This window comes from Oryza brachyantha, chromosome 5, assembly GCF_000231095.2.
Source record: "Oryza brachyantha chromosome 5, ObraRS2, whole genome shotgun sequence".
Classification (NCBI taxonomy): domain Eukaryota; kingdom Viridiplantae; phylum Streptophyta; class Magnoliopsida; order Poales; family Poaceae; genus Oryza; species Oryza brachyantha.
Window position 1 is genome coordinate 1116262 of NC_023167.2, and position 67693 is coordinate 1183954.

The window sequence follows — 67693 nt, forward strand, 5'->3', positions numbered from 1 at the left end:
AGCTGCCACCACCATCACAACAATCTTTTTCTAAAGCCAGGTAGCTTTTGCTGCAACTTTCTTGGTCTGCTCCAAGTTACAGACTTTACCGTGCCTGTATCATCACCAGCTTGTGCAATCTGTCTGCCTGCATTGACACCTGCGGATGTGTCTGCGTTTGGTCGTTGGGTGACCATCTTGATTAGCGTGCATAGCTCCACTTTTAAGGGCACCTAAGTGTTGCTTAATTAGCAGTAAAGTAAAGAACCAAAGCTAGTTTAACTTGCCTGAATTTTCAATTGCTGAACCCCTTTTAAGATGATAGCCATTGTCCTTGCGTGTAGTCGCTTAGATAATCCCCTGACAAGTTGTTTTTCACCGTGGAAGCATTCAGCCATTCAGTAGTTTGGATCATGATGCTTCTCTCCTCTCTGTGGTAGGTCTGTTCCATCACATTCTTGATAAGTGAATCTCTTCCATTTCTGCTGCAGTGTTGATGCATTCAAGGTTTATGTTTTCAGAGTTTTGGAATGTTGCCTCTCTGGTAGTCCATACTGTCGCTTGTACGTATGATTTTTGGTAGCTTGTCATTTTCCCAGCAACAACTTTTCGCTTTCTACCTGTCTTGATCAACAAATATACAGTTTAATTAGGTTATATACATTTCTTCGTTTTGATTGTTACTTACATAAAGTGGTTGAATTACACTTGAGAAGCAGTAGTCGTCAGTTGCAGCATAGCTTTCATTGACGTCTCCTTGCCTGCACTTTGATAGAAGTATTGCATTCTAAATTGTTAATCAGCAGACGCATCTTTTTCTTTCTGCGTGTCCTTTTGTTCATGTTTCTTCTTTTTTCTGTTTTTCATACAATGCATCGGGTAGAAAAATAAGAAGCGGCCAATGCGAAATTTCTTCTCTTTTCTGACAGCGATGCTTCTTTTTTTCCTCTCCTGACAATGCATTTCTGCTTGCTTCCACCACGCAGTAGAAGAACTGAAGAAGAAGTTTCAGACAGAGACAGATCATCAGACGAGTAACTATCCAGTCGATCAGTCGTCGTCATTCCTCAACTAAACAACGAGAATTATTAAGAGTTCATGCACGAGATGATCGAGGAGGAGAGCCGGAGAAGAAGAAGAAGAGGTGCAGATAGATCGAAGCAAATTCAGAGAAGCACACACAGCCGGCGAGCTGCACATCAAGCACAGTGACTGACAGCTAATACGGCCAAGATCGTCGATCGATCAAGCCTGAATTTTCTTGCAAGTGGACGAAGATCGATCGATCGAAACGACGTCGTTGATCCCAGAGCCTCACATTAATTAATTTTCACTATTGTACTAGTAACAAATTTTGCAATGCAGAAACGGGATCATAATAATTCAGCTCGCTCCAACGAGTTAGACTTATTTAGTTCCCAAAATTTTTCATGTTCACTTTCCCGTCGAATCTTTACATAAATGTATAGAATATTAAATATAGTTAAAAAAATAACTAATTGGACAGTTTAAAAAGAATTTGCGAGACGAATCTTTTAAATCTAATTAATCTATGATTAGCCATAATAAATTTTGCAATGCAGAAACGGGATAATAATCGTTCAGCTCGCTCCAACGAGTTTAGTAGTAGTTCGAGCGAGTGGCAGGTTCGCAGCTAGTAGCTGACAGAGTGATAGGTGAGCCATCCTTCTTCAGTTGTTGTCTCCACTCTCCACATCGTCTTCGTCGTCGTCGTCAGTCTCCCAAACTCTGAAAGTGACGAAAGCCAAACTCTGATGGACCAGACACAAGCTATACAATATCAGCAATTCAGCATGATATTATTCAGAGAATTTGGACCAACTGCAGTAAATTATCCGTATATATCTCCTTTATTTTGTTCAGTTACACCGTATATATCTCAATCCATTTCTTCAGTCACGTGCTATCAGTCAGTTCTAGCTAGCTCCTGAAAAATGTGAAAATTCTACTTGTTCCTGGAGCTGACGCCCCCTCGTTTCGTATGTCCCTTAAAAGGTCATAAGTGCTTTTAAAAAATGGTAAAATATTTAATAATGTAATATATCACTATAAAGTTCAAATTTGACTTATAATACTAAAACAAAAACAATTAATATAACTCTAAATAATACGCACAATTATATTTATCTTTTTCAACTTGTGTAAGTTTAATTGTGATATATGATATATTCGTTTTTAATGACTTTTTTGGATGCATAAAACAAATGGTATGTCTCCTCGAGCAAAAAAAAATCTCTCATAAATGTACATGCATGTCAATTTTGGCACGTGATCTAAGTGCATAGATAGATGCATCTATTGTATATTCTGTTGTTCTTATGACATTTGGCAACATGCATGCATATATACAGGGACCAATGGAAAGGCAGAGTTTTTCTTCTTCCAGTTCCAAGCCTACATTTGCTGAACCAATTATGAGGCTGCCAAGTTAGGTTTACAAATTTGTTTCTTTCTCCAACTTGATTAATCATCCTAACTGCAGTTAGCTCTTAACTTCCTTGCACAATAATACACACATGGTCTCAATCCCCAAGCTAAGATACCCATGCCTGCAAATTGTTAACGATGATCACTTTGCTGAATAAAAACAGGTTGGAGATGATGATCAAATGTTGAATTTACTAGTTAATTAACTTAGCATCCAGCAAGACAGGACTAAAGCAACGCGTAGGTGGAGATCGAACAAATATTCCTCAACTACTTCTTGTTCATGATCATCAGCTGAACACTGAAGATCACAAGTTCATCTAAAAAAATTGAATTGTTTACACACTGTTACAACTTAGAGAATACGTGTACAGGGGAGATTGACGAAGAAGAAGTTGGTTTCTTTGGACATAATCACATGGGGCTCATCGAGATTGACCTCTCTCTTCAGAGAAAAGGAAGAAAGAGATTGAAAAAGAGCAGAGAGAGTTTTTCCTGGTTGACAGGGAGAGCTTCGCTGTCTGAATCCCAGCACATTCTGCCCTCCTGCCATCCCAAAGACTAATTAACACGCATTCTGATTTGTTTTTGACTCGATGATTAGATTAGATTAGATTAGATTAGTTGATTAATGGCTGTTTAGTGCCTGAACTAGTCTAGTTTTACATCCATGACCCTGCTTGATCAGAGTTATTTTACTGTCTGTTAGTAGTAACTTTTTTTTCCATGGTAGTAAAACTCACAGCAATCATGCATGCATCTATGCAGTGAATTTTGAAAGTATTGGTGGCTCAGTAATTCAGTTCCTGTCTCCATGTGCCGTGATTCCACAAAATTGTACCGTCGATGTGTTGATGACACTTACTGGTGGCTGACAGGTGGGCCCCATGCAGTCATGCACCTGTCCTACGACGTGGCAACCGCACATCGATGCACAATAATGCATGCAAATTCATATGCCATCTTGTTTCGGAATCTGAGTACTTGAAGGACATGCAAATTCATATGCCATCTTGTTTCAGAAGAAGCTCATCGATGCATGTTTTTACTGCTTTACAGTTTGGTGGATGGATGGCACTAGTTAGTCACAGAACATTGCAAGTTCTTCTTGATCTCTTTGGGTCATTGCCACCATCAGAATTCAGAATCATGCAGATACCTGATCCAGACCTCTCATTCTGCTTGTCAAATACTACTTTTGGTGCCAAACTTCTCTGCTTCAGATTCCTGCACATTTGCAGCAAACAGAACACTGGTGGCTAATTGCAGCATTAGAGAAAAATCAGCGCCTTTTTATTGCTTTTTAAGTAGGTTCCATGTTCCAATCACAACAAACTCAGAAATGGCCTCCTCTCCTTCCAGCTCAAAGTCTCTTCCTTTGGCTTTAAGGGAGCTGAGAGAGGAATAGAATTAGACGGGTGTATTAAAAGGAACAGCAAAAGCTGCAGCTCACCTAATATTCTTCTCTGCTACTACTGCATCCGGCTATGAACATTTTTTTTTCTTTGTGGTAAATGCCAATCTAATCATCTAATTGATTGCCAGAAAATCCTTTCTGTAAAAATTATGCAATATAGTAATGTACATACTAGTACCAAAGTGGTGAATAAGAATACCACTATACCATGGCAGTGGTAGTACTTTTTATAATTGCATTGGAGCTCTTGAAAATTGAAATGCAGTTAAAAAACTGGGAGGCTCTGAATTTAATTACGAAAAGTTTGGCACCGCTAGTTGTTCTTGGATGCTAGCTTCTGAATGTGTGAGAGAGCTGCTTCCTCACAATGGAATCCTCAAAACCAGCCAAAGATCCAGGCAGGTGGCGGTAGTCCTGCAGTCCATTTCCAACCAAGTTGAGGGGTAGCAATCAGCTCTGACCATAATACTACTTTTCATCACTGGTCATACACCGTCATTAAACTTGGTTGTAACCTGTAAACAGTATTAGCTCTGCTAATGGAGCACAGGGCAACAACAATAATAAAATGTGTAGGTGCAGCCCCACACAACGGCGACTAGATCCATCCCCATCCATTTGAGAATAAGAGAAATCAGTATTCACGTGACCTTTTTTTTTCCTTGAGAAATTTACAAATGTGTCATTATAATTTTACAAAAATAAGGATATATCATTGGTATCTCGATAATATGTAAGACTCGTATGAGTCAATGACACAGGAATCAGATGACATATCTTTAATTTAACAAAAATGACATATCTTTAATTTAACAAAATTATAATAGCAACTCTGTAATTTTTACTTTCTTTTACCATTTCACCCTGAAACCTGAGAGAAATTCTCTGTCGGTGAGGTGTAATTTAGCAGCAGATGAGAGAGTGGAAATGGTGGTGTGGCCGTTGATGGACAGGCAAGTTTCACCGCACTCCTCCCGCCTTCTTTAAACCCTTCCTCACCAACCAAAGCTGATTTTTTTTTCCATTTTCTTTTCGTTTTCACCGCACAAAATTTCACCATTCCAAGCACCACAAAACCTTCCTCCTCCTCCCATTTCTTCCACATCCTTCTTGATGCCCCCACTCTCTCTCTATCTCCTCAAAACCTCACCTTGATTGATCTTGGTTGAGATTCCCCATGCACATTCCTCCCCTCCTCTATTTCCACCCTCCAAATCTTGTTGGATGATCTAGTATATCTTTTTGTTCTTGCAGTTGTAGGAGTAGTAGCGGGAGATTGTTGATCTTCAACCCCACCACCATTAATGGCTGGGAGGCTTCAATAGAGTAGTAGTGGATACCATCGTCTTCCTCATTGCTGGCTGGCTGCTTGAGCTCTTCTTCTACCTCACCGCATTACTAGTCAGTCACCCCTCCAAATCTTGATCTGGTGTGAGGTGTGAGCTGAGCTCCATTGGTTTGGTTCCTGAATCTTTGCTTGATCCGGAAGGTTGAGTCTTTGTCCTCCATGGGGACGGCGGCTGTGGCGCCGGAGAGGCCGAAGCAGCGGCGGAGCAGCCACCTGTGGAAGAAGGCGCTGCTCCATTTCTCACTCTGCTTCGTCATGGGCTTCTTCACCGGCTTCGCGCCCTCGTCTTCGTCGTCTTGGAGGGCCGGAAGCGGCGGCGGCGAGCCGCACCACCGCGCCGGCGGCCACCAGCTCGCCGCGTCCCACCTCGCCGTGAACCAGCAGGTCAGCCTGGTGCCGGATGCGGCGGCGGAGGCGGCGGCTGGGAACGGCGCGGTGGTGGACGTGGGCGACGACGAGGAGAGCGGGCCGCGGCGGATGCTGATAGTGGTGACGACGACGCGGTCGGGCGCCGGGGAGCGGCGGCGGCGGCGCGGGGAGCTGCTGCGGCTGGCGCACACGCTGAGGCTGGTCCGGCCGCCGGTGGTGTGGGTGGTGGTGGAGCCCGCGGGGGACGCGGCGGCCACCGCCGAGGTGCTGCGTGGCACCGGGGTGATGTACCGCCACCTCGCCTTCAAGCCCGAGGAGAACTTCACCACCGCCGACGCCGAGGCGCACGCGCAGCGCAACGCCGCCCTCGCCCACGTCGAGAAGCACCGCCTCTCCGGCGTCGTCCACTTCGCCGACGCCGCCGGCGTCTACGACGCGCATTTCTTCGACGAGATCCGCCAGATCGAGTCAGTAGCCCTCTCTCTCCAATTTGGCTTCTCACATTTTTGCTCGATTATTAATCTTTCGTTTAGATTGCAAATTAGAATGTGCCAATCCGAACGGTTCTTGATCGATTCTTCTTTTTTGATTTCTAATCTCAAAGTTTTAACTTTTAATTGGTTTTCCCCCGGCTGCCAATTCAATCTGCGCTCTTCTTGATCCCCATTTCTTGCATATCTATGCTGTTCTTCCATAGAGTTGAATCTAGGTAAGAAAAATTCCTTCAAATTCAATCCGTCTAGGTCATAAATTTTAGATTTTTTTCTCGTTCAGATGTCCACCACCGACTAGGGCTTCTCTTAACTAATCACCACTTCTTAATTTGGTAAATTACGCAAGCAAATAAATTTTTAGTAGCCGTGTGGTTCGTTGGGGGCGTATCATTAAAGGCACAAGCTGTCATTAGTGGGAAGAATTAGAGTAGGTTAGTGTGTGTTGTACCTATATGCTTTTATCATCTTGTGCACCATACTTTGATGTGAGGAGTCAATTATTGGATCTAGCTTTACACCTTGTTTATTCTCTTTCTCCCAACAAACTAGTATGCATCTATGCTTCTTTTGCAGATTGAAATCTTTAGCTTTTGCTCAGCCCCAACAACCAAATATGTTGCAACCACTCCAATTAGTTTAATTAAGACTTTGAACGTGGCTGTGGCTCATGAGCCATGAGCAAAGCAAAATCTATTAATAAAGGGTAGAAATAATTAGTTAACAGTGGCTTCAGTACAACTAGCTGTTTGGCCACCGACATGTGGGCCCATCCCTGTGCCACTTAACAGAATGCATGGTGAATCACATCTCTCTCCCTATAGCATGAAATGAATGTTGCATTCTGGTGCTCCCAAAGTGGGCAGCAAAATGCAGGAAGAAAATTGCCTGAAAATAATTTAGGCAGAAAATAGTAACCTTATGTTAGGCCATGACCATTGAACTCCCAATAAAAGAAGGCCCCATCCCCACCATCTGTTGCTTTCTATGGCCATGAATGGCCATTTCATATGCAGAATGAGATCTTCCCACCGTTTTGGTGTAGAGTTTTCCGGAATGGTGTCTAGTTGCCGTGTTGGATTCGGTTAGAGTCGGCAAAACGGCTGGTCATTGAGATTGTGCATGATGAACTTCTTTCCTACTTGAATAATTGCAAAGAAGAAGAAAAATAACATTTTCTGGCTGGCACTTTGGTGTTGAACATGGGTTTTCATTGTAGCTGTACTCCAATATTGTGATCTTGCAGCCAGAGGACGCTACTAATATGTCCAATTCTGTTTGCTCTGAACCTCTAAAATCCAGGCTAATCTTTCTTCTATTTTCATTTGGACTTGATTCAACAATGGGCGGAGATGCCTAACGTTTCGTCGTGCCTCTTATCGTTTTCTTATCCGGCCAAACTATGCTAAAAGTTGCTGTTAGCCCTATTTCTGCAATTGATCTTGTCATTAATATCATTTCTTCAAAGTTTTGGTCTTTCAAGTTTCAACTAAAAATTGCATGGCTCTGAAACATTTGACTTACCTTTCTCTTTTACCTTTTTCAATAGCAACATCCTATCTTTGATGAGTACTTACCTTGATAAAGAAAAGAAATATACACTTTGTTCAGTACTATGGTAGTACCAGTACTGCTCATATCATGTGAGTGAATAGTGGTAATATTCCCAGGAAGAACAAGCTTTTGTGTTGAAGGGAACATGATGAGATTAAAGCGCACCTCTTTTTTCCAACCAAACTTTAGTGCATCACTTCACCAACCCGCAGTGTTTTTTTTAGCTCTTGTGATGCGTGCACATCAGCTTATGTGGCGCTTGGTGGTGTCTACCAGCACCAAAGCACATCTTAGAGCTACTAGCTTCGTCACTCTGCATATATTCTTCATGGCCTTGTCAACAATACAATATGGCCTGAAGTGTGTCACAGAAGTTATCCTTTACTACAAATGAGGAAATGCAAGTGTACAATACTGTGCTCGCACTACACTCAACTCAATACACATAGTGGGCATGGGTTTAAATTCTCCATGGTTACTGTCTGTTGACTTGGAATTAGAGTTCGAGAGTCGTCCTTTTTCTCTAGAAGCTAGAATTTTTGTACTATTTGTTCAAGGAAGTTTTGTTACTCAAGTTGAGTTTGTTAATTACATTGCTTATGACCTAAATATGTGGTCAATAAAGTCTGAATTCATGTCAAAGATAGCCTCGTCCCATAGCTTGTTATATCTAGTTCTTTAGATCTTTCAAACTTTGGAATTTGAATCCATTTAATTCAATATTCATCACTTGTCCGCATGTATGGGCAAGTGGTGGGTTTAGTCTATTCCCACGAACATTAAGGCAGTTGCATGCAATAACTCACCTTGTATTGTGTTCCTTACCTAGTGTCTAGTGATTGAGATGGGTGAGAAAAGAATTAGCATAGTAGTAGTACTAGCTTTATGATGACACTACCAGGAAGGAAGCATGTGGAAGATGTTTGAGTTATGGTAACATATATCATCCTTAAAATATCTCAGTTTGATAGAAGCCTCTTATTTTCAAATCAAACTCAATTAGCCCATGTGTGCTTAGTGTCGGTGGATGCTAATTCTAGTCAACTGGCACTTTATTCTGTCTAAGCAAGATGAAGTTGATGCAGATGTGCATAATGCTTACTTAACTGCACGCTACTATGGTATATGTATGTTCTTTTTCTAACTGTTAGCATGTACAGGGCGTTTGGCACATGGCCAGTAGCAACAATGTCGGCAGGCCAGAAGAAAGTGGTGGTCGAGGGCCCGCTATGCAGTGACTCAAAGGTTATTGGTTGGTTCTCGAGAGACTTCAATGATGGGACCACCCATGCAGTGACATATAACACGGAGGCGGACTTGAATCCTGCTGGTGCTGCTGGCACGCGAGCTCACACGATTGATGTCTCAGGGTTTGCATTCAACAGTTCTATTTTGTGGGATCCCGAGCGTTGGGGCAGACCAACGTCATTACCAGACACTTCACAGGTTAGTTCATCCCCCAATGATGTTATCAAATTGGTCAAGCCACACTCTGCATTTTAGTAATAGCACCACACATTCTGCAAGACTTCATTAGGCTGTAACACTCTAAACGTAATAGACAGTATGGACATTGAGGAAGATTTGGCTGGATCTGATATCGCAATAATAGCTTTAGGTTGTCCACCTCATGATGAACAAATAGTGAACCTCCTAAAACAGACTGACCCATAATTGAAACAACCATGTATTTGTCTGTTTGAAAGGAGTAATATCATATTACAACACTTACACAGGCAGAACAGCAATATATCTCTCTGGAGCTGAAAATTAACAACAGATTGATTTCTAAATAAATATCTGAAATTACATATTTTGAGAGCTGTTAGGAACTTTTATTTGGAAAGAAAGTTACTGTTCACCAAGCATATGGCAGTTTGAATAGATACAGTACCTTTTGGGAGGGGACTATGAGACTTACTAGAAACCCAAGGTCTTCCTTTATAGATCAACATAAATAGAAAAGACTCCCGGTAAACATTACTTGATTTTTTTTTAAAAAAATGCTTAAAGTTGTGTAGTTCCTAGCAAAAATGGAGTTTGTTTTTCCTATTTATAAAAGGACATTTCGGAAAAGATATATTATCTGACTGGCTGACTTCAGTATAAATTGTTTCATACTAATACGGATTTTTCGGAGTTGATTTGACTGCCCTAATGTTATACAATTATTGACTTTGCTTTCTATGGAACATGATGGGCAACAGGTGGCAATCAAATGTTCCACCATCACTTTCATGCATTCTTTTCTTAAACTTCTGATTTTTTTTCTTGTTCAAGTCACCTACTGACCTACTGGTCACATCCCTGAGCTGCATCCCACCAGTGATACTGAAAGCTACACTGCCATAAACCATAGCATATCACCACAGTGTTTGCTGATTATAACAAGATAATCAAGCCCTTTAATCATTCATCAAAGTCCTTGCTCTCCAGTTGAGTTAAGCTCAAATCTAGTTGCACCAGAAAAATCCTAATTCACAACCACCTTAATGTCCTGGACTTGGAGCAATCTCTTACTAGCCCATACTTGCAAGGGATGTGTATTGATATAAAACTTGTGAGCTTCATTCTGAATTATGAGCTGATGCTGATGGCATTATACCTTTCTTGCATTCATCATAAGCCAGCAACAATTCTTTGAAGGGGACATTCAGAATAATAATTTGCTTAGAATTCATGCACCAATCAAGCCAAAGTTAAATATTCCTTCTCCCAAATAATAATGGATATACTTTTCTTGATGTGATTGCAGGATTCCATCAAGTTTGTGCAAGAGGTTGTATTGGAAGACAGGAACAAGCTAAAGGGGATTCCCTCAGATTGCTCCCAGATCATGGTTTGGCAGTATACTATGCCAAAAACTCACAATAGAAGATAGGGAGAGAAGAAGCAAGAGGCCTCTGCAGAAAGGGAAAAAGAGTTTGGGGAGTTGATGTAAATGTGGTGAAAACAAAAGAAAAGGAAGAAGGTTGTTTTACACTGGTTATTTTTTTCCCTTTCTTTCTTCTTTCTTTCTCTTCTCTCATTTTTGTTTTCTTTCTTAGTTTGGGGGTCATGATGAATTGTCTGCGGAAAATCTCCCCCCAAGCAATAGTATTTATTCAGATTTACTTGTGATTCTTTAACTCTTCTCTTATCCTCTCCTGGGTAATCTTTTGTGAGGGGGTGTTGCCTCAGCAAATTCCCTTTGTGGATTGCAATAATACACTGTAGAAATGTGGAAGAAAATTTGGCAATGACATGAAAATTCACAAGATTACAGCCTTTATCAGAAATCCTGTCGATCCGGGAAAAGAGAGAACACACAAGAAAGGAAACAACTCTTGTTAATCTGTATATTCTGACATTGTTTTCCCTTTCATTCTGGCACTGTAAAAATGAGAATTTTGAGGCTGGTGATTGCTGTCTCGATCGGATGCTAATTACTCCGTACACATATATGTGCATGAATTGATCCATGGAGACAAGGTAGTACTAGTACTAGTGATAGCAACAGTCATGTTCATAAATCAGAATTCAGATTGGCCTGAAAAAATGGGGGGAATGTGGCTGTGGGATCTGCAGGAGTGCAGTGCAGGCTGCAGCAGATTCAGATTGGCAGATTGCTCGTGCAAGTTTTACAGCGACAAGCTTTCATGGGCATGGCAGCTACGTGCATCGAGATTCACGTCTCCTCGTACTCTCTCTTTTTCTTCTTCTTTTGTCAAAGTGTATTGCAAGCAAACAAACCGAGTGGCTATGGTTGCGATGAACACGGTGAAGAACGCTTTATCAAATTTGATCGCCATTTTCATTTTTTGGCACTCTCTTTTCTGTACAGGTCATGCATAAGATGCCTAGGACATCTTTGCACAAAAGAATCTCGCTTAATTATGTGAGTCTAAATTAATTGCTCACTTAGAGCATGATATCTAAATTTAAGATAAAAATATATGTTTCTAATACATGTTATTCATTTTTAGATTTTTGTTGAAGGAGTGTCTAATTTTTATGACTAATATTTTTAGATGAATCTAATATAAGTTTTTGTAAAGTAAAATATTAGCATTCTCTCGAAGATGCTAGTCTGTAACATTACTTATTTACTTGGATTAAATATCAATTATAAAAAAAGTGAGAGAGAAAAAGGAGAGTGCAATTAGTCACAACGTGAGCGTGCACATGGTCCATGGTCCCTTCCCAGTAAAGCACAAATAAGCACATGATCATTTTTTTGTTTGTTTGTTTATTTGTTTTTCTCCCCTAATCGATTCATTCAATCAACGGTGAGATGGGCCGCCACATAAACAGGTATCCGGGCTGTGGTTTTTTTTTTGTGTCCGTATTTTCCGTGAGGAAATTATTTATTTTCCAATGAACACACAGATCGCTTTATATGCGTATGAGTATTCCTCGTACAAAATGACAAGAGCCATATGACGGTGGCATGATATTGAGGGTCCTTTGCCACCGCTCTAACTCCCAACTCCAACTTAAAACTCTCTAATTTATTAATGTAAATTACATAAAATTACCACTCACCTACCCCTAAAACCATAATAATATATTGTCACGAAAGGGTATGTAGCATGGTGGTTACATAAGGGCTTAGTAGCACCTGAGGTCCTGGGTTCGACTTCTCGTTGGAGCGAATTTTTCAGGATTCTAACGGCTTTATACTTTCAGTGGGAGACGACTCATCAAAAAATAATAATATATTGTCAACCTGGCTTTTATCCTCTCTAAAAAGAGTTTTAGAGTTGACCAAGCTAGCTAAATAGTTTTAACTACCATCTAGCTCCCACATGAGATAACTCACATTAGAGTTGGAGTTTAGAGCTCTACCAAATGGGGCCTAAGGTTTTCTTTGGAGAGTTTAAGATCGTAAGAAACAACAGGTGATAAGCTAGCATCTCAAAATTCGAATTTATTTTCTGGATTCTGCGACTCTAAATTCTCACTAAATTCTCATAAGCTGAGCGTTATTTGAAGGAGCTTGTGACTTTTAGAGATTATGTGAAAAGCTGCAATAGCCAAAAGCTCCCAAAATAGATCCTTATCATGGCGGTATAAGCCATTAGGTTTTACGTTACCGTCGAGAGTTTCGAAACCACCGCCCAACGGAGCACAATTACCGTGGTTTCTTGCCATGATGGTTGCGGCTATCACGATAGTCGTGGTAACTGCTGCGGAGAAACCGCCGGTTTCATCTACCCTGTCAGTCGTAGCAGCAATGTTGTGCTGCTAAAATAGTGACTTTTTATTGTGGCCATACCAAAAAAAACATATACCTTTATAAGAGACCAATAAAAAGAAATTAAAAAGATATTCTCAAGACGAAAATGAACTTTTGTTTATGCATGCATATATATGCTGTGCTACTGTATGAACTATCAAGACAGACACATGCAGATCGAGTTGTATTTATATTGTGGTCCAGAAAAACGTTAGTACAGCGCCAAAAGAATTCAATAAATTCACGAGTACATACTACAGTCGATGCCCTAGATTTGCATGTAAATTTAAATGCTACCAACGTGTCTAGATGTGAAAAATTACGAGTTTTCTCTCTTAAAAAAAGTAATATCACCGATCGAATCAAAATATAGTACAGAAGCATCTGTGCAATACTCGTGAGCCCCATACATGCTTGCATCCATCTTACTGTTCATGATTATGATACAATTAGAGGTAATCACGTTCTTATCCTTGTTTTTAATTTGTGATTTTTATCCTCAACTTTTTCAACTTTATGATTTTGCCGTTAATTTTTTGAACTTAATCTTATTTTTGCCCCTGTTCCAAGACAAGGTCCAAATTCATGTCAAGTATTTTACATGATATTGAAACCGGATTTGTGAATTCATGTCAAAACGAGGATAAAATCAATGCCAAACTATTTAGTACGAAAACAGGGACAAAATCATAAAGTCCTCAAAAAGTAGGGCAAATATGCAAATAGCATACATGCGTTTTAACACCGTTAAGAGTACCTAGAGTATCCCCAGTAACTCATCTAAATTTAATCATTCATATCTTCATTTGGATGATCATCTAAAACAATTTCATCCTTCATATCTCGTTGTACTCCACCAGATCATGATCATCTATATATGACATCTTTTATATCTTGTTGGAGGATGGATAGAGATCATTCCAATATGAATGACATCTAAAAATAGATGAGATAGATGGCTATTCTGTTGGAGCTTAATTTGTATTCTTCATCCTCTATTTTTAGAATGGAGAATGGGATAGATAAGTTGTTGGGATGCTCTAACATAACATGTGCAAACACAAAGCTCCAGTTTGAATAAAACAAAGACAGAATCATAAGGTTGAAAAAGGCAAGAATAAAATCACAAATAGAGTTGAAAATATGGGTAAGAATGTAACTGCCCCATATATTTATGTTTCCAGGACACTCACTCACTGTTTATATGTGGGTATCAGCACCCTTCCACATCAAAATGAAATAATATGCCATTTTCTCAATCCAGCCTATTATTTCGCTGAAATTAAGTTTAAATGAAACAACTTATTAATGATTAAAATGATTTATGAATAAAATCTTTATATGTGTTCTTATCTAACTAAAGCAAATGTTAAAAAAATAATATGATAAAAACCCTAAAATCAACTCTAAATTTAAGTTTTAAAATTTAAATTTTGGTTTATTAATATGAGCATACTGCAGAGTGAGAGCGCGTAAAATCAACAGGAAATAAATTTGCAGATACACACAGGTATGTATGCATCCAAGACACCTGAAACTCTGAAAGATAAACTTGTCGTTAATGCAGACAAACTCTGAAACACATAGACACTGACACAAGCAAGCTAAGATCCATCCAAGCTAGTACTTCCAACGACCGACACTTGTTCCAACGATATATCCATTTCTTCTGTTCATCTGTCGATCGAGACTGGACTTTCAGCATTTTGATCATTTTCTAACTCCTATTTTACGAATAGATCCTCTCTAAAACTATACTTATTTAGCAGCTCTGGTCGTATGCCATAATTTTTATTGGTTTGTTTTGCGCTACAATTATAACTAGCTACATTTTTTCCTCTGTACGCCAATCTTATATTCTAGGCTAGAGGCTAAGTTGTGACTGACATTATATTGGCCAATAAAGTTAGCAATCAGATAATCCCCAATTATAAATATTGACTCAAAACTCTGTGCCGATATATTTTACATTAAGATTATACATCATGATAACATTAACCTCACGTCGAGAAACCTACACTCACACCTCATGGCACTAAAATATGATAGAAGTTGTCGTGGTCTGTCTCGACACTAAACCTTCGGCCACAGCACACCTTTAACCTTCGATTGTTATTCCATCTTAATATGACCACTCAAAATAATAACTTGTTATTGCTATTAATTTTGCAAGTTGTCAGCATTCGTACGCAAACGGACGTGTAGAGGCTCGAAATCAGACACATTGTGCTCAAGCCTATACCACATCGGTGTTCAACCTTACATCATAACTCAAGTGCCCCATGTGTAGGGATCCTCTATGTCAAGGTAAATAGTGCCACGGAGTATAATCTCTACGCCAGAGATATTATTTGCGAGCCATGGATCCATTTTGCAAATGAGTTTTTCTTTAAGAATCCATTGATGAAATAAACTTTAGAAAGGGTTAAAATGCAAAAAAAAAGGCAGTCCATCGACGAGGTGGGCATCATTAGGATACTTTGTGCCTTTCGCCCTTAAGATTTCAAAAGAAGAAAGAGAAAAGCTGTGTGCTTAGCTTTCATCTCCAGTGATAAATCACACACACAGAGAGGGGCAAGTTGATTAAAGAGAAGACCTCCCCCTTAAAAAAGAGAAAAAAATAAAAAGAGGGGAGCCAATGCAATGCAAAGCAACAACCACCTTTGAGAGAGACGATGGATAGGTAGGTATGCATCATCCTTTTTCAAAGCAGAAAACGCCCTCCTACCTATCCATTGATCCATATATATCTTTGATAGATCATTTGGATCTTTGAAAACACAATTAAGCGTAATAAATTTATCACCTCATCAATCTAGCGGGATGAAATTTACATGAACCAACGTGGAAAGGATTAATACTACTACATCCAGTTTGCCAGAAATTTAATCCAATTTATTTGATAAGTACCCGGAAGGAACTTGTGTTCTTTTGCGATGGATGGTTGAATAGCTCCATACATACATGATTCGTCATCATAATTATTTGAGAGTATAAATTCATTAATAATTATAAGGTTGAAAATTAAATTTTAAAAGGTACCATGTATAAGAAAGTAATATATAGAAAGTTTCTGCAATTAAAATCACGCTGTTTATTAGCTCGAAAATAATGTGCATTCATCTATTCATCGTTGAGAAAAAAAAAAGACCACAAACAATTAATTAATTAACAACACTGAAGACGAATTTCTCATCACCCACTAATTAATTAAACCAGTACAACTAACTTTAAATTCAGATATCATGCATCATGAACATATACATTTTAATTAGTGGGGATTATTTGCACTAGTGGCACACAATGATATGATCAAGTAGCATATGCATCATTGGTGCAAAAAAAAAAATGGTAGTACTACAAGCATGCAATCGCTACACTACACTACACTACACTGCTCCGTGATTAATTACTTCCATCTGTCTTAAAAGCGACTCTGGTACCATGATTAAAGAAGAGATACATACACATAAACATAAGATTAATGTGTGTGTATGATATGATCGATGCAGCTCGTTAGGCTGTCGCTTTGCAACTCGTGACATTATTTAATCACTGATGGGAAACACAATGAAAGGGTGGCTGGCTCTCACTTGCACTATGTATATATAATTTTAATTAATTAATTATACGTGTGTGTCATTACTGTTCTTTGACCATGATCACTGGTGCTTGACCTGTAATGTGTCAGACAGTTTAATTTTTCTTTTGGGGTTTTAGTTAACTATGTATTTACTACTAGGCCATTCGTACAGAAAAGATGTATTTATATTTGCTGAGATAGCAAGACAAAAAACTCAGGGTTGATATATGTATATCACCCCCACATGCATGTACTTTATCTAGTTTTCAGATATTTTGACCTTGATGATTGTTTAATTAACAATTTAGAATGAATGGTTGCTACCGTAACTTGGTTAGGAGCATGTACATGTAACATTTTGCATTTTTTGTTTTGCAGGAGCTAGTGTAGGATCGAACAAGATCAAACAAACCTACCAGAGGGGGGTGAATGGTAGGGAAAAACAAAACCCAAAAATCTTTCGCGGAATAAAAGATTACCTCTGTCGAAGAAATTGACACAGGCTTGCTACCTTGATCGTGTCGCTCCTGTATCACCGCTATCTTGATCGCGCCGCTCATGTGCCGCCGAGCAGATCATCGAATCGCGCCACTCCTATGACGTCGATCGGATCGTCGGAATCCAAAAAATCACCAGTAGATAAAAGCCGAAACCGTAGATTGAATGATCTTGACTTTATTGCATCAACTGGTATTTACAAAGTGCACCAACAGCACTCCTATCAAAATCGTCGATCTAGAATCAACAACTAAGTCTCACAAAAGCACACCGGGGGCATACCCCTCGGTCTCTATTTATATCGAAAAGTCTATCACCAAATAGGAGTAGGACTCCTTATACTAATATGGCTCATCTCTTAGTTTTCCTAATCAAATCCAACACGCCAAAATCAGACGTGCTACAGTAGTCCGACTGCTACAGTACCCGCCGCGCTACAGTAATCCGACCCGGTTGCTACAGTGCCGCGCGCTACAGTAATCCGGTTGCTACAGTATCGTGCGCTACAGTATCCGACGCCGCTACAGTGTCCGAACATATAGCAAATTTCCTTCCTTTTCTCATCCAGTTTTGATTCGATTTACTTCCCGATTTTTTCGGCGCTTACACACACAACATTTGAAGCCCGTTACGATTCCATCCCATACGGTGTTGCTCCACCATGTGCCAACTCGTATTCAATATCGTCACCTGGCATCCTCGATCGTCCGGACCTCAGCTCTTCCCTGAGCCTAGTCACGATCTCACCGCCATTGACCGATATTGACCTCAAGTCACCTGCACAACTAGAGACAAACCAACCGTTTCCGAGCACAGATATCACAACCTGACTCACATTAGTTACACACACTCGCACCAACACCTTAATTGTTTCCAGACCAAATTCAATTTATAAACCAAATCGCAAGCCAATTGTTCATCAGAAAATATTAATCATGCTTATGATCTTACATATCACCCCCACATGCATGTACTTTATCTAGTTTTCAGATATTTTGACCTTGATGATTGTTTAATTAACAATTTAGAATGAATGGTTGCTACCGTAACTTGGTTAGGAGCATGTACATGTAACATTTTGCATTTTTTGTTTTGCAGGAGCTAGTGAAAATAAAGTACTGTGTGAAATGAAATTTCCCAAGAGTGCATGCAAAAGAAAAGACATGCTATACCTAGAGAAGTACAGTAATTTGATGTGTACCTGAAGAGAAATTTATGATAAGATTGAATATTTAATTGTTAAAGTCTGCCAGGACAAGAGACATGCATATGAGAGGCCAACATATAAACATGAAAAAGAAATATAAACAGTTATGATGATGCGTTGGCACATTGTTCTCAAAATGATCCAACAAATAATTTTCTGCCACCTTGGCATATAGAATGATAGGCTTTGTTTTGTTCATTATCATCATATATTTTTTTCTCAGGATACCACTGCAATATACTGAACTAACAGCCATCCTAGATAATTTATTTGTTCCTAGCACATCAAATAATTTGATACTAAAGCTGCTATGGATTTATATATACTGCAAAACTAATTGCACACTATTTGTGTGATGCAAGATTTATTTTGTCACAGCTTAAAAAGGAGTATATTTATAACTGATTAATGTTGACACAACTTTTTGCTAGCTGATGAAGCACTCACTTAATAGAGAGTAACTTATGACTGAAGGCAAGTCTCAACTATGCTGGGTGGTATGGCCATTCAGACAAGCAGGCAGGGCCCTGATGAAAGCCAGGCCTTGCAACTTGTATTTCCTCGACTAATCCCTTGTATCAGCAGTCTCTAAACTTGTGTGCATGTGTCATCTAGATCACTGAACTCTTATTATGTATTTTTGGGTTCCCGAACTTGTCCAGAGGTGTCATATAGGTCCAAACGGACTCCGACCCGCTCCATTTGCTGACGTGGCATGGCGCCTACATGTTGGTGGTGCATGTGGATCCCACATATTAGTATTTCTCTCCTCCTTATTCTTTTCTCTCCCTTCTCGTAGGCGCCACCGTGGCATGCCACATCAGCGGATGGAGCGGGTCGGAGCCCGTTTGGACCTATATGACACCCCGGACAAGTTCAAGGACCCAAAAATATATTTTGAGAGTGCAGGGACGTAGTCACGTAGATGACATATACACACAAGTTTAAGTACCGCTAGGGCACTTTACTTTAATCCAAATGATAATCACTCATTTGCTTTGTGGGTGTTATGGCTTGAGAGTTCAAAGTTGAGAATGCTGTTAGTTAGAACTTCAGTGTTTTGGATGATTACGTGCAGTTTGTTATATCTTCAGTGCCACTTACACTTGACATGATCCTATCATGTTTTTAACAATACATAAATACACATAAGCACATAAGTCCAAAATAAATCACACAATTGGAAGCCTTCAAAAATATATACCCTTCTATCTCGTAATATAAAAAAATTTACGCTTTAACTTTATTTCAAAATATAAGTGATTTTATGATTTCAGGATAATTTATTCCCCTCGTTACTTTTGTACTCCCTTATTCCTCACCTACAGACTTTTGAACGACTCTATTTCTTCCACTAACATCTTTTTGACATGATTTATACTTTTTGTATTTTCTTATTTTTTTTATAAAAATAACATAACCTCTCATAGTATACATATAATGGAGATTCCAGTTCTATTATTATTTCACACTTTTCTGTCTCCAAGCTGTCCACAGTCCTCCTCCCACTGATGAGAGAAAGAAGAGAGAGAATTACAAGAACCGCAAGAGGCACCAAGGTAATGTACACAAAGAAACTTCCTTTACGTTCTCTCTATCACCTCTCATCAGCCAGAATTGTGGAGAGAGAGAGAGAGAACTGCAAGAGGCACCAAGGTAGTGTACACAAAGAAAGGAGCTTTCTTTAGCTTCTCTCTCAGCTCTCACCAGTCACCACTCCAATCCAAGAGATCCCTCCCAGCTCCATTCCATTCTCCCTACTACCAACAACAACTTCCAAGCTCTGGCTGGCTCTGGGCTGGCTGTGCCCTCCTGTCAGTCCTAGCTCCAGCTGCAATCCTCCTCCTTGTTCATCCACCACCACCACCACCCACATGATTGCATTTGTGCAGATTCCTGGAGGAGGAGAATTCAGCTGCCCTCTCATACCGATCTGACACACGCACACAGGCACCCTTCTTTGTTGTGGTTGCCGCACGATCCGAAAGAGATTATCTTCTCTTTCCTTTCGCAGGAAGATTTGGTGATTCTTGCTCTAAGCGTCGCGTCGTGCCGTCTCGTCCATCTCTGTATGTGGCTCCTGCCGTCCCATTGTGCCTGTTTTGTAGAGTAGATCTGGAGGGGCGTCCTGGATGTTGCAGATCTGATCGGTAATTTTCTTGGTTCTCTTCAGAGGAATTTGGGGCCATGGGGAAGAAGGGGAAGTGGTTTGGAGCTGTCAAGAAGGTGTTCAGCCCAGAATCCAAGGAGAAGAAGGAGGAGGTAAATGCATCTTGGGACCCAGCTTCCTTAGGAGCTTGTTTCGAATATAGAAAGTTTAGTCCGGATTCGATCGAGATTTAGAGTTTCTGAATTGCAAACAATTCTGTTTTTTCAGTGAGGTCTGGATTGTGTTGGGAGCAAAGTTTCAATTTTTTTTCTATTCCAATTAGCACATTGGTTCTAGTTTTCGACTTGGTTTTCGTCAAAATCTCACTTGCTGCTGTAAGGGAGGCGTCAAATGTTCTTCCTTCTACTGGCCATTGCATACAAATTCAGAATCTTAAGGAATTTCCACTCATGTCATGGTTTCAATTAGCATGCTTTACTTGCCATTCAGTCAATTGATAAGGATTACATACATAACACATTTCCTCTTGAAATTGATTGTCTTCACTGATACATATGACCAAATCATCATCTTCTCTTTTGCAATTATCTTGTCTTACTGCTATTTGAACTGAGCTGCAATAACAATTCAAACTTTGGTCATTGAAATGAACAGAGGCTGAGGAGGAAATTAGCAGCTAGCAACCCAAACCCACCAGATCTAACCCCTTCTGCTTCTCTGGAAGTCAATGTTTCGGTGCCACCCCCTCCAGCTCCTGCACCTGTTCAACAGACTGAAGAGGTTAAGGTCCATGAAGTTGAGCAGGAGCAAAGCAAGCATGTTACTGTGGAGGCAGTTCCTGATACTGTCCCTCCCCCTGTCCCCATCCCCGCACAGACATCGGCATTGCCGTTGGGTGTATCAAGGGAAGAGCAAGCTGCAATCAAGATCCAGACTGCCTTCCGAGGTTACCTGGTAATGTGAATTTGATGCCATTTTGAATGAACTTTCCTAAGTTGTTTGAGAATATGTCGTGGCCATTTATTTCATCAGCTGCTTTCATTCATCACTATGCTGGTGCAAATATTGTAAAGATGGTTGCGATGAGTTTTACTTCTGCTGGCTGCTGATTAGGTCATTTCAATTTGAGGTCGGCTGTTAAAAGAACAGTTCTTGTATAGTTTATGATTTTGTCTCCTCATCAACATGACTGCACAGGCAAGCAAATGTCTGCTGGTGACCAACTGGCCATCCTGAGATTTTTTCCTCTTTTCCTGTTAATAGTTTTAGGTATTGGCAGCTCGCCAATCTATCAACTGGTAGTTGGCTGGTTGCTGTTAATTTGAACTTTGAAGTGGGACACTTGATTGAGGTATCTTAGGTGTTTACAGTTCCTGTGTTATTTTCACTATGTTGGGTGGTAAATGATCTTCTATGATTCAGGGGTAAACTTTTCTTGTGTGACCTGTGCACCTGCCAGAAACTGTAAATATAGTGTGCTCCCTCTGCTTTGAAGCAGTCGTTCTATTTTTTATTTGTTTCTGCATATTATTGTTGAGATGGACTACAAAACAATCTTGGCAAGTATTAGAAATTAGTTCTTGATCAACTGGAAGTTGGTGGAAGCCACCTTTCATTACTAATTTTGATTCTTAAATCATTTTTTGATGTTGATGGATTTGTTGGTCAGGCTTATTGATATGCTTTGTCCCTTGATACAAAGATAACATCTTTTGAAGTCGACTTGGGAGCAGTATATTTTGTTCCTTGAAAAACATGATAGCAGGTTTTTAAAATTGACCTAGTGAAAAGTACTTTTTGTACTTCTAATAATATACTGATCGTTTTGTCGCTGCAATAATACAGGCAAGAAGGGCATTACGAGCTCTGAGGGGACTTGTCAGATTGAAGTCACTGGTTGAAGGTAACTCGGTTAAGCGTCAAGCTGCAAGCACTCTGCGCTGCATGCAGACTCTAGCACGGGTGCAGTCACAGATACGATCAAGGAGGCTGAAGATGTCTGAAGAGAATCAGGCCCTCCAGCGGCAGCTCCTACTGAAACAGGAACTGGAGAGTTTGAGGGTAGGCAAAACCTCTCTCAAAGCCCTGCATACTCATCAAGAATATTTCATGCACCCCTATTGTTATCAGCTCTTGTGTAATTTTGTTTGATGAAAACTGCAGTAAGCAGTTGTTATAGAAAATAAAACAATACCATTGGGATCATTAAACACACTGCATTTGTGAATCATACCAGATGGGGGAGCAGTGGGATGACAGCACTCAGTCCAAGGAGCAAATCGAGGCAAGTCTTATAAGCAGGCAAGAGGCTGCAGTAAGAAGAGAGAGGGCGCTGGCGTATGCATTTTCGCATCAGGTAGGTATCTGTGCTTCTCAATGGCAGATGCCAATCTGTACTCTGGCTCACCTCACCCAACACTACATTCTTAAAATGCCTCAAAACTTCTGATCCTTTTGCAGTGGAAGAGCACTTCAAGGTCTGTGAACCCAATGTTTGTAGACCCTAACAACCCACAGTGGGGCTGGAGCTGGTTGGAACGCTGGATGGCAGCGAAGCCCTGGGAGGGCCGTGCCGGGACCGACAAGGAGAGCAACATTGACCGCGCATCGGTGAAGAGTGCAAGCCTGAACCTTGGAGAGGGTGAGATCACAAAAGCATTCAACCGAAGGGGATCCAAGCCGGACAAGTCATCACCGACGACTCCAAAGCTGGCCCGTCCGGCCTCCCGCCAATCCCCATCAACTCCGACAGCAAAGGTGTCACCCATCCTTGCGAAGAAGAAGCCCGCGACACCGAAGAACGGGCTCTCGCACGTCGATGACGACGCGAGGAGCGTGTTCAGCGTCCAGTCTGAGCGACCGAGGAGGCACAGCATAGCCACCTCGACGGTGCGCGACGACGAGAGCCTCGCGAGCTCCCCGTCTGTGCCAAGCTACATGGCTCCCACGAAATCTGCAAGAGCTAAGCTGCGGCTCCAGGGATCAGTGGTTACTGATGGTGCAGAGACACCGGAGAAAGGCGGAGGAGGAGGAGGAGGCTCTGTTGGTTCAGTGAAGAAGAAGCTGTCCTTCCAAGCTGGAATGGTGCCGCCGTCTCCGATGAGGCGGCATTCTGGACCTCCCAAGGTGGAGGGTGTGGTGAAGGACATTGCTGAACCTCCACAGCCAGAGGCCCTGGTGATCAATGGTGGAAGCAAGTGACTCACATGGCAGCAGGTACCATGATGGGCAATGGATTCTGCAGATATATTTCATCCAGTGAAGCAAAGGTTAAGATTATATGTCAGCTGTATGAGTTGTCGGCATTGTTTTTCCCAAGTTATAACCACATTATTTGCTTAGCAGATTCGTGAGTTACCCTGCCAGTCCATTCCATTTGTTGTTTCTGTAAAACTATATCGATTTGTCACTTGAAACCTTTGGTGTTTGTATGTAAACAAGTCTTCTGTTTATGCGAGCCACATGTTTCTTTTTGTCAAGATCCCTCTAAAGTCTGAACAGTGCAACGCAGTTTCAGAGTTTGTTGTATTGCACCCAACAAAATCATTCTGTCTAAAGACCATCAGAGAAAAAAAAACAAACAAATAAGTGAAATCCTAATGCTACAAGATCATATAAAAAACACAAAATATCGATAATCATGAGAAATTTACATTTGAAGTCTAAATCCACAAAAGCAAATTCCATGAAGTGAACTCATACAAGAAAATGATTCTTTTTATAATAACCTGATCAGCATGTAAGTTACAATATTGCAGCTGCATAGAGTGAATTCTTACATTGACCTACACTTCACCATCAAATAATAAAAAGAAGAAATGAAGGAATGAACGTAAGGCGCTTCAAATGTTCAAATTCATCACTACGATTGGTTCTCCAGTCAGGTGTAAAAAAATCTCACCAAACTTTGACCTATAGCAATCTTGAGTGCTACATTAGTCAGCAACACCTTGATGTGGAAGCATTCAAAGGGCAATTATTTGCAAATTTGCAGAAACTGCATTTCCACCTCTCTTCTTCACTCACATACCTAGGCTCCCGAGATCCTCGCCAGAAGCTGAGAACTTCCTGAATTTGATCCTTGAACCACCCAGCATCATAAGAGAACTGGTATTCTTCAAGAAGGGAATTATCTGCTTGTAGTTCATATCTGCACCAGTTTAGCATGTCATTTGCAATAACACAAAATAGTAGTGATAACTGATTAGGCATTCAGTAATCAGTATTACAGTTATGTGCAGGTTAGTTTGTGACTCATGTTTACCTCAAAAGCAGCTGTTCCTGAGACCGTGCTAACGTATGGCAGGTGACCTTGAAATATTTCACGACATCTTCAAAGGTCTACAAACAGAAGCCATGTTACAAAACTCACAAAGATACTAGAATTACAAAAATCATTGTTGAAAGAGATCATAATTCTAGTAATGACTTGGAATGTTCAGTATAGTAGATTAGCACTGTACTGCTCATGGAATGGAATGCTTTCCCATAAATAATTGGTTATTCAAATTAGTGCCTAAAATGTAACAAGAAAAATTCAAAGTGAAAGTTGAGGCATGGCACCTTTGCATTCAATCCTGAGAACCTGATGAATTGCTTGATGTCATCTGATAACAAGTAACTGGGGTCCAGGTCAAAATAGCTGAAGAAATTATCTGCTGGAAATTTTTCACCAATCAAATTGTCCCATAAATACTTGTAACACATCACCTGGAGCCTGTCACAAAAATACCAAGCAGAGAACGATAGAAATTTCACAGCTACTAACTTGCATCATCATAGAGAGGCAAAAACAGTAAAACTAGTACACAGCTCCACGTACGACTGATCGTTTGACTGTTATTTTTAAACAGTTAAACTCACAAATTTACATTTTCATGTGAAATAAGATATATCTTTAATAGAACAATAAATGGAATGCAAGTGCTACAATCTTTTTTTTAAAATCGTTATTGCCAAGTATCATCAACTTGGATTAATTTCAAGCATCTTTCTTTATCCACATACTGAATAATTGACCCCAGAGTTGTTTCCTTAAAACAATACTTACGAGATTCCATAATCAGAAAAAGACGATCAGTACAAGCAAAATTTGTCTGAAAGAAAACTATTAAGTATACTTTAGAAAAAACTGATCTTTATAATCCCTATGTAATTATGGTGTGATTGGCAATGGGCACTGTTAATAGACCAATCGAGCATCAAATACTTCATATAACTTCAGATCAAAGAAGTCACTTCAAGGGAATCACCATTCTTTATTCAAGGGAACATATATTTGAAGCTAAGCTTAGCTATGTACCTGCCAATAATACCTTTTTAGTTTCTATATTTAGTGATTAGGAAAGCAGATATAAGGGTAAACCTTCCGTTTCTTTTTTGTGCTTCTGAGGGAACTGTTGGCTTGAAACGTGTCTTTGTATCCACCAGGATAGGATGAAGTGAAATGGCATCCGGAGGCATTCGGAGTTCATCAATAACACCTGTCATCCATGAACCTTCAACGAGCCCAATCCTGCAGTGACAAGACTAAGAATCAATGGTACTCAAAAGTAATGTTAATAAGATAAAATGCTTCCAATCCTCTCTGTAAGAAACACTTAGCAGAGATTTTCCATAGGTGTGCACTAGTGTTCAGCAAAAGAACATGACAAGTGCTTACACGGGGAGTTCCCGAGTGATGCCCTCCAACATTAACTGGTTTGCTCCCATGATGAAGTTCATGAATTTCACTGCCCACAATTCTTCCAAGGATCTAACTGTGACATCTGCTCTCTCAATAACCTGCTCCAAAATGAAGTAAATCAGCAGTCCTCTTTTAGAAACCAAAAAGTTAGCTCAAATTCCAAAGTAAAGAAAGAGATGGTTATTTGTTTTAGAAATTGGAAAAAAAAAATCAACAAGAATATAAAGCTCATGAATCACGATAACATCAAATCATTGATACGCAACCACTTGAAATGTGGTTTGTTTTCAGATAAACTCTCCATGGCAATATAATGGTGAACAAGTTACAGGTTACTGGCTTACTGCATGGCCGCCTCAGCAAAACAATGGCATTATCATTCAGTATACTTGGGACGCATTTCAAGAATAATACTACAATGGAAGCCATCTAATGAATCAAGCAGCATTCCGCTTGGAAGATTCAACACTGTGGTGCTCACCTCTTGCTCGAGCTGCGCATGGCGCTCGGAGCCGGCCTTCATGGCCTGAGTCCTTTCCGGCCTGCCGTGCTCGAGCACGAACTCCATCTGCTTCTCGCACCATTCCTGCCACAAGAAGGAAAGCCCTGAACGCAAGAACAGAAGGCGAACGCCGCGAGGTTGGGGGGCGGTGGCTTACCGTGGCGGTGATGTCGGTGACGGCGAGCGCGCGGCGGTCGCGGAACCGCGCGAGCAGCGACCCCCGCGGCGGAGGGGGCGGGGGCGAGTCCTCGATGTCGCCGCCGGAGGAAGCGGCGAACTTGTAGGCCGCGCAGGAGAGCGAGACGGCGCGGCGGGCGGCGGAGAAGACGACCGGCCGTGCAGCTGCGGCGGCGGCGGAGAGCGCGGCCTCGATGATCGCCATCTCCTCGTCGCTGACGATCTCGACGGGGACATCGGGGAGCTCTGCTATCTCACTCGCTGTCGCAGGGGGCGAATCGGCGGCGGCGGCGGAGGGCATCGGAGTCGGGGAGCTCTGCTATCTCACTCGCAGTCGCAGGGGGCAAACCCCCCGTGCCGCCGCCGCCTCCGGCGAAGGAATGTTGGGAGGTCACCTCGCCGTCGTTCGACTCGCAGTCGCAGGCAGAGGGAACAACCAAGAAATTAAAATTATAACTAAAACACTAAAACTTTGAGCCGTGCCCCTGACCGGCCAAAATAATCCTAAATTCAGATTTAAAATTTAAAATTTGAACTCAACAACCCACTCCGGCCGTGACTTTGTATATGTACTGCACGATTTGGATCAGAAATTTATTCCCTCCCACATATGCTAACGATGGATTAATTAGGCTCAACAAATTTGTCTCATGGTATGGTTTTTAGACGAGCTATGAAATTCATTTATTTATTTGTGTTTAAAAATCTCTTCTGACATCCGATCAAACGTCTAACAGGACACGCAAAAATTTTTCTCTTCTCCAACTAAACACCACCCCCTGAACGTAAGGATTATCATCTACCCTAATGGTGTACTAATCTACGGACCAAAACATCGTTGGGTGCTCGGCTGTTGTGGATAAGCCACATCGATATACAAAGCAATGAAGTAACAATTTCTTGACCTTATTAATGTCCAGGATCATGACACAAATGGTTGTTATCTTCTAGATTTTGGGCTTACTGTAATTGGCATCAAAACCAAATCCTGTATAAATCCCAACGAGATGTCCCAACTCTCATGAATTATGACATGATCATCTCTCTCATGTGCATGTTGGTTAGATTCCTCATTAGATCAATACTTGTGAGGAAATTGGTATACCTGGGTTTATTTTTTTAGGATTATAATGCTTTAGATTTATTTTTTTAGGATTATAACGCTTTCACTGCATCCACGTCTGAATCATTCTTGACTAGAAGAGTAATATCTTCGTTCATATGATTTTGGAGATTAAACCAGTCACCAAACTTATGTGCAAATGATTTTTAATTTAGAATAAGGTGATCATCTTTTGGCTATTTAGAGAAAAAAACAGCATATTTACAAAAAAAATAATTTATGAAAAAAACTTTTATAACGTGTTCTTAACGATCTAAAATAATAAAAAATAAACTTCAGTGAAAAAACTCAAAATCAATTCCAAATTCAAGGTTAAAAATTTAAAATTTTGTTTATAACCACAATCAGAAAATGAAAAAAAAATGATGTTATAAACATGACCGAACTATTTAAATCAAACATTTTAAGGAGGAGTATGATTAGGTAATCATATGTTAATCTATACTATGTTTTTGGTGCCGGTTTGAACACAAAAGCGGCCAGAATAATAAGTGCCATTATACAATTAGCTTAAATCTGGGCTCAATAAAGCCCATATACAGCCCACGTAACACGGCTTAATATGGGCCCAACAGAGCCGACATAAAGGCCATCAGGTTTACTATCCCCGAGTGGCAGCCCGGCTAAACCTTGGTCCAATATACCATAATACGGCCCATCAGGTTCATATCCACGTGGCGGCCCATCTACTGTATACCAAAATGACGTGGCAGCGCAATGTTCCACGCGCGAGGGCGAGATAGTTGTGGAGTGACGGCTGCGTGTGCGCAGCAATTTCAAGGGTGTGTTTTTTTGATTTTTCTCAGTATTACGCACATATTTTAAGAACGTTAAAAATTATATTTTTATAGAAAACTATTTTATCACCTCATATTTTTAAAGTAAATTTTTAACTTATATATAGTAGTTAATTCCGTTATTTATATCATTAATATCCTTACAAAATTAAATAAATTTTAATCTTCAATCAATAATCTTCAAAATACCTAAGCAGTAAATCTCTTCCTTCTAAAATAAATTTATTTTTCGTCTTTGTTAACTCTTCGTATTATTTAAACTTCTCAATTAATATTAATATTTTTATTATTATTAGATAATAGAACATGAATAATACTTGCATATTATTTAATTTTTCTTTTAAATAGGACAGATGATTAATTGTGGATGCAGAAAAAAATAAAGTTTTTTGACATACTCACTCTATTGTTGAAAAAACAATTTTCGGTTTTTGTGGCGAGTGTTTGATCATCCGTCTTATTTAAAAATTTTTTAATTTTTTTAAAAAAATTAGTCACACGTATTGTTCATGTTTTATCATTTAAAAATAAAAATATTAATCATAATTTTTTTAATAAAAAAAGAGGCAAATATTATATTAAAAAAAGGAAACAGACGAGCTGACCGACCCCTTTCCCGTCGCGCGGACTCGTACGGTTTCCAGAGCCGGATTGGATAGGCGGCCGATACGTCCGCCGCGGCGGCTGAATAGGAGAGAGAAAAACGAACTACCCCCACCACCTCCCTCCTCCTCCTCCTCCGTCGAGCCGACCCCGACCCGACGCGTGAGACGCATCCATTCCATAGACACACACAAAAACAAACCCCAAAGGAGGCGAGAAAGGGGAGGCGGAGACGAGGAAAGTGGTGGTGGTGGATTGCGGCGGCTGCTCCCTCCCCCCTCCTCCTCCTCCTCGCCGCCGGATCTCCCACCCCCCACCCACGCGCCGCGCGGCGTCCTCCTGCTGCTGCTGCTCTTGGGGTTGCGGTTTTGGGATCGGTTGCGGCGCCAGCGCGCGCACGCGCATGGTCGTGGCGGCGGGGCGGGAGTAGGGGAGGGAGGCGTACCCAGCGGGGGGCGGCGCCCATGGCGGACCTGGTGTCTGGCTGCAAGGTGGACTTCGCGTTTCGCCCCCCACCACCCACCGCCCGCTGGCGAGTTCGACCCGATCTCCGCCGTTTCGGCGCGTAATTTGGCGGGGGGATTTCGTTGCGTCTGTTTCTTTTTTTTGGGGGGGGGGGGGGAGTTGCGGCGCCGGGCTGTAGATGGGATGATTACTTTGTAGTTAGTTTTAGTTTTGTTTTGGCAGTGGCTGTAGGATTTCTTAGTGCCTAGTCTTGTCCTTTAGGGTTGCGGATTGATTGATTGGTTATTTCAGTACCTGGCGAGAGGCTTCAATGGGCAGTTCGATTGCTTAGCACGCACTTTCGCTTGTTTGTAAACCCCCCCCTCCCCCCCCCCCCCCCCCCGCATTTGGTTGATCCATAGTTTGCCCCAATGTATGGTTTCGTATCACACGCGGACATTTTAGGAGGTGTTTTATGCCATCCTAGTCATCACTAATTATGTTGCTCAGCGTATATGCGCTGCTCCCCCAAAATTGCTAATTTGACCGGGTTCATTTGCTTCAGTTTGGTACCTTAGGTTCTTGTGTTCAATGACAGTTAGTTTAGCACTATTTGTTGCATCATGCTTAATTGCACACACAAGTATCTCTGCTTTCATTCAGAAGTGATCCCAGTGTTTGTCCCTTGATCAAACACACATTGTACCTTATTTGTGTGTCATGTAAATGGATTGCTTTGGTCCTTCAGCATTGATCTTTTTTTTTCATCGCAGGATAAACTGGCATACTTTAGAATAAAGGAACTCAAAGATATATTAAATCAGCTTGGCTTACCAAAGCAAGGAAAGAAGCAGGTCAGCAAATGTTGTTCCTATTAATCCTTTTTACACCACCATCTACCAGGTGGATAGTTTCAACTAAATGAGATGTAAGCCTTTGAGGCGAATTGGTAGTATAGCCTGTCGTAATACATCATTGATCGGATCTTTGGTTATAATCATGATCTGATAAGAAGAGGTTTATTTCAATGAGCTATTGTGTTTTCTGATATACTTCTCTTATGTTTTCACAGGATCTTATTGATAGGGTGTTGGCACTGTTATCTGATGAGCAAGGTATGCATTTGTGTGTTGTTTATGCTTCCCTGGTCTGTGCCTGAAAATTGTGTTTTATATTGTTTGCTACTTGATTGCCTTACATATTAAGTTATGTATGTACATGTAAATTTTTCACTGTTTCATCCCCTGTATTTGTAAATAATGGCATCCAATCCTTCAGCATGAATTCATGATGCCTGTTCTGTTTTCCTCAAGTTTAAAATACAGGCTAAATTTGTTCCTTATTTTCTTGCTGAAGGTCAAAGGCATCATGGATGGGGAAGGAAAAATTCTCTCACCAAAGAGGCAGTGGCAAAAATTGTTGATGATACATACAGGTTAAATATCGTTGTTCCATAAAATTGACCATGCGGCATGCTAGTGTGCATACTTGAGATGTAATTTGTGGTGCTCCTTTTTTGAGATCTTTGTTCCTTCATTAGCAGGAAAATGCAAATCCAATGTGCTCCTGATCTAGCCACCAGGAGCCACAGCGGATCAGATTTCAATTTCAGGCCTAAAGAGGAAGCCTATGACCCTTTCCAGCCGGAGGCCAAAGTTCGCTGCATTTGCAGTAGCACAATGGTTAATGACAGCATGATCCAGGTATTGTATCATTTTTTATTTACTATTTTCCTTCTTTTGAAAGATTGTTAGGGCATGGAGCAAACTTTTTTTTTTCTGAATTTATGAATTATGATCAACTTCTGGTGCCCTCCCTTTTTTTAATATATTAAATTCCTGTATCATGTTTTTCTGCAGTGTGAAGATCAGCGATGCCAAGTGTGGCAACATTTGAATTGTGTGATTATTCCAGATAAGCCTGGTGATAGCCCTGAAGTTCCACCCATTTTCTACTGTGAATTATGCCGACTGAGTCGGGCAGACCCGTATGTCTTTCTACTGTTTGATTATTTTTTTGTGTGGGGGTTAAGTGGGTAAAATCTATGGTGGAAACCAGTGTTTTAAAATAACTAGTAATATGCCCGTGCGCTGCAATGTGCCCATACCATCGAGAATGGGTTATGTGTGTGAATGTAGCTTAAAGTACGTTATCCCGTTTCATTTTTAGCCAATCGTTTTGGAAACTTTGATTTTGTTAGTGAGATGAAACTGTAAAACAGTGAATACAAAAAGACAAAAACAAGATGTGGCTTTTAGATTGCTGTTTGTTAATTCCATCTCTTGAATGAACTTAACTTTGATCTTCTGATCTCGCACAATTGTATAATTTATCACCTCTATGCATGAGGTTACTTGCTGATATTGTTGATACTTTCACAAAATGGTTTCCAATTTCCACCATATATTCTACCGGGTTGCGTATATGCTTATCTAAGCATATAATTGATACCTGTTGTATGCTTATCTGTGCATTGTGTGTGTGTGTTTTCAAACTTTTTGGTGTATATCAACCAAAAAGTAACAATTGTAAACTAAAGTAGATAGCATGCTCCAAAATTTTCCTTCATAGAATGTGCTTCGTTCAACAGGATTGAATCGACTCAATAACATCCTTTTTTTCATGTCTTATCAACCATTAGCTATATAAATTTTGATGTTGTTAAATGAGCATTACCAAACTTGCCATTTTGTTTTTCTGGATACTGGAAGGTCATGCTTTAATCTTTTAAATTTATTGATGAATTAGGGGCTGTTCTATTATACAATTGTTCAAATTGGTTTTGAACTATCCCTAATGCGTTGTGTGAGTGCACCATGTGTTTATTAAAAATCAATTGTTTTTTGCACTTGAGGCCAGTTCCTGTTACATCTTTTCTTTTTGGCCACAAACATGAAATATATTGATATTTCATAACAATCCGGTTAACAGATTATAGACAGTATGGCTAAAACATGTAGTGCTGTTCACACTGGTGATTTTACAAAGTGTGAAAGGGATTATCCCTTGAGGGCTCTGAATTTTGCAAATGTAATTAGGGCTCTGAAGTCTGAATATCACAACAGAAGTTGGCTCGTGTAAGATTTGGTGTTTGCATCCAATATAAAACACTAATTAATTTGAAGCAATTATTTTTGGATGTGTTGTCTTTGCAATCGACTCACCCTTTCTTTCCTTAGCAGACTGGAATTTAAGTTTTAATTTGCTGTAGCTACATGCTTTGAATTTGCAGATTTTGGACCACTTCTGCAAATCCATTACCCCCAGTGAAATTCGTGTCATCTGGTGTTGCAAATGATGGGTGCGTATTAAATGGATTCTTCTTACTGGCAACATTTTAATTGATAATTTAATAATCCATGGCTGATTATTTATTTATTTATTGATTCCCTTCTTTCTCCATTTCCTCCCCCAAAATGGTAGTTCATCCAACACATTGATATTCACTGGTAGCTGCTCGCTAAGATCTCCCTTATTGTTGCTCCTTGACATAGAAAAACAGTTCATGATACTTGTTTCACCATGCCTCTTAAATTTCATTACTGTTGCACGATCATATAAGTTTACACCAAGGCTTATTGTTTAAGTACATAATTAAGGTAAAATCTATTGATGATAGTCTCAAACTCTCAGTTTAGTGTACATGCCTCTAATATATTGTACACGACCCTTCTTAACAATTTTGTCCTATTGTAATAATCCTTTGCAATGGTACACAGTTAAAATATTTGGGAAAATTTTCAGTTATGTTATTTGTGACTATACAGCTTTGTGTATCACATCTATGGACAACATTATGCGGTTTTATTGCTATTCTATTCACTCTAAATTGTCTTGTTGAGTGATCTTGTGTTACTTGTGATGTATAACTCATCCTAATTAAACCTCTCTCTAGAACAAGTGTACCTCAAAGTGTGGAGAAAAGCTTCCAGCTTTCTCGATCAGATAGAGAAACTGTCCAGAGACAAGAATTTGACCTCCAGGTTTGCTCTCTGCTTCAAAGCTGTATATGCTTTAGTCCTGGAGTCTTCGGTTCAACTTAATATCGTGTCATATTGTAATCTCATAATGTGTTGGGTACCATGAGTTTATATCACTCGGTTATTTAGGATATCTGCAAGTTTTTTGTTTGAATTTAGGCTTATGAATAGCATATCTTGTATACACCTTGTCCAATCATTAAATGGTGAAGGTATATCTCTGAACAATTTATTTTCCCTTTGTAACATGGAATTCACACATATGAGTAATATGTCTATTGAGCAATTTTTTCATTGGTTGGATTGTGAAGAAAAAGCACTGTGGATAAGTTATGTTCTTTATGTAGCATGGAGTAACTTGATTTGTTATATTACCTGTCAATTGTTTACTTTGCGTTGTTTGAATTTTCATCTGTACCATGTGGATGCTGCTTGCTAGCATTGTACATGGAAACTATTTTTTGGTGCAAAAGTTTTAAGTTTATGTGAACTTGGCTGATTTAGAGTTCATTTTGTCCAATGACGAAACATGTTGAAATTCATTTATTGTTTTTCCCCTTGCATACATCTGAGATATGCATGCATAAATTGTTTGTTTACGTCTTAAGCAATGAATCTGTTGACAGGTTTGGTGCATGCTTTTGAATGACAAAGTTCAGTTCAGGATGCAATGGCCCCAATATGCAGAATTGCATGTTAATGGTATTGTCGATGATCTTGTGGGCATAATTTGATAACTTCCATATTTGAAATGCATCCCAGCTTAAATATTGACTTATATGTTGTGCGGTGATGCGAGTATATATTACAGTGATGCTGTTGTCGTTTGATATTTCACACTGGCTTTCCTTAGAATAAGTTATAAAGTTAGTTTCATTTTCTGTTCAGGTATTTCAGTACGAGTAGTAACAAGACCTGGTTCTCAATTACTTGGGATAAATGGACGGGATGATGGGCCACTGGTAAGTTCAATTTTCTTCTGTCACATTCGCTTAATTTAGATTCTAATTGGCAAAGATTTGGCTTTCCTATTTGATATTCCTGTATGGTATGTTTTTTTTAACTTGTGTTGTTTCTGTTGTTCTCCAATTGACAGAACCTATTTATTGAGTTGAATCAAAACCTTACAATGAACCTGCGTTAACGTTACCAAACCTTTGAGCTTGTTTCATCATTTTGTAGTTAAACTTTCCTTTGGTTTCCAGTGGTGGTCCGTAAGAATTTACTTGTGCCTTTCATGAGTTCTTTTAAAATTTTATTGGCAAATTACTCTACTTAGGAAGTCCCCTCGAGAGTCTTAGCTGCATGTGCTTTAGTATGAGACAAAATATACACGGTATGGTTGAAGATGGTTTTCTGTGGTGGTTCAGCTAGGACCTAGGAGTGATATACAGTTCAAAACTAGCATTAAAGGTTTGAAAGAACAGTGCATGCTCTTAGGTCAGGAGGCACTGTGAAGTGTTAAAAATGAACGACAACCGACGGGCAGTAGTTGTTGCCAATACTCTCACTACGAATCATGGCCCTGAGGCTGAATCATTTGTTACAACCACAGAACCACCCATCTTAGTCAGAGGGCCGCAAACCATATATAGAGCTGGAGACTTGGCTCTTTGCTTATTGTGATTTCTAATGATTGTTAGGCTTTATAGTCTTATTACACTAATGTTGGCTACTTGGCATTATATTTCCCTTTTAAACATTCCTTTGCACATTGCGTTATTTTTCGCACAAAGCAAGGTTTTACATGCATTCTTTATGTAGTAATATTCCTAGTTGCCACATTGTGTTACTTTTGGTTCATTTGCAAAGTTTTTGTTCTGCATAGTTTGAACACTCACTCATGGTTGTTTCCCCTTTTGCAGATAACCACATGCAGTAGAGAAGGAACTAATAAAATTTGCTTGTCAAGGGTTGATACTCGGACATTTTGCTTTGGTGTTCGAATTGCGAAGCGGAGGACTGTTGCTCAGGTTTTTCCATTTGACTTCTTGATTTACAAAATGATACTTTTCAGGCTCACACCTTCCAGATGCTATTTATTTGATTGCACTATAATTTCCTTTTAAAACTACATGAGCTGATTCTCATTCTTCAACCATATTCATCTGTACATAGCATTGCACTCAAAGCTTTAATATCACAAGAACGGGAATTTCCAGCCCCTAGAATCAAATTACAAATTTATACATTTTGATTTTGAACTAACTCACAAGAACAATGTTAACAAGCTCAACATTTCATCCTTTTATGTAGTACTTCCAACGTATTTAAATATATGACACACTGTTGACTCTGTTCGGTTAAACTTTTGAAACTCTAACCATCAAAATATTTAGTTTGAAAACATAATATCGTATGGCTAGATTGTCACAAGCAAGGATGTTGGGCAATGGAACACGATGTAGATTGTATTTAAGGGAAGAAACAGGACGTGGCTCTGCACCTCGTCATCCAGTGTGATCGACACTGTGCTGGCGAGACAGGCTACAGAGGAACAAGAACCAATCTAAATCCCGACTTAACTGAACCAAGTCACAGCTTATAAGATGCTAGGGCCAATGTTATTAAACTGGTCATCTATTGGCTTATTATGGGAAGAATAAGCGAAATGGCTTATTGATGATTAAAAAATAATTTAAGTGTAAAATTCTTATACACGTGTTCTTAGCGGTCTAAAAGTAAAGGCTAAAAATAAACAATGATGAAAAAAAACCTCAAAATCAACTCCAAATTTAAGTTTTAAAACTCAAATTTTGGCTTATAAGCATAAGCACAAGCGAAAAGATGAGATTGTAAGTTGTCCGGTTAGTCACAATTAGTCAGCCTAATCGGAACCTATGGCTCGACCTTGCACCTCGAGGTGATCAGCTTGATCAAGAAACTAGTCATCAACTAATCATGGTTAGTCATGTGATTAGGAGTTTGACTACTAGTTTGGAAGATGCACTTTGAGGCCAAATGATTTGGGCCATGGGTTTGGGTTTTTGGCCCATTAGGTTAGACAAGTAGTGTGACTCATATATATAGCTTCCTCGGCTCCTATCCCTCATCTGCCACTGCCTGCCTGAATCGAGTGAGAGCCAAATTTTCTCCCTCCCAAGCCGCCGCGAGACACATGCCGTTGCGCACCACCTCCACCGCCAGTTCATCAGTCGCCTACTGCCGCCACCCTTGACTATTGCCATCATTGTTGAAGACTGCAGACTGAGTTCTCCTTTTCTGCCGGTCCAAGACTGCAGGCTGATATCAAACCATGCTTGATACTTGCTTTATTTACACGTATTTATTGCAAGGTCTTTGCCTAGTATAGTACTAATAAAATGCATAGTTAAGTAAACATACTATAGTACTGTACACTTATACAGTATAGTAGTTAGTAGTATACATATATCCACGCATGCCCTGGGTAGAAGGATGAGTAGACACCGACTAGCCTCGACTAATCGGATCTGATCGTTGACTAATCATGACTAATCGTCTGACTGGTCCCCTCACGACTAGTCTTGACTTTATGATTTGAAAACATTGCCTAGGGCTTGGCTACAATAACCTCAGCACTAAGATCCAATCATATTTAAAAAAAGTTCTAATTGTCGTGAAGCGCTAAAACCGCCAATCCCTGCTCCGCACCTCTGCTTTGGTGCTGCCTGAAGTCCTCTTCTTGCACTAGGCATATTGCGAACCCAACATGGCATTGATTTTTATTTCGTTCTTTACAATATTATAATTTTGATCGATTATTGTTATATTCTAATAGAAAAACAGTGATCAAAGGTGCACACTATAGACTGAATAAAGTGAACAATGTCATATATTTAAATACTAAGGGGGAGTATACCACATGAATCGAAATATAATTATATAGATTATGGTTTTGATTCTTTGTATGTTTTGTTAAATGGTGACATATTATTTTAATTTTTCATTCACATAGTTTATACTTTTTGTGCATATGTACCAACCCTGTTATGGTGTTATGCCACTGTAGGAACTAGTTAGTAGCTGTTGCGAACTTTTCAAACTGGCAACCGCTTGGTCAATGCACCCTTCATTTGCATTATGCTCCATCTCTGAGTATCTGATAGGGACACTGCCAAACTACACAGCAAAAGAATCATAATTCGCAAAGATTACCGTTAGCTTTGACTGTGGGTCTGTGGCAGTGACTAATAGGTATCATTTCCACATATCATTGATTAGTGGTATCTTGGCGAGTTATGACTTGAATTATCTCATGTGTATCTTGTACCACCAATAGCTTTTGTTTTAAAACTGCTGAATGTTGTTCCAGTTCAACCCATTTTGATGGTGGTGTGCTTAATAGAAATTTATTGCACAATTTTGCTATTCAAGCACATAAATGCACATATATTGGCTAATTGCTGCTGTGAAGTGCTTCTCTGTTTTCAAAAGAAACAATTTTGCTATACTTTTAAGCAGTATGTATGCCTACGTGCTTAAGTTATGGTCTTATTATGTTTCATACTTTCATGTTCCCATGGAATTAGTTATGCATGGTTTAATTTAACATTTCCTGATGTATCGAAGAATTTAATATAATATCACTTGGAAATGTCTGAAATGCCTCTTCTTTGCTTAAAGGAAATAAGTATATTTTAAGCATATAATGAAAGGGGGATTGCTAAGCACTGCTTTTGAGATGTTTCATTCCTCTATAAAGACCATTGGCTCTATATTTCCTTTCTGTTTCTAATTGTGCTATTGTTTACCCAGGTTTTAAACTTAGTTCCAAAGGAAGCTGAAGGAGAGTCTTTCGAGCATGCTCTTGCTCGTGTTCGGCGCTGTCTCGGAGGTGGAGACACCGCAGAGAATGCTGATAGTGACAGTGATTTGGAAGTGGTTGCTGAGTCTGTTACAGTCAACCTTCGTTGCCCTGTGAGTTCTAGTACGCTTAACTGTTTGGCTTGCTTAACATATGTTTGTCAGTACTGTAGTTGCACTGCAGTACGGCAGATATAATTGTTATCAGGTTATTAATGTTCATTGCTTATTATCTTGAGTAGTTTTAGCACATATATGTTCTAATGCTGTGTCAAGATGTTCTTATTGGGGGTAAGGCGTAGCCTATTATGCAAGATTGAAGATAATCTAATTTGTTTTCTAATATATATTCAGAATAGTGGATCCAGAATGAGGATTGCTGGGAGATTCAAACCTTGCATTCACATGGGTTGTTTTGATCTTGAAACTTTTGTGGAACTGAATCAACGGTCCCGCAAGGTTAGATTTGTTCTCTTTGATGCTCATCCTTCAAACACGTGTGCATCCAAGAAAGATTTGCTTTTTTTTCTGCAATCCACAGCCTAACTTTTGACATATTTATCCATTTGTATTCTTTATAGTGAATTGCACTTTGGGCGACGTTTTACTACCTAACTTCTATTTTGGACCACCCTTAAACCTACCTTCTCACTTTGGACCGGGTAAATTTGACATTGTTGCACGGACCACTCTGAATGATTTTTTTCAGTACGTATCAATGACCTAAACACATCGGCTCTGGTACACCAACAAACTCCCATCTATGTGTAGTCCATATATTTGCTGAGAGGGAGGTTAGGCATGACAAGAAAAGTTATTCAGGGGTGGTACAAACCGCAACAATGGCAGATTTACCTGGTCCAACTGAAAAGATAGATTTAATGGTGGTCCAAAGTGAACTTGGGTAATAGAAGGTGGTCCAAAGTGCAATTTACTATTTTTCTTTATGTCCTCTGATTGCTCTGTTCTTGTTTGTATGCAGTGGCAATGTCCAATATGTTTAAAGAATTACTCTCTTGAGCACTTGATGATTGATCCTTACTTCAACAGGATTACTTCTCTGGTAATTTTTCATTGTACCTCTAATTTTTTTTGTGAGATCCTGTTGCAATGAGTGATTTTTTTTTCTATTGGATGCAGTTGCGCCACTGCAATGAGGATGTTAATGAAGTTGATGTCAAGCCTGACGGATCTTGGCGTGTGAAGGGTGATGCTGCAACTAGAGAATTATCTCAATGGCATATGCCTGATGGTACCCTTTGTAATGCTCAGGAAGATGTCAAACCTGTCATGCAAAATGGAAATGAACAGATGATGGAAGGTACTTCTGATGGACAGAAACCTTTGATAATTGGAATAAAGAGAAATCCAAATGGGATCTGGGAAGTTAGTAGTAAAGCAGATGACAAGAAGCCTTCTGTGGTTGGAAATCACATGCAGAACAATAGTGGGTTACGTGCTCTAAACAATATCGTGCATATGAGCAACAGCCCCACTAGTAGTTATAGAGATGGGGAAGACCCAAGTGTGAACCAAGAGAGCAATACAGACGATAGACTACAACAACAGCATAATGTCGCAGATGTCATTATTCTGAGTGATTCTGATGAAGAGAATGAAGCTATGGTTTGCCCGCCAGCTGTTTTTGACAATACTACCACTGCAAATGGTAGTGGTTTTCCTTTCACCACCAATGATCCTGGATATACTGAAAGATACCAGGAAGATGCTGGCGTTGGTACTAGTGGCCTTGGTTTATTGAGTAACAACGTTGATGATTTTGAGATAAATAACTGGCAAATGCACCCTTCTTATCAACAACCTGAACAAGGCTTCCAGTTTTTTGGCAATGATGCTGATGTTCATAATACTTTTGTTGGCTCACATAATTCGTTTGGCATAGCACCGAATGACTATTCTCTTGATTGTAATGTTGGTGTAGAGGAGGCTTCTGTAACTCCTGCTCTTACAGTCTGCCGGAATAGTAATGAAATGCATGGAAGTTTGGTCGATAACCCACTGGCTTTGGCTGGCGATGATCCATCCTTGCAAATTTTTCTTCCAAGTCAACCTTCTTCTGCTCCTCTTCAGGAAGAACTTAGCGAGCGTGTTAATGCACCAAATGGGGTTCAGTCTGATGATTGGATATCTCTTACACTCGCAGCAGGTGGTGCTAACGAAGAGCCTGCACCTGCTGAGGTCAATTCACAGCCACAAATTCCATCAACAGAGGCAAGGGCTGAACCGTTGAGTGACGCTGGTTTGTCTCCCTTTTCTGAGTCTAGTTATTTATGTGACAGTTATATTCTAAGACAATGATTTACTTGCCTTGTTTAATTGCTAAGATGATACTTGTAGCAAATGTCGATTCACATTGTTATTCTAGTTGAATGGGCCTGCTTTCTCTTTTCTTGGTTAACATCAAACAATTTCGGAATTTGCTGAGCATCAAGATATTTATGATAAACCAAATGCTTCCAAGTCTGTCTTCTATTATCATCTCATCTCATGAGTGGGTGGTTTGGTAGCTCCAGTTTTTGTGGATTTTGCTGTCTATTATGGTCACTTGTATACCAGGATTGATGATACAATATTTGGTTAGAACAGACCCAGGAACTATCTTGGTTATTAAATCACCCTGAGCCTCAAAGAGATAACATGCACTCCCTTTCAACCTTTTGTAGTACAAAATTGACCTTAGCTTTTAGACTCCAACATCCAGCCTTTGCCTGCTATAGTTATTGCTGGGTGTTCCCACCACTATTTTCATGTATATTTTATCAGAAATTATTGTTGTGATTGCTAGGTTGGTCCAAAATATTGGCATAATTTATTGTTCTCTATTGCAGCTTCATTTCTGAGCACAAACATTGAAAGACGTAGCGGAGCCGATTTAAATCCAAGAAGGATAGAAAATATATTTTCTCATCCTCGCCAGCCTCGGTCTGTTAGGCCTCGACTCTGTTTATCAATAGATACTGATTCTGAATAGTTTGGACATCATAATGGGCTAGCTGAATTTGCATTAGTTTGGCAAAGCTGCCATCCAGAAATCTTGATTTATACTGAGGGGTTTATCGGTCATCTGGTTGATGTAAAGAAAAACACCAGCATTGATGCTTTTTGCCTCAATGGTTTACAAGCTTTCAAGTGTTCCATATGATCCAGGAGGGATCTGCATAGAGAACATCTGATGGTGAGCATAAGCGATTATCCTTTTTCCCGTGTTACTCTTCCAGTTTTTCTGGGAAGCAATCCTTGCAGTTTAATGTTTGATGTGATTAGTTAATTTGCAATTTGGCATGTGTTTTTCCAAAGGAAAAAAGGAAAAGCATGAATAGAAGATCCTTTCCCATTGATTAGTGACATGATCTGGTGTTCGATGGATCACAATAGGAAAAAAGAGTTGCAGATTAGAGCAGGATAAATAGGAGCAAATTAATTTGCTGTTAGTTTCTGGGCACATCATGAAGTCCACTATGCATTTTTTTTCTAAACCTTTTTATGCTTGGATTGCTTTAGGGCTTACATAGCATGTTAGGTTCTGTTATTTGCTTTTGCCCAAAATTTAGTTGTCTGGCATGCATTCATGTGCAACACAAAACATTTACAGTAAATATTTTCTGATAAGATGGGAATTGCAGTTAGTAAGCATAATTGGTTAGTTTATGCTGGAGTAAAAGCCTTTCTAAACTCAAAAGTAGGTTTTTACCAGTGGCGAAATGAACACAGTTTTGTTATTATCTTGCTGTTTGTCTGATTAGCAGTATCACTTTTGAAGAATAGGTATTTGAAATAAGAGGTAAAAAGAATTGAAACATATGCAATGTGCCTAGTTTCTTGTGCTGTTGTACTCGTGAATATTAACAGATGAAGCTATTAGGTTTTAGACAAATAGCACCGAAATTGTTCAGGCTTGTCAAGAAAAGGCATATGATTTTGTATCTCTATATGTTTCCTTTTCATTGGAGATTGCTAATGCATTTCTTTTTATGTTAGGTTGGTATAGAAAAAAATTTCTAACTGGGTATCGAGGCTTAATGTGGCGACTGGAGCAGTTTGTACATTTCTGTTTTTGTTGACTTTTGACTTTTACTGGATATAAGGAATAGAGGGGGTTTCATCCCTGGATGCAAGACAAATACATGTGAATGTTTGTGTACCATCATTGTATGTAGACTTTGGGGGCACTAATTTAGATGTTTATTAACCTGGTGTTTTGATGGAGAATAAACTATTCCTGGAAGTGGCGGTCAATAAACATAGCCCTTGGGAGCCCTTGGGTTCTTACTTAGGTAATTTTTGGATAGTCTGCTTTGCTATGCAATTCATGAGAGTGTTGGGCTTGTATCCACTGCGGTTCCGTGCCGGCACATCCTACTGTTCGGTAAGTCATGGTGGTTAATCATCTCGCGTGATGGTAAGCATGACTGTATATTGCGATTGTACCAGGATTAAGCCTATTGTTTCTTCTTTTTCATCAAAGAGGGATAGATGTCCAAAATGTTATTATATGCGGCCCCCATTTTTTTGCCTCGCTCTTGTTGCTTGGGTGAAGTTTGTCTGTGCATGAGTTGACAGCGGAGCAGTATGGGTTTTAGTGTTGCTGACTTTGAGATGGTTCTCTGCACTTGTGTGATTGTGATTTGTGAATGACCCGTGTGATGTATATTTCCCCGAGTTTCTGCGTGCATCCGCAGCGTAAGGGCACGCCCAACGCACCAATTTGGCAAGTGGTTCTGGCTCGCTAATCGCCATGGCACAACGGATTCACCTCAGCTGGGATCATGCCCTCGCAGAGCTCCTTGTTAGTATCTCAGAGAGGTGACAGGCGTTGTGTGTTGGCTAAGGGGAGGGAGGGTCCCTCCTTATTGGCGTTAGTTGGAGAGGATGATTCTAGTTTCTAAATGACATCTTTGTTAATAAAACTTATATATATATATATATATATATATATATAATTTGATTGAAAAGTTAAGGTAGAAAAATAAACTTTAGTGAGAAAATCCTAAATTTAATTTAAGATTTGAAATTCAAATTAATATAAACAAAAAGATAAGGGTGCAAAACAGATTTAACATCAATTTTTTTATAAAATTACAGATTTAAACCATTGTATTACAAAACTACATATTTAACATCAATTTTGTCATAAAACTACAACTTAGTAACTTAAAAAAGGATAATAGTGGAATTCTAAAAGATATTTATTTGATAGTTTCATCACTAAATCTATAGTTTTATGACATGACCTTAAATCTATAATTTTATAACAAATTTGTTGTTAAATCTATAGTTTTAGGATAAACAACCTGAAATCTATAAATTTGGGACAATTTAGTTGAAGTATATTTAATTTTATGAAATTTCTTAAAAAATAAATATTAGATAATTATAAGGTCTAAAATGAATAAGATAAGAACTAACATGCAAAAGCTTCTATGAGCCGCGGGGAGGGCATTTGAAGAACCAAGAAACGTGAGGAAAAAAAAGTGTCCTTGTGTGGCTTCTTTCCCGGTAGTGTTTTTTTTTCCCTCTTGACTACCCTTTGACCGAGAATGCAATTTACCATTCTATCATCTTTTCGTTTATGCTTATACATAAATATTTAAATTTTTAACCTTAAATTTAGAGTTGACTTTGAGTTTTTTTTTCACGAAGGTCTATTTTCTAGAATTGCCTTTTGGATCGATAAGAACACATATACAAAAGTTTTACTTATAACTTTATATATATATATATATATATATTGTTTGACTTTTTTTATGAAAAAGCCAAAGAATCTCCCCGTAACTTTATCTAGTGCCAAACCTGGTGATGGCATTGCACAATACCAGTACTATGTATATATACCAGAGTAGTTTAACAGTAATAAAAAGCCAACAGTACTAGTACTATATATAAATATACTAGATATACTAGAGTAGTTTACTTTTTCTCTTAAGCGTGCGGCCGCAAACCTTATTGTTTTACTAAAATTAACCATATATAAGTGAAATGAAATATTAGTAATTAGAAAATAATTTATAGATAAAACTTACATATCTTAGCAATATAAAAGTAATGTCTACAAAATAAACTATAATAAAAAAAATACTAAAATCAACTCCAAATTTATAAATCCTAAAATCTCTCTTGTGTGTGTGACAGACAGCCATTGCAATTGCATCGCTCTTCTTCCTGCATTGCTCAAAGTCGCAGATCTCAGGCATCTCGAGATGGCAACCACTGTTCTGGTCTGATTAATCCATCCAGATTGATGCAATGCATCGCACATGTATGTCGTCACGGCACAAGCTGCAGGTCAATAAACTACTGCTACTGTCTATGCTGCTTGCACGCCCTACTCTACTCCACTCTCTGTAGGTCAACTTATGGGCCAAGAAGCAGCAGCAGATCACACACACTTTCTTCCACGCATGTCTCCATGATCCGTTGCATTTTCTGCCACAAGTTCATTAGATTAGATTAGATTCTCCGGCCATTCACAAGCACCCCAGTGCTAGGCAGCCTGCAGGTCAAAACCTCTCATGCTGCTCATTTTTAATAGGGTGTATTTTGTAGGGAGGTTTTTTTTGGCAACAATTAACGTAGATATAACTTTATTCAGTCTGTAAACTTTGCGAATAAATTCATATTTCAAAGCGCTTTCACAAGGTATTGGTTTTATGCTAGTTGCTACCGCCTCCGTATGCATAGACAAAACCCCTTATATCATGGGATGTATGTAGTATTACGTAGAGTACTTATTTTAAGATAACTGAATAGTTATGACCTACTACTCTATCCAAAAAAGAATTTCTGAGTTTTCAATGTCGAGTGGTTGACCATCTGTCTTATTTAAAAAATTTATTAAAAAATTGAAAAAAATTAGTCATACGTAAAGTACTATTCATATTTTATCATGTGGTAACAATAAAAATATTAATCATAAAAAAATTTTAAATAAGACGAAGAGTCAGAATTTCTATAAAAAACACAGAAATTCGTTTATTTTAAAATGGAGGTGATACAAATTATAACAGGATTTATTTAAAAGCTTTAAGAAAATTCTGCAAAACTCTTCTGTTGCATAAAGAAAACCTTAAAGTTTGATCTTTCAACAGCTTTTAAAATGAAAAGCGTCTGAAGATCGGTTTCAGAAACTTCGAGTCTGCCTCTTTATCAGTAGTACTGCTGCCTCTTGTGCATAAAACATTGCTGCACATCATCTTCTTCTTCCAAATGGATGGCAGTAGCTACTTCGAGTTGTAACTGTCACGAAAGCGAGATGACTACTGCTGCTGCTGCCACGATTGCCGAGCAAGAATTTCCTTTGGAATAAAGCTTGCCTTGCCTTGCCTTGCATCCTTCTTTCTCACCACCACTGTTTCATCTGACTGCTGTGCTTAATCCAACAATTACTGTTTGATCTGACTGCTGTGCTTAATCCAACATGCAAAATGCTTCTTCAGGACCCAACTTGTGCTCCTGTGGTACAACTTTCATGTCTAAATATACGTAGTATTTTGCTTTATTAGAACAAAAGTTTAGTCAAAGATTATTTTATTAATATTCTCACTTATATAAGATAAGAATATAGTTGTAAGAAAGTGTTTCGAGTACGAATCTAATAATGCCAGTTTCATGTTAAAAAAAATAGAGTATATTTTAATATAATAACATTTAATCAAATTTTTGTTCTAACGAAAAAAAATATGCGTTATAAAATGGGTTTTGAAATGCAAGGATTATTAGGAGTAGCTGCTGTAGGTGAGTACATGTACTAGTGGCAGTGATAATCAATTAAAGCTACACAATGTTAGGTGAGAGAGACAATTGTACAGGCTTTGTTAAGCCCCAATGCACAGGACAAGAAGTATCATTCATGGCCACATTCATCCCTATCCTCCCCTTTTTACTGTACTGTTTTCCACTGTTAGTGGACAAGTACTAGATCGTTATATTAAGTGGCGGTTTGCATTTAGTGAATTTTCTGAAGTCACCGGTCACATCGAATGTTTGATATTAATTAGAAGTATTAAATATATACTGACAATAAAACTAATTACATAAACAAAGGCTATTTTATTAGACAAATTTTTTTAAGTCTAATTAATTCACAATTAGCAAATGTTTACCGTAGCATCATATTCGCTAATCATGAACTAATTAGGCTTAATAAATTTGTCTCACGAAATAGTTTAGAGTATGAAGTGAGTTTTATTAATAGTCTATATTTAATACTTGTAGTTAGCATCAAACATTCAATGTGCCGATGGCATAAAAAAAAGTTAAATGGAAAGAAACACCCCTCAGAGAGATTTAATTAAGATTACTAGAGCAGCTCATTACTCCTCGCTCCAAGGCAAATTTCGTTTTGTTTGTACAATTCTTTTATCAAATATATTTTTTATGCAAGGTGAAAATCGCTATGCCTAGTTCTCAACCATCCGACTCACGTACTGACTCAATTGACCAACGGCTGCAGTTCTGCAGTATTACACACTTGACCTCCTTTGCTTAATCAATAGTTAAAATGTTTCAGTTATACGTAAGGTATGTCATCCGTATAGCGGGACTGATGCAAAATTGATATCATTGTATTCGTTAACTTATGATTAACAGTAATTTCTTATGATTATATGATTATAACATTTTTATACTTTTATGTATACCACTGATATACTGATAAAACCATTACTGATTAAAGCTTTGCTTTAACAAATACTCCCACCGTCCAAAAAAAATCTTCGTCTTCAGCCTAACCTATGTATATCTATACTACTTTAAATTTTAAATGTTCGTCTTCAGCCTAACCTATGTATATCTATACTACTTTAAATTTTAAATGTCTCTACCACTGATTTTTCTCAACTCTTTCGCAAATTAGCCTATGGTATTTTCTAATTTTTTTCACAACTCTTTCACAATATATTATAGAATAGTTCATATTTGATTCAAACAAGTGATATATTATGATAGTTGATAAAAAAAATTATTATAACATTTTGTAATATATTTTCATAGCAAGTAAGGATATTTCGCTAGTACTTACGAAAATTTACAAAGAATAGAATGCAATTCACTTTGTCCTAATACATTTGGCTCTCGGCTTTTCAGATCCTAATATATTCATGCAATACTTTACCAAACTCTAATCTTATACAAACACAAGTAGCTAAAAATAATTTTTTTTGAACGGAGGTAGTAAAATACAGCCTATATTTTCAATCTGAGCGATCACTTAAGTAGTGTACTAGTGAGCTTGGTACCACTTGCCAACATGAGGAAATTTACAGCATCATGAGATAAAAACTTTATACAAAGAAATTTTTTGGCACAGACATGAGGAATAACACTAGTATTACCCACAGGAAATTACAGCTTAGAGTTGTAGATTAATTAACAGGAGGAAAGAAAATGGAATTTCTACCGCTAGTAATATGGATAATTGGATACCGATGCAACCTGGGGCCCACCTGCTCAGTGACCGGTCAACGCCACCGGAGGAGCGGCCGCCGGCGGCGCGTGCCTCCTCCGGCCGCTGCTGCCGCCGTTGGCCCAGAAGCACCCGGAGGTTGCCGCCTCCGCCGCGCCGCCCGCGGCCGCCATCTTCGCCGCCGCCGTCGTCGCTGGCTCTGACTTGCACCTCGGTAGCACCAGTGGCCGCGCCGACGAGCACCTCATGTCTTCCTCCTCGTCGGACTCGTCGTCGTCGTCGTCGGTGGGTTCTTGTTCCCTCGCCGCCTCGTCTTGCTCCTGCACGGCTGCCATCTCTTGTTGCCTCCCGTCGTGCACGTGCTGGCCTTCCGCTGCCGGCTTCTGCGCCTTGCGGGGAGAGGGGGATGCCCGAGAGGATGCGGCCGCGGCGGCGTCCTTGGTCGGCGACGGCGCGACGACGGGGAACCTGGAGGTGAGCGGCGACGAGCGGTTCTGCGGCGCGGAGCGGCAGCGCATGAGGAGGAGCGCGTTCTTGGGCGGGGTGGTGGTCGCCGACGACACGAGCTCCGCCGCTTCCTCCTCCTCCTCTTCCTCCCTGTCGCCGCCGCCGCCGCCGCCATTGATCCCAATCTCCTCGGCCTCCTCTCCCCCCAACGAGCCGAACACTCGCGCGGAGGCCTCCATCTCATCGTCCTCCTCGCCGTGCTCTCCCCTCGGATCCGGCTGCTTCGGCGCAACGGCAACGGACACGTCCCTGCTGCTAAACACCCACGGCGAGCGGCGGGTCCTCTCCACCACCTCCGGCGACGGCGCCTTGGGACGCCGCCTCCGGTCGAAATCAAACAGGCCGCCGCAGAGAAACGCCTTCTTGAGGCACCGGCAGTACCCCCTTCCCTTCTCCGGCGCGGCCACCTTCGCCGCCGCCGCCGCCGCCGCCTTCTTCTTCCCTTTCTTCCCCTTCCGCATCCGCACCTGGCCAATGCAGGTCACCTTGGGCGACGAGGGCTCCCCGTCCGCCGCCGCCGCCGCCGCGCGCCCGGCGCCTCGGCTCCGCGACACGAACATCGGCGACGTCGCCGGCGCGCGGCGGGAGCGGCCGCCCCCCCGCCGGCTCTTGCTGAGCAGCAGCCGCGCCAGCCCCGGCGGCGCCGGCAGCTGCTTCTCCGCGCGCCCAGGGCTCGCCGCCGGCGGCTTCATGGCTCGCGCACTCGCAAACACTGACTGAGCCCGCGTCGTCGTCGTCGTCACACGAAGCGGCGGAGACGAAGCTTATAGCTGCGGGAAGATTAGTGGGAGAGTGAGGGTGATTAGTCAGACGGCTAATCGTGATTAGTGCTCGGTAATTAATTACGTTTGGATTAATTAGTCTTAGGATTCGCTTAGCTGATGCTTGGGGTGATGTGGACCTGGTCCACTGGACCCAATGGTTGGTTTGGTTTGGTTTGTGTGTGATGTGATGGATGTGTCGTGTGTGAGATTCTGGTTTACAATGTTCTGCTGGTCATGTCATTTTATGGATGGAATTTTTTCGATCCTCAGACAGAATTCCAGTAGTAGTAGTAGTAGTATGCATGCATGATGAATGGGCTTAACTCTTATTGTTAGAATAAATCAATTTTTAGATTTAAAATTTGTTCTAATATAAATTGTTATTTTACTATACTCTTTATCTACCGTTAACTTACAAACCGATGCCACTTATCTGGCCACCACCATTATATTTTGCTAATAGCTACTACTACTATGTATCAAAACATTAAAACCTAGTAGTACTAGATTAATGAATTTACAAACCGATGCCACTTATCTGGCCACCACTATTATATTTTGCTAATAGCTACTACTACTATGTATCAAAACATTAAAACCTCGTAGTACTAGATTAATGAATGATAGATTCGTTATACTAGACTGTGTTTAATCCAATCCTAGATTTTAGTATTTTAAGACAGAGACATCTTATTTGTTGATTAGGCTTTTAATAGTTTAGGAGGTAAGTTATCTGGTTTAATTGGTAGGGGCTATGTAGATGAACCTAAATAGGTTAGTGAAATATAGTATTCCTTCCTATTAATGATGTGCATTTTGCTTATTTTCATTCTCCTTAACTCATTTTTGGGATGCATGATACGAGTTGTTTTGTTTTAGGACAAAGGAAATACTATGGTATTAATAACCTAAACTTTGGCGAAATTTTATGAGTATTATTCCATTCTTTAAAGATTACTTCCTTGACGGTGAAAGTTCAGGCATTCCTAGCTATGAATCTCAACCAAAGGATGTCATGATACACATATACACTCTTATCTTTTCGCTTTTGCAAATGCTTATATTTCAATTTCTAAATTTTCAACTTTATTTTCTAGCCTTGGCTTTTATACGCTAAGAACACATATAAATTTTGTTAATAAATTAGTTTTTGTTTGTAAATATGTCCCGAACAATCACCCATAGAAATTGAACGTTGGAGTATTTTTCATTCTAGCATTTAAATTTATTTTTATCAAAATACTTACTATCAATCTCACACTATAAAGTGTTTCTAGAGGAAGATGGTGTAGGAGTATAATTTAGGCCTCGTTTAGTTCCTAAAAATTTTTGGGACAGTGATCGCATCGACACGTACGGTCACACGTGTATTAAACGTAATCTAATTACAAAACAAATTTTAGATTTCGTCTGGAAACCACGAGACGAATCTTTTGAGTCTAATTAATCTATCATTAGCACATGTTGATTACTGTAGCACTTATAGCTAATCAGGTACTAATTAGGCTCAGAAGAGTCGTTTCACGATTTTTCCTATAACTATATAATTAGTTTTAATTTTTATTAATATTTAATGCTTTATTTAGGTGTCGAGAGATTGTTTTTTCGAATGATTTTGGGAAGGCCTTAGCGTGAAATTTCTTTGCGTGACAAATAATCTACTCCTTGGAAATGAATGAACGCGTCATTCAAACACGGAAAAATATGTATCCGCTCCTGGGTTTGAATTTGAACATTTATTGCTGGGTTTCGTGAGCTTGAAGCACTAGCGCTAAGAGGTGGGGTGGGGCCCACAGAGAGTCCATGGGCCGGATCCACACAGTGGCCTGGCCCTGACCACTCACTCCTTGTGACTAGGAGCAACATGAGTTGTAATACTACAGCAGAGGGGATGTGATTTGGGGATTCTTTGCCATCTTCTCTCATCTTTTCTTCTTTTCATTGGTTGGGCATCCATCCATCTTTGCTTCCTTTTCCTCTGATTTGTTGATTTCCATGCCACAGACTGCATGCACAGAGGTCATTTCACATCAATCCATCTCAAAAATCATCCATGGTCTCTCTGGGGAGCCTGGTGAAACGATTTGTTAGTGATGCACTCGTCGAATGGTAACCAAACATCGAACGATTTCTTTTCACTTATTTTTCATCACAAACTTACAAGTGATTGTTGGGTTTTTTTCATAAAAAATAAGACAACATATTTACAAACTAAACTTAATTTGTGAATAAATGTTTTATATGTGTCGAGCTAAAAATCAAGACTAAAAAATTAACTATAATAACAAAAACCTTAAAATTAACTCTAAATTTAAGGTTAAAATTTAAAATTTAGCTTATGCTTGATAAGAGAAAAGATAGGGTGATAGACTCCTCGTGAACATTTTAAGATAGGTTTATGCAAAAACCAGCATGCTAACTCATAAAGAAATATATGCTCCAATTAACCGCATCTGACTTATTAAACTGTTCAACGTTTTTCTTAACGGCATCTACTCGAAATGTATTGGTTTTTTTTTCCCAATCCACTTTTGATTACAACGTGAACATTGGCACCATGTCCATGGGTTCGCATAGCATAAAAGATTTCACCCACGCTTACTATATTCCTCGATAAGATGGAGGCCTAGAAACACAAAAGTGTTACTCTAGTCTAGTGGAGTAAAAATAAAATTTTAAAAAGGGGCATTGCACGAGCGGTGAATCAGCCGTGCCAGCTTTACCTCTCCATGTCGTTTGCTGATAGCAAGCCATACTGCTACTACTCCCAGAGGAGGTCATCTTTCAGCATTTTTTTTCTAAAAAAAAAGACAAAACAACATATTTATAAATAAAATTTTTATATACATACTTCTATTGATCTTAGAAGCAGATGTCAAAAAATATAATACAATAAATATACTCTAAAATCAACTTTAAATTTAAGATTAAAAATTTAAATTTTATCTGTATGCATATGGGAAAAACTAGTGCCAAGGCATTTTTCGTTTTGCAATTCCAACCAAACAAATGTGGTGTTCGCGTGCGTGCGTGCGTCGTGGTCAGTGGATGATGCTGCTGCTGCAGCTGATTGTTTAATTATTTTGTGTGTGTCAGGTGATCGAGCAATGCAACGCCAATGGGAGTGCGTGTGAGCTCTGAGCTGTTGCCATGTGGATCTCCTTGTCTGGGGATCTGAATATGTGTGCGCGTGTGCTGGTTTCATATGAGATCCTGATCTGAACTTTTTTTTCCTTCCCTTTTTGAATGCTTCACTTGACCTTGGATAGTGCACAAGTGGTGGTGCTTCCTCGGCGAGCTACTCCTACTTGCTGACATAATTTGAGAATCTGTGTTTTAATTGCCACATTTTGGGGCCAACTTTTAAATATTATACCACACTAAAATTATTTCTGATACTATTTGTAGTTTTACTTATCTCATTAATCATTTTTCATTTATATTTCTTCTCATTTTATCACTACATGCCCTCTCCCCCTTACCCATCTCGTTTATTAAGGGGCAATGTAGTTATTTTTCTCAACCTTAATCCTAGTTAAACAACGTAAAAAAGATTATATTTTAGAACGGGTAGTATAACCTCCGATTAAATATATTTGACCAACGAATAATACATGTTCTTTGAAAATCCAAATGATTGAATTTTTATCTGACATAAACATTTTTTTCGTATTAAGAGTAAACCCAACACAAATTTATAGACTTATAACCGGTTCACAGAACTATCAAAAACCGCTCCTGAGTGGTTTAGTCAATTTCGCCCATTCGAAAACTGGTGACATTCAGAAGTTTTTTATAAAAGAAATTGAAATTTGATTTGCCTTGTTTATTTAACCTATTTATCAACTCAAACAAGCTCAAACCTCAGATTTTAACAAAAACCGAGCTTTTTTTTTTGGTTTTGTGAACCTTGCTTATCACAGAATTCTACTTTACTAAAACCCTTCAACATGAAAACAGCATAAACATACACCCATATCTTTTCGCTCATGTTTATGCTTATAAGGTAAAATTTAAATTTCAACCTTAAATTTAAAGTTGATTTTAAGAATTTTTAATAAAGTTTGTTTTTATGTCTTGGGTTTAGATATATAAGAATATACGTATATAAATATTTTATTCATAAATTACCTTTGTTTGACTTTTCCTATAAAAACGAGAAACATGCATGTACGTCAGATGGACTGTGGACAACCTATCAAATAGGTAAACAGCAGAAGAGCGCCAAAGGCTCTGTTTAGTTTCCAAAAATCTTCGACCGAAAACATCGTATTGAATCTTTAGACATCTAAATAGAGCATTAAACATAGATAAAATGACAAACTAATTGCACAGTTTCGTAAGAAATCGTGCGACAAATCTTTTAAACCTAATTAATTCATGATTAGCCATAAGTTCTACAGTAACCAATATACACTAATGACGAATTACTTAGGCTCAAAAGATTCGTCTCGTGGTTTCTAGGTGAGCCGTGCAATTCGTTTTTCGTTCGTATCCGAAAACCCTTTCCGATATCTGATCAAATGTCTGATGTGACACCCGAAAATCTTCATTTCCCCGACTAAACACCCTCGAACTTATAGGGGCTATGGATTGCAAAAAGAAAAGAGAAGAAAAACCTATTCTAGCTAAAAAGGACGAATTGGTTGGTAACTTGAAAAGAATATTGGATCAAGCAAAGGCCGGGTTCCTTAGCTTAATTTGTGATGAAACATCCAAATCAAACACTGTACTGCTAATCAATAGCAAGCTAAGTTTTTGATAGTATGCAAAATTTGGGACAATTAACTAGTTGCTTGCAAGCTTCTGCATACGTGCATTCATGTTAATTTCATCCAAAACCATAGTAGTAAAAACTAGAGACTGTACGTTGCAAGCATGGATGGGTGAGTGCACACAACACATGGGGCGTGAGCCCATCTGGGCCAAGGCCAGTACGTTTTGTTGTGCTACTTGCTAGGCAATGTCACGAGCGACATCTGACATACGGCACGAGCAACCTTTAATTCTTTTTCGATCTCTTCCTTCTCTCTCTCTCTCTCTCTCTCTCTTTTGTTTTTGCTGAAACCCTTTTTTTCTTTTTTGTTTTTTTTCTTGTTTGCTCTTCTCTTGTTTTTTTTCCCTTTCTTTCTTCCATTCCCTATTCTTCTTCTTGATCATCGACCTATCTTACCATGTGAGAAGACGCATCACTCACTATAGCTAGGCAAAACCAGACCTAACCAAACTTTTAAGGTAAGAGTTTTCAGTGAATGGTCAATCACTTCATGCCCTTGAATGCATATCTTTTGGGTGTATATGTATTCTTTCTATATATTGTCAGTAGTAATTTTAAATTTTTTTTTCCAAAAACATCAAATCGAATTTTTGGACATCTAAATAAAGCATTAAATATATATATATATAAATATTAAAACTAATTACACAGTTACGGAGGAAATAGAGACGAATCTTTTGAGTATAATTAGGACGTGATTAGTCATAAGCGCTACAGTAACTAACATGTGCTAATAACAGATTAATTAGACTAATAGATTCGTCTTGCGGTTCTGAAATTTGTTTTATAATTAGACTACGTTTAATACTTTAAATGTATGTTTAAAGTTTTGATCGGATGTTTTTGCAAAAAAAATTTTGCAAACTAAACGAGGCCTTAATTAAGTTGTGAACGCGCCTTTTCAATATTATTAAAAAATAGATAAACAAAGGTGAATCAGTGTGGATCCACCTGCTCCGTTGGGCGATTGACTGTTTAGGATTTGCATCCGTAAGTCATTAGGTATTAAAGGGGTGATTATTTGGTTGTTTTAGAAAAAGTCAAAACAACATATTTATAAAGAAAAAATAATTTATAAATAAAATTATTATATACGTGTTTTTAAGATATAACAGACAATATTGCATAAATTATTATAAAAAACCTTAAAATCAACTCTAAAATTGAGATTAAAATTTTAAATTTTGACTTATAAGCATAATAGAAGCATAAAGATGAAGGTGCAATTATTGCAAACTTGGAGATGGATTTATTTCATTTTTAAAAAGAATACTTATATATATAAAGCTTTTTTTTAAAAAAACTTCATTTATCAGTTTGAAATACGCAGACATGGAACACGAGGCAGTAGTTCAGCCAAGAAGCTGAACCAAACGATGCATTACTCATACTTGATGGAATTTCTGGCTCTAGGTGAACAGGTTTATGTTCTCAAAAACAAAACAGGTTTATTAAATGAAGTGTGGCATGATGTCTAGTTTTGCTGAATAATTGCATATTGGCATCCAAGAACCATGGTGTGGAGGGTGAGAAATTTGATAGAATAGAGAGCTATCACTATACACAAGGCAAGTGATGAGATCTAGAAGTACATGTATACAAGTAAACTGTGCACATGTATACATTACAGTGGTCACAGATGGATGCAAGGGCCAAGGGGATGTGGGACAGGTCAAAAATAAATGTGTGGGGGCTCTGTATTTGACATCACTATGCAAACTTCCATGAGTTATCCAATAACACTATATTTTTCTTTCTTTTGTGTCCTCAATAAGAAAAAAATTAGCCTCTCATATTGTGAAAATGCCAAAATTGGAAAGAGAAAATCAGAAAACTACACATTAAAGGAAAAAATAACTTCTATTCCGCGTCGGTAAAAAACCATCGTGAAAACAATATATTACATAATTTTCAAAAGGAAAGTGTTTGGGCTGCAGAAAATACTTCTATGTTACTTAAGAGTTGTGAAGAAGTACCAGTATTAATTAGAATAATCAGTAGGATGCCTGTACGTTTGACCAAGGGAGGAAGTAGAGGACACCAAGTCAACTGTGGAGGCATAGGATCCTGTAATGTTTTTTTTTCTTCTTCTTTTCTACAGCTTCCAATACCATTCTACTACTAGTCTGCTACCTGTATAGTAGCCTCAAGGGGCGGTTTGGATCCAGTGATCTTTTTAAAATTCTTAATGTTTGACGTTAATTAGGAATATTAAATATGTACCGATAACAAAACTAATTGCATAAACAAAAGTTATTTCATTAGATAAATTTTTAAGTCCAATTAATCTATGATTAACAATTGTTTACTGTAGCATTATATTCTCTAATCATAAATTAATTAGGGTTAATAAATTCGTCTCACGAAATAGTTTAAAATATGAGATAAGTTTTATTAATAACCTATATTTAATACTTTAATATTAAAAATTCGATGTAACCTGAACTACAAAACAGTTGTACAGTGGCGAAGAGTGTCCAAAACAAAAGGGACGAGGATGTCATTAGTTGACGGGACACGGAGAGGACACTACATTAAAAGCTATCCGTCGCCTTTTGTCCACCACACCTCTCCACTTACTGTATATATTTCTTTATTATTGGCGCCATTTGTTTTTCAAATATTGGTAACATGAGAATAGTGTAGCAATTATACTTTCTTTTCTGAAAAAAAAACGAACCGCAAACCAGCAGCCCAGAAGTTTTATATTGGTATAGCAGGAAAAGTTATTAAACTACAACTGCTACACATGAATCATTTCTCTTATAAATTATGGAAAGTGCACTCATATTTGTATAGTGTTTGTGAGGATATGAAATTTAAATCTATGTTGAATAATACATCCCCCATGACTATCTCCACGCTCCCCTAAAGTCATTTGAGCAAATAGTTTAGATATGGGCACACGTTAACCCGCAGATAATTCAACGTCAAGTCTAATTCAATTTTATTGAACTAAAACTGTTACTAAATTACCCATCGGTCAACATATAGGCATCCCTATAATAGTAATATGATCTTTTATTTTGTTAATAGCTATTTTACTTTAGGATCTCAAAATCGAAAGAGATGAATTAATCTATTGTTATAGTCTAAATTTCAGGAGAACCCTTGTATCTTTTTCTTTTGGAAAAAAAAACGCATACTAAAATTCTGACGTGTCATCTTACTTTCTGGGAAATGAAGAATATCAAGACGAGGGGGAAATGGGCTGCAACGACATGGCCCAAACAGGTCACCGCAAATAGTGGGCCTAAATTGGAGTAAGTGCTTGGGAGTGGGCCGCTTGCTGGGCCGACCTGTACAAGTCATCGCAAATAGAGTGCCTTCTCTCTTTGGCGGCCCGACTCGGCTTGGTGATGGGCCGGGCCTGATGACAATTTATTGGTAATGCCCATGACATCAAGGGGCATTTAACTTTTCGTCACTTTTAGAAATGACACCTAACATATTTGTCACCCGCTGTCTATGACACGTAGGACCTCATGTGTCTATGACATGTAGACCTAGTGACAAATATGTTAGTGCCATTTCTAAGAGTGACAAATATGTTAATGTCATTTCTAAGAGTGGTAAAAAATTAATCATTCCTGACATCAAACTAGAACATTCTTCAATATAGTTTCACATTTTAACCCTACACTGGTACCAAATATGACGAATTGTAATATTATTATCTCACCAATTCTTTGATAGTCCAAAAAATTTCGGCACTACCAAAAATATGGTAGGAAATCCATATAGCCGAATATACAAGTGCTACAATACTTGTGCAACTTTATATATACTGGGGAAAATGCATGATATGAATCACCTACGTACCGATTAGTTGGATTGCAAGAAACGCCGGCCAGCCTAGCTTGCCGGCCGGTATGATGGATCGATGCGATTTGCACTGTTTATTTTTCTCATTCGCTAAACACTGTCCTGAATTTGGAGTACGTGGGCCCGTTTGAGAAATTTAACTTTTTATCACTCTTACGAGTAGTCAAAATAAATTTGAGATCCACTGTGTATGACATGTGGATCTTTATGAGTCTATCATATATATAGCTAGTGATAAATCTATTATGAATATTTACAACAGGTTAAGTGCTCTGGGCTTGTTCAGTCAACATGCACGCGTGCATACGTCGCGTGCATACGTAAGTACATACACATACACGTTCTATTGCTTATGCATGTCCTTCGATTCATCTACATGGCCCCATGCTCAAGTACATTAAAATATAGAGGTAAACAGACTTTGCTCTAGCAATTCTTCAGTGTTTGTGACACACTTATCACTTTCTATTTTTTAATCTCAAACCATTTTTTTCATCGTAACCATCCTACTACCGTCCCATAAAACATACTACTAGGGCTGCATTAGTTCTATAAGATTATTTATGGATCTTTTTATTGTCTTTTTCGTACATGCTTTGTAAACTACTAAATGTATTTTTTTTATAAATTTATTATCTCACACTCTAAGTTAGATTTTTAGCTTTGTAGCAGTTAATTTTATTATTTATACTATTACATAGCTACTAAAAATTTGATAACATTCCATCCACAAAAGAACAGAGCCTAGATATTACTCCCTCCATTTCGTAATATAAGACTTTCTAGCATTGTCAAAATTCATATAGGTGCTAATGAATCTACATATATAAATTATATACATTCATCAATAAATGAATTTGGGTAAGACTAGAAATCCCTATAATATAAAATGGAGTAGTATTATTTAATAAAATATACCAAAATTCTTTTCAAATATAGAGGTAGTACCACTAAAACCGACAATTTCTTTTTGAAAACCTATCCACCAGACGGGTTGAGATCATGTGCCGTTGGAACAACTGCACAGTAAGGACCGCAAGCAATTTGAGCCATCTATATTTTGATCCAATGGTCCATATACACGGTCACAATATATATAAAAATATTTCTTGCTACAGTAAAATTTGGTGATACAGTAGTTCGTCAATCTGAGCCGTTGCTTTTTTATTTAATGGTACCAGTACAACTGCTTAAGTTGCAGTTACACTAGCAACTGCACCGGATCTTTGATCCCCGCCAGACCATGAGTCATGCCAATAAAACTAGTATAACAAAATCCGAAATTTTTCCATCGTATACGATCATCTTGTATTTTGTGAGCGGTCCCCCCCCCCCACCCCCCTCCCAAAAAAAAAGCACTTCATCTTTTATAAATCAAAATACAAAGTTAGTGAGATTATATTACTATTTATTTTCTTAAATCCCAATATCTTTATTTCAAATTTCCATTGCGTTAGTTGCCATTTCGTCAAAATTTCAGTATAATAATTATCGAAGAAGTAAAACCTCTGTAAAACAAATAAAAGAATTTATAAATAAAATCTTCATTGAACGAAGGTGGTAGTCGTTGGATACAGACACACGCATGGCAGCACACTAGCTGGAGTAGCTAGTACTTCATCCAGTTGTAGATCGTCTCCATGCTCTTGATGATGCAGCTGATCCAGTCCATTGGTAGCGTGCACGCATGTCACCCAATTTAGCATTATTGCGATCAGCACACTATTAACATAGAGACAACGGATATAATAAATTTGTTAATAAAAATTGAGATATAGTAATAAAATCGATTCATAAATATTTTATAGTAGAATTGCTTTATAAATAATGACATTTCATCCATGCTAGTCATAGTTTTATTTCTTCTTGGGGTGATTGTTTAGGTTTCTCATGAAAAAAATCAAACGATATATTTACAAATAAAAAATAATTTATGAATAAAACTTTTATATACGTATGCTTAGCTATCTAAAAGCTAATGTTGTAAAATAAGCTTCTGTTAAAAAAGTTAAAATCAATTTCAAATTAAAAATTAAAAATTAAAATTTTGACTAAAAAAATAAGCATAAGGGAAAATATAAAGTTGCTTATTTTTTTCTTTAGTTTCAGTGGTCAACTTATTGAAATTAAGTTACATAGTTTGTAATGGTTGGATGTATTTATGTTAAAAGTAAAGAGCGTGAGTCTTATTATCTAAAAATATATATCTATACAGGTAGAGGTACTCAATCGCGGTGTGTATATCTAGCGTATAATCGAATTATTAGTACTAGCAATAAATGATTAGAAAACGGCATGCTGCGTAGGAGTAATGTCGGGACAGCACAAAATGAGTACCAGTGTCAGTGTCAGTATGTGGGGTTGTGGAAACCGGAGCCAATCTATGTGTTTTAGAAAATGAAATCCAAGTATCGATCTCGTTTCATCTGCTTGACTCGATTCATTAATAAATAAATATTCAGAACAATACAGATCGGCAGTAGTAGTATACTGTATATATTTTATGTTATCCTAAACGATTCCCGTCTTTCAAGTGTAGTTTACGGCAGCCTTCACGTAATCGCCACCGATCTCAAAGCTCGCATGGCAGCTACTCCAAAGAACAAATTGTGAGTTGTTTTTTCTTTTTCTTAAAGCATAATGCAAACGCAAACGCTGACCGTAGCCCCTGTAAACACATATACTTGTATCCTATGCTATAAACACATGGTCCTCCGTTCTAAAACCAATCAACTTTTTAGTTTTTATATACAAAATGTTTGACTCTTCGTCTTATTAAAAAGAATTTATGATTAATAATTTTATTTTTTTAATGATAAAACATGAATACTGCTTTATGTGTGACTAATTTTTTTAAAAAATTTCTTAATTTTTTTAAATAAGACGAATGATCAAACGCTCGACATAAAAACCGAAAAGTTCGTTTTTTCTTAGGACAGATGGTGTAGCTAGTACTGCATCTTAAAATTGATACATATATTTCGTTATTGTCGGATACTTATCTCACCAATAAAAAGTAATTAACCATAAATACTAACCAAGTACACCTAAGGGATGTTTACAGTATATGATAAGAATATGATAAGTGTGAATCTTGCTAGCAGGAGTGCGAACCATTACATCATATCATTGGTTTGATTCACAAGTACAGAGGAGTACGGTGTACGGAAAGCACGAGGGAGGCTGGCACTGAAGTGAGTTTTTCCTACTTTTGGATAAAATATAAACACTCCTATCTTTTAGCTTGGGTAACTAAATTTAAATTTTCAACCACAAATTTAAAGTTGATTTTAAGATTTTTTTTTCACCGTAAAACGTTGCAAACATATATATATATACAAGTTTTATGTATAAATTATTTTCTATTTATAAATACGTCGTATACCTTTTTCTTTCCGTAGGTTAAAGATGATCCTGAAATTTTCAGATTTTCTGAAAGCTGCAACTATGTTTTCATATAGAGCTATACTCTGTTTGACGCGAATCATGAGAGACAAAAATCTTTATACCAGCCCAGCCGAACAATCTTTATACTGCTACTCCGTTCAAAATATGATCATTTTTCAGTTTTTAGATACAATATTTTGACTCTTCGTCTTATTTGAAATTTTTTTACGATTAATATTTTTATTGTTATTAGATAATAAAATATGAATAGGACTTTATGCGTGACTATTTTTAAAAGTTTTCATATAATTTTTTAAATAAAACGAATAGTCATTGTAGATAAAAATCGAAAAATAATATTATTAAGGGACGGAGTTAGCAGTAGATGCAGAGTGACACGTAGCACTATCACAGCGAGCCCGTGGCGACCGCGAGTTACCGTTCGAGCGCGCGGCGGCGGCGGTGCGCGCCGCCGTGGCCGTCGTCGTCGTCGTCCAGGCGCGGCAGTCGATAGGCATGTCATGTGTGCTAGTACGAGCCTCTCCCGTGCGTGCGGTTCCGTGCACCCACCCCGGCCCCGGCCAGGCCACCACCACCGCTCCGGTCCAAAACCTCACCGGCGAAAAAGCAGCTCAGAAATCCATGGCTCGTCTCGCTCGTCATCCACCTCGCTCTTTTTTCCCTTCCCTACCGTTGCGCCTCGCACGTGTCGCCGCCATCCTCCATCCCCACCACCACCACCTCACCCTCCCCTCCCTCTAAAGCCCCCACCTTTCGCCCCCCTCCACCCTCTCGATCGCCTCCGTCTCCCATGTCTAGGCGACCTCACGCCGCCAATGGCATCGCCTGCGCTTCTTGTGCTCCTCCTCCTCCTCCTCGCCGCCGGTGACTACGCGGCCGCCGCGCTGCGCTTCGACTACGCGACGCTGACGCTGGGCAGCCTCAGGCTGCTCGGCGACGCCCACCTCAAGAACGGCACCATCCGCCTCTCGCGCGACCTGCCCGTCCCCAACTCCGGCTCCGGCCGGGCGCTCTACGCCACGCCCGTCCCGCTCCGCCAGGGCTTCTCCACCCAGTTCGCCTTCACCGTCGCCACGCTCAACACCGACTCCGTCGGCGGCGGGCTCGCCTTCGTCGTCGCCAGGGACGGCACCACGCTCGGCGACGCCGGCCCGTACATCGGGGTCTCCGCCGCGTCCGACGTCGCCGTCGAGTTCGATACGCTCATGGACGTGCAGTTTGGGGATGTCAATGGGAACCATGTGGGCTTGGATCTTGGCAGCATGGTGTCCGCCGCCGTTGCTGATCTCGACGGCGCCGGCGTTGAGCTGACCAGCGGGAGGACGGTGAATGCGTGGATCGAGTACTCCGGGAAGGGTCTCATGGAGGTGTTCGTTTCCTACTCGCCCAAGCGCCCGCCGGAGCCGGTGCTCTCCGCGCCGCTCGATCTCGGGGAGTATGTCAAGGACGAGGCATTCGTCGGTTTCTCCGCCTCCACGCAGGGGAGCACCGAGATGCACGCCGTCGAGTGGTGGACCTTCTCCACTCCGTCCTCGCCGTCCAAACCATCGCCGCGTACGGCGGCGCCTTCCGCGCCGCCGGAATCGCCGGTTTCCTCGTCCGCTCCGCCTCCGGCGGGTCTCAGTCCGATGCTCCCATCGCCTCCGCAGCTCCCCGGAGTAACGACGACGCCGTCGCCGCCATCGTCCACGGTGTCGATGCCTCCCACCAGCTCGGTTGCTGTGGCGAGCGCTCCGGCCAATTCGACGGCGGGGGGAAGTTATGCCGGATCGGCGCACCCGCCCGCGCACGCGGCCGTGGCCGGCGCCGCGACGGCGGGGGCGTTCGTGGCCGTCTCGTTCGCCGGCTTCGCGCTGTGGGCGCTGGCGCGGCGCGCCAAGGCCCGGAAGCGCGGCACGGGGGCGTTGGCGGTGGCCGACAGGCGCGACGGCCTCGCGTCGGCGGCGGCGCTCGCGCGGTCGCCGCGGGAGTTCACCTACAAGGAGCTGAGCGCCGCCACACGCGGCTTCGACGCGTCCCGCGTCATCGGGAACGGCGCGTTCGGAACCGTGTACAAGGGCATCATCCCGGACACCGGCGCCATGGTCGCCGTCAAGCGGTGCACCAATGCCAGCGCCGACGGAGCGCAGGCGCGGTCCGAGTTCCTCTCCGAGCTGTCCATCATCGCCGGCCTCCGCCACCGCAACCTGCTCCGCCTGCAGGGGTGGTGCCACGAGAAGGGGGAGATCCTGCTCGTCTACGACTACATGCGCAACGGCAGCCTCGACAGGGCGCTGTTCGACGCGTCGTCGCCGGTGCTCCCGTGGAACCACCGCCGCGAGATCCTCGCCGGCGTCGCCTCCGCGCTGGCCTACCTCCACCACGAGTGCGAGCGGCGCGTCATCCACCGCGACGTCAAGTCCAGCAACGTGATGCTCGACGAGTCGTACCGCGCGCGGCTCGGCGACTTCGGCCTCGCGCGGCAGGCGGAGCACGGCGAGTCGCCCGACGCGACCGCCGCCGCCGGCACGATGGGGTACCTGGCGCCGGAGTACCTCCTGACGGGGCGCGCCACCGAGGGCACCGACGTGTTCAGCTTCGGCGCGCTGGTGCTGGAGGTGGCGTGCGGGCGGCGGCCGATCGGGACGGAAGGCCGGTGTAACAACCTGGTCGAATGGGTGTGGAGCCTCCACGGCGAGGGCCACGTGCTCGACGCCGTGGACGCGAGGCTGGGCGGCGACTACGACGAGGGGGAGATGAGGAGGGCGCTGCTGGTGGGGCTGGCCTGCTCCAGCCCGGAGCCGGCGCTCCGGCCGGGGATGCGGGCGGTGGTGCAGATGCTGAGCGGCGAGGCGGACCCGCCGTTCGTGCCGGCGACGCGGCCGTCGATGAGCTTCTCGGCGAACCACCACCTGCTGCTCAGCCTGCAGGACAGCGTGTCGGACTACAACGCCCTCGGCCTCAACGAACTCTCCGACGACTCCTCGTCGGACTCGCTCAGCTCGTCGTCGCTCACCAGCACGCTGCGCAAGGGCGGCCACGACATCGGCTTCAGCTCCACCGCCGGCGACGCCGCCCGGTGAAACTGGAACCGAAAGTTGCAATCTTTTTAATCCTACTAGAGATTCACACAGTATTTTCTTCTCCCAAATTTGTATGTATGTATGTATGAATTTTTGAGTAGATAGATTAGCGTTGAACTCAAACTCCATTTGTAATACTTACCTGTCTTGATAATAATCCAAGAAATTCAGATGATTCATTCGTTCAATCCACTAATCAATTGAATCACATTGCATTTGCCAGTTCTTTTACAGATGTTAAAATGAATGAACTGGCAAGAGCTGCAAGATCTTCTCTCTCTCTTTTTTTCTTTGAATGATGAACAAAACATCATCTTGAAATATTTCACATTAGGAATGGCTTGTTGGGTGTGCAATTGAAAGAAATAAATATCCAATGCTTGAGCAACTGGGCAGGCAGCTGGACTGATCTGAGCTGGTTGCTGCAGCATGGCAAAGGAAAGCATCTTCCAATCTACTATAGTGCTACATAATTACTACTCCAGTGATCACCTCTTGTAAAGCTACCACTAGCTAGTGATCACTTATTAACTTTGCTTTTTAGCATCGCGTGGAAGTCATCCGTGATTCATCCATGACATTCATTCGAGCCACCAACCAAAATTCTCAACACTAGCTGCCACAATTATGCATCTATTGCTGTTGCTGCTTGTCCATTGCTCCGGCCTAATTCCGTCGTACTTTTCCTTTCAAATAAGAACATGGTCTTAAAAAAACTTAATCCACTATTTTCTATTATAATACATATAGAAATGAATATATGATTTTATTAAGTATCTTTTAAGATTAATCTACATGTAGTCTCTATACTATAAGTGTTTTAAACACTATTTATAAACAAAGTTTTAAAAGCTCAATATCAGATATATACAAAATGACAAAGAATTAGGAAGTGGGGACAATCATTAGTACTCAATTCGTTTCGTATTGTAAAACTTTTTAGCTATATATATATATATGTGTGTGTGAAAATTAGATCCTACTATAAGGTGTAGCTACTCCCTTCATATCTAACGTGTAGATACACTTTCATAACTGTTTCTGCTCCTACCCAACAGAAAGTATAGAGATTGTTAAATCTAATATGAATGATATAACTATATGGATAGAGTTTGTATTTTCTGTTGGAAAAGAGCAGAAATATGTAAAAAGTGTTTCTGCACCTTAGACGTGAAGGGAGTAGCTACAACTGGTAGTGTGGTAGTGTGTGTGTGTGTGTATATATATATATATATATATATATATATATATATAGATTTATTGATAGAAGCATTAGTGTGAAGTCTTATGATATGATATAGAGCTAATAACTAACTAAAGCAGCCACTGATGATAGTGTCACTCACTCACTCACTCAAAGCACTCTCACCAACTGATTCCATTTAGCGTGGAATTGTCAAGGTCAGCCTGGATGGATCGACATATAATTAGGCTTGCCTACCTGGATAGTCCCGTGATCTCGCTGTCGCTGTCGAGTGGGCCCATCTTCCCCAGCGCAGTCCTGTGGGGGGCCACAAAACAGTGTGCCACCGTCTTTTCGGTTTCTGGTAATCCACAGGTTTTCCAAACCAAAACGTTTGTCATAGCATTTCTTGTCAGAAATCCTCTGCAACGGTGCATTTTTGGTACCGGGCTCTTTTCCAATCATAGATACTGTAATAGTAACACACAAGAGTTCCAGAAAACTATTTCGTCTGAAATTTTTATCTTTTATAAATTTAGCAAGATTTATTTAAATTTCTTTAAAATTGTATAAATTTTAAATTATTTTGGACTAAAACTTTTTTAATTATCAAAATTTCAGTTGCATAGGTGCTCCTCGAGGGAAAACCCACATTGAACCGTGCAAAAGATTAGTAGCCCTATCTTTTCGTTTCTGTTTATTCTTAAAGCTAAAATTTAAATTTTTAACCTTAAATTTTAAGTAAATTTTAAGACTTTTTTATCGTATTTTTTTTAACATTGACTTTTAGATTGCTAAGAATATGTATATAAATTTTTTATTTATAAATTATTTTTATGTATAAATATGTCGTTTGGTTTTTTTCTGATTAGACGAAACAACGGCCCAGAAATCTCAATTCTCTCTTTTTTTTATTGGTTAGTGCGTTATTCTCGATCGAGGTTGTGCATGGAACATCTATGCAATTGCTTTGTTGGTTGTACGCATCGTACATATTATTTTCTTAATGATGAAGGAAGATACATTATAATCCGCTATTACTGAAAAAAAATGTGCAAATCCGGGCCCACGCCACATCAATTATGGACACAAGAATAAGACAGGGGATGAGCTTGGAATGGAGTTCATGAAGATATATATAATGGACCATTTTCATGTATGTCTCATCCTCCTCCATCAAGTGTTGTTTCTCAACCATCATACAATGGCACACACTCTTTTGTCTACCCAAGTTTGGAGGTTTGCATGGTGGGTGGTACTATACATCAACTCATCATCTCAGTGTAGCTATGAAATGTTTAGCCCATCGAACATTTGGTTGATATCTTTCATGTATAAGTGAATATTGATTGTTTAATGAATTTCCGACATCTTAGAGCTCCTTTGGAAACTGGAACACATAAATTTTAGTCTTACCATGAATCTTAGGCTCCATTAATTGTTTCGCTTTTTAAAAGAAAAGGTGAAAACTTGTTTTTTGTAAACAAAAAATAATTTAAAGGTAAAACTTTTATATATGTGTCCATAACAACTCAAAAGTAAAAGTTATAAAACAAACCACGACGAAAAAAACACAAAATCAAGCCCAAGATTAAGTTTTAAAATTTAAATTTTGGCTTATAAACGGTTAGAACAGAGAAACGATGGGAGCCTTATAGTTCAATTCCTGTAAAGTTCTCACAAAATTCGCTCAAATCGACCCTTAACATGAATTAGCCGAGAAAATTGATTATTATAATTAAGCAGGTTTTACCAAACAATCCACCATTTGGAACGATGAAGTGGATGAGAAATGGGGCCTGAGAATATGCTAACAACTTAGTCGAAGCTTTCATTCTTGCTTGTGCTGGATGGTATGGAGTCATTGTCAAGAAGGGATTAAAATTTTAAAAAAGCAACCATAGCTTTGATTGAAAAAGGTCGTAGGGCCCCTCTCTGAGCATTGCCTTGTATTTGTAGGGAAGGAATGGGATTTTGAAAGTGATGGTAATTTAAAAAGTTGACTTCATTTGTAGAGTTGTCTCTTCTTCTTTTTTTTTCCTTCATAAAAGCATCCTACTCTTCAATCACGCCAAAGAAAGGGATATTTTTGACCTGTTCCAAAATATGACTAACACAACATAGGAATTTAATTTTTCACAACATAGGAATTTAATTTTTCTTTCGAGAAAAAAAAAGGGTCAGAACACATTAGAAATCACGCTTCCCGTCGTAGGTTTGTTCGATGATGTGATTGCTCATGTTGGTGTCACACGCTCACGTGAAATATTATCTATATGGCACTGTTACCTTAAGTCATTATTATCATTTATGGATTATCACCGTGACAGCTTTCAAATTCCTAATGTGTGTTCCGTGCAAAAAGTTTATCGGTAAAAGTTCATCGTCTAGCATTCCTAAAATAAGATTTCTATTTTGTAGTAATTA

At 39.7% G+C, this 67693-nt stretch overlaps 6 protein-coding genes across 9 annotated transcripts; 4 read left to right on the forward strand and 2 right to left on the reverse strand.

Moving 5' to 3' along the window:
• Positions 1–4907: 4907 nt before the first annotated feature.
• LOC102722861 (probable beta-1,4-xylosyltransferase GT43A) lies at positions 4908–10884 on the forward strand. The gene is made up of 4 exons (XM_040524024.1): positions 4908–5245; positions 5334–6028; positions 8767–9052; positions 10362–10884. Exons 2-4 carry the CDS (start codon positions 5352–5354, stop codon positions 10485–10487), a joined length of 1089 nt encoding a protein of 362 aa, XP_040379958.1. The 5' UTR covers positions 4908–5245; positions 5334–5351; the 3' UTR covers positions 10488–10884.
• Positions 10885–19760: 8876 nt separating this feature from the next.
• On the forward strand, positions 19761–23698 carry LOC102700990 (protein IQ-DOMAIN 1). The gene is made up of 6 exons (XM_006653929.3): positions 19761–20181; positions 20286–20374; positions 20877–21176; positions 22068–22283; positions 22459–22578; positions 22683–23698. Exons 2-6 carry the CDS (start codon positions 20300–20302, stop codon positions 23421–23423), a joined length of 1452 nt encoding a protein of 483 aa, XP_006653992.1. The 5' UTR covers positions 19761–20181; positions 20286–20299; the 3' UTR covers positions 23424–23698.
• Positions 23699–23889: 191 nt separating this feature from the next.
• Positions 23890–27027, reverse strand: LOC102699311 (exonuclease V, chloroplastic). Its single transcript, XM_006654882.3, has 7 exons — positions 26568–27027; positions 26390–26494; positions 25885–26006; positions 25588–25737; positions 24786–24939; positions 24487–24563; positions 23890–24372 (listed from the first exon to the last, which is right to left on the reverse strand). The coding sequence occupies exons 1-7, from the start codon at positions 26886–26888 to the stop codon at positions 24162–24164; spliced, it is 1140 nt and encodes a 379-aa protein (XP_006654945.3). The 5' UTR covers positions 26889–27027; the 3' UTR covers positions 23890–24161.
• A 2238-nt stretch (positions 27028–29265) lies between these two features.
• On the forward strand, positions 29266–42618 carry LOC102701264 (E3 SUMO-protein ligase SIZ1). Of its 4 annotated transcripts, none has more exons than XM_015837649.2 (17): positions 29266–29601; positions 30328–30408; positions 30627–30669; positions 30911–30989; positions 31095–31257; positions 31414–31541; positions 32787–32855; positions 33450–33537; positions 34161–34236; positions 34423–34496; positions 35400–35507; positions 38272–38433; positions 38674–38778; positions 39302–39382; positions 39460–40551; positions 41169–41515; positions 42319–42593. In XM_015837649.2, the coding sequence occupies exons 1-16, from the start codon at positions 29575–29577 to the stop codon at positions 41178–41180; spliced, it is 2388 nt and encodes a 795-aa protein (XP_015693135.1). In that variant the 5' UTR covers positions 29266–29574; the 3' UTR covers positions 41181–41515; positions 42319–42593. The 4 variants fall into 4 exon arrangements, with proteins under 4 accessions (XP_015693135.1, XP_006653993.1, XP_006653995.1 ...); XM_006653930.3 differs by having other exon boundaries at positions 29267–29601; positions 39460–40579; positions 42319–42618; XM_006653932.3 differs by having other exon boundaries at positions 29267–29601; positions 31098–31257; positions 39460–40579; positions 42319–42618.
• A 4834-nt stretch (positions 42619–47452) lies between these two features.
• LOC121054504 lies at positions 47453–48966 on the reverse strand. Its single transcript, XM_040524440.1, has one exon. It carries the CDS (start codon positions 48937–48939, stop codon positions 47785–47787), a length of 1155 nt encoding a protein of 384 aa, XP_040380374.1. The 5' UTR covers positions 48940–48966; the 3' UTR covers positions 47453–47784.
• A 12839-nt stretch (positions 48967–61805) lies between these two features.
• LOC121054465 (L-type lectin-domain containing receptor kinase VIII.1-like) lies at positions 61806–64263 on the forward strand. The gene has a single exon (XM_040524297.1). It carries the CDS (start codon positions 61837–61839, stop codon positions 64081–64083), a length of 2247 nt encoding a protein of 748 aa, XP_040380231.1. The 5' UTR covers positions 61806–61836; the 3' UTR covers positions 64084–64263.
• Positions 64264–67693: the final 3430 nt, after the last annotated feature.

Bases quoted from the DNA above. Each gene is read 5' to 3' on its own strand.
- LOC102722861 (XM_040524024.1), top strand. From the start codon at position 5,352: ATGGGGACGGCGGCTGTGGCGCCGGAGAGGCCGAAGCAGCGGCGGAGC. The intron at 6,029-8,766 runs GTCAGTAGCCCT...TAGCATGTACAG, and splicing joins GACGAGATCCGCCAGATCGA to GGCGTTTGGCACATGGCCAG. The intron at 9,053-10,361 runs GTTAGTTCATCC...ATGTGATTGCAG, and splicing joins CATTACCAGACACTTCACAG to GATTCCATCAAGTTTGTGCA.
- LOC102700990 (XM_006653929.3), top strand. From the start codon at position 20,300: ATGGGGAAGAAGGGGAAGTGGTTTGGAGCTGTCAAGAAGGTGTTCAGC. The intron at 21,177-22,067 runs GTAATGTGAATT...GCAATAATACAG, and splicing joins CTGCCTTCCGAGGTTACCTG to GCAAGAAGGGCATTACGAGC. The intron at 22,284-22,458 runs GTAGGCAAAACC...GAATCATACCAG, and splicing joins AGGAACTGGAGAGTTTGAGG to ATGGGGGAGCAGTGGGATGA.
- LOC102699311 (XM_006654882.3), bottom strand. From the start codon at position 26,888: ATGCCCTCCGCCGCCGCCGCCGATTCGCCCCCTGCGACAGCGAGTGAG. The intron at 24,940-25,587 runs GTTTACCCTTAT...TTTTTGTGACAG, and splicing joins GCACAAAAAAGAAACGGAAG to GCTCCAGGTGATGTGTTACA. The intron at 24,564-24,785 runs GTGCCATGCCTC...TTCTGTTTGTAG, and splicing joins TCTCAGGATTGAATGCAAAG to ACCTTTGAAGATGTCGTGAA.
- LOC102701264 (XM_006653930.3), top strand. From the start codon at position 29,575: ATGGCGGACCTGGTGTCTGGCTGCAAG. The intron at 33,538-34,160 runs GTTTGCTCTCTG...ATCTGTTGACAG, and splicing joins GACAAGAATTTGACCTCCAG to GTTTGGTGCATGCTTTTGAA. The intron at 40,580-41,168 runs GTTTGTCTCCCT...TCTCTATTGCAG, and splicing joins TGAACCGTTGAGTGACGCTG to CTTCATTTCTGAGCACAAAC.
- LOC121054504 (XM_040524440.1), bottom strand. From the start codon at position 48,939: ATGAAGCCGCCGGCGGCGAGCCCTGGGCGCGCGGAGAAGCAGCTGCCG.
- LOC121054465 (XM_040524297.1), top strand. From the start codon at position 61,837: ATGGCATCGCCTGCGCTTCTTGTGCTCCTCCTCCTCCTCCTCGCCGCC.